Raw genomic sequence first — 52818 nt, forward strand, 5'->3', positions numbered from 1 at the left:
TGCAAAAAATTATGCACTTCAAATACGAGACCAAAAACTGCAGTTATTATTACTTTGTAATAATGTCAAAATAAATGTTTTTAAGCTGCGATGCTTCTTTTGCTTCATGAATGTCCAGTTATATACAGTATTTCCTCAAATAGTGGTCTCCGCTTTAATAGCCACACCCTAATGAATCACCACAGGTGCAATCCACTTAAATAATTAAATGCCTCAGCCAAAATAAATGTTTCATTTATTCCCCTCAGAGAAGCAAGCAGCTGAAGATAGTTAGAGAGAAGTTTGAGAGAAAACCTTTAGGGTGCACTCAAATAAGAAAATGGTTATGGTGATTAAAAATATCTGGATTATTTGACTAATGAGACCTATATCTAGTGCTTGAGCATGATGTATTTCCCTGGTCCCAGAACAGCTGAAAACAACGTGCTTGGTAACGGTGTGGCTACTCAAGCATGTGTCCATCCACCGACAAGCAGAGAATGGCTCGTTTTTTTATCGGTCCACCAATAAACGTCAACAACCCCCATCTCGTAGAATCAAAATAAGCGGAATTACTCAAAAAGGGGCAAAACACCACATCCACACACACGTGGGCAAGAGAGTAGCGTCAAAATGGCAAAGGGAAAGAGAAGGGAAAATGTGGGGGGTAAAGGCAAAGATATTCCGAGATGAGATGAGGCATTTAAACATCTAAAAACATGTAAAACAACTTGAAGTGTGATTCACCGTTGGCCTATTGCCAGATGATGTGTTTAATGCACAACACGTCTGCAGATGGAGATTTACTAAGTGGCAGATGTGCTGAGAGAGGGGGACAGATGAGGAGTGAAACAGAGACGGGAGGGCACATGCAGGACTTAGTGTTGATGCACTGAGGTGAGAGAGGAGGCAGGGAGATGATCTCACTATTAAATCCAAATCAGACAAATCAGTTGAAGCCAGAAAAAAAACTTGGAGAGGAAAGAAGAAAAGACAGAAGTTGTATATATACTGTATACATAGTTCGGATATGCAGAACGAGAACAGCTGTTTAAACATAGCGGTTCAGTGTGTGTGCGCATGCAACTCATTATCTTTTGTATAATTACCAGGTGAGACATTAAAGAAATGTCAAACTCCAAAATGCAAAGCGCCCATCGCTCTATCAAGATCAGACAAGGTTATATTTAACAGATTAGATTAAAAAGTCACAATGCTGGAATTCTGTCTGTCAGTTTGTGATTCAATATAAAAATATTTTACACAGTACACGTTTAAATAAAAAATCTAAATGTAGTATGCATATGACAGTCGTACTGCTGCAGATGAAGTCGGTCATAGCTGTTAAAATAGTTTATAGAATTTGGCTTTAAATATTTACCATAATCAAAAAAATAAAACATGCTCCAAGAGTATTGCCCTCTTTTTTTGTTGTTGCTAAGTTGCTAAAGTAGCAGGTTTTCCTATTAGCTATACTATCTCTCAGACTGTGAATGTTTATAGATGAGGAAGAAAATTTTTATTGAGAATATACTGTATAGTGATCCTTTTGTGGATTAAGTAAAAAAGGGCAAGATGTTAATATTACTTTATTCCCTACCCTGAAAGTATAACATAAAAAAAGCAATATCTATGCAGCTGAGTGAAATACAGTACATTAGTAGCATTGATCAGGATAAGCTTCATTGGATTTTTAGTAGCCCTGATGTGGAAATGTATACACTTTTAATGTACAGCACCTTGAACAACAGTAAAACTACAGTATAGTTTTCCTGCTTGTGCCTGCAAAGAAGTAGGTGTCAAGTGCATAAACAGCACAGCACGGATATAATAACATTGTATTTGCCAATTGGTAACTTTCAGAAAAGTGATACGCCTCTAGAATTAATAGTCAATTTCTATTTTGGTTTTGGAAATTGCTCATCTTTCTTCCCTTGCTGGCCTTTTCTCTGCATTCTCCTTTCGTTTCCTCATATCTCCTGGGGCCCACCTGATGTTTTTGTACTCTGAAGAATGTAATTTTACTTTTGCCATAGAACGTCTCACATCCTAAAACAAGCGCACGCACTAAAATGTATTCATTTCATTTTGTTTTCTAACTTGAAGTCTGCCTTCAACCAAACCAGTTTATCACAAATTAACTTTGTGAACATGATTTTAAAAATGCTATACAAATAAAGTTATTATTATTTTTAATCGTGTACTTATACATTAACCACATCTAACCACATCACTGTGCCAAAGAGAAGTAAAAAGTTGCTTTGTGCACGTGGACAATTTCTGCTGTAAAGCCATAAAAATAGTTGCGCACACCAGGTCGACTAATAAAGAATCCAGTTGACAGAGAATTTCTGGTGGACTACAATTAAATGAGAGTACATGAAAAAAAAACTGAGTGACTGCTCATTACAGAAGAAGCCATATACAGAAGTAAGATTCTCTGTTGTTCAGATCATCCATCCATCCATTTTCTGAGGCGCTTCTCCTCACTAGGGTCGCGGGCGTGCTGGAGCCTATCCCAGCTGTCATCGGGCAGGAGGCGGGGTACACCCTGAACTGGTTGCCAGCCAATCGTAGGGCACATAGGAACAAACAACCATTTGCACTCACAGTCATGCCTACGGGCAATTTAGAGTCTCCAATTCATGCATGTTTTTGGGATGTGGGAGGAAACCAGAGTACCCGGGGAAAACCCACGCAGGCACGGGGAGAACATGCAAACTCCACACAGGCGGGGCTGGGGATTGAACCCGGGTCCTCAGAACTGTGAGGCTGACGCTCTAACCAGTCGGCCACCGTGCCGCCTTGTTCAGATCAATCCAAGTTAATAATCTCTTTCGTCCTTTGACCATTAACATTACAGTACATAACCATTTGTAACAAATATCAATCAATAGTAAATTGATTAGCAAATATGCTTGAGACTTAGGTGAATACAGTGCATGTTTTAACCACCCTCACGTCAGTGTGTACAATTACTTAAAAATTACAGTACAATACTTACTGTTACTGTTCAGTGAAATAACTATAATTAACTATTTTGTCAAAGGAATTTGAAGAAATTTTTTGTTCATAATACCTGTTTTGTGCTCCTGTCCAAACTAAGACACACACACACAAAAAAATGACTTGAAACTGTCAGACACATCCCACACACGACTGAGGCCGAGCTCCTTGTAGAGTTATTATAGACAGTCAATCTCTCAAATAGACAAAGTTTTAGATTTTTTGGTGGCCCTTTTCTGTGGAGTCAAAAGGTGTTTGTAGCACGCTGCCAGATCCAGGTTGAGGATTTCAGATCAGATTAACAGACATCCTTCTACAATCGCCAATGACAACAAAAGTCGGCTGTGATGAAGTGACAGCTCCAAGGCAGCAAACAGGCCAAAACAAATGGAGGATGGAGGAGATCTTTAAAGGTGGTACAAGAAGGTAGGCAGAAGGACAGGTTAATTCATCACACACAGTGTAATGATCATTATAGCCTGTGTTTGCTTGGCAATTATGTTGATTGGAAGGGTTTGTAAGGAAATCTAAGAAGAAATCTCACTCAATTGATGAAATACGTTAAAAGACTCAGTTAGGTTCAGGGAGAGAGGTCAGGTTTAAAATCTAAGTAAGCCTGGTGAAGGGAGGCTAGTGAATATAAAAAGTCAACACACCCCTTGCTCAAATGGCAGAGTAGTAAGCATAGCTAGCTAACTAGATAACTGGACGCTGCAGTTTTGGGTCTATTAATAATAACTAAGTAACTTGCAATTGCGTCAGATAACCACTGACGCAAACGAAGGCGCTCAAGTTCTTATATACGGGTCAAGGGGGGGACTCATGCCGAATGCCCAAATGTGTCACTGGGTGCCGTTTTAGCCACGACCCAAATAATCAGGAAAACTGAAATTGTGAAAAACTGTTAAATGTTTTCACTCCACGATTCAGTAGTACTAAGTCCTTACATACTTTCAGCAATGATCTTCAAACATTAAAGTGCTTTATTTAGAAACAAATCTCTGAATTCACTTCACAGGGTCTTTAAATCCACTGCAGTTAATGCAAATAAACAGCAGTGAACCATGTATTTATCAACAGATGAAGACATGGTCAATTACTAAAAAAGTCAAGCCAGTAAATTCATGGGCTATACACAAATAGAGGTTTGTGATATCATCTTTTTTTTTTTACTTGTCCTGTTCCGCTGCATGGCCATGCAGAACGCTGCATCTGTATGCCTTTTGTGCTGGAACAGTTTAGCTTTGCAACAGGGGAGTCTGAAATAGTCCCTCTGCCTATTTTTTTAATTTTGTAATTATTCTGATGTTTATTGGAAATGCAGCCGGACAGAACAATTGTTAGACTGCACAGATATTTGACTACATCTAACGTTACAAAAGTCAAAACATGTTCTTATTGTGGAGGGGGGGACATGTAATAACTAACCAATAGAAAAAGATGAGAGAGAGGACAGAAAAGGGCAGGACAGGACAGGATATGGGAAATGAGCAACGCAGTGCTAGTGATGAATGGTGCGGTGGGATGCTTTTATAGTGTCTAAACACCTGTAAGAACCTGTGAGTTGATATCTTAATATAACCTATATTATTGTTAGTTGTCCCAACACAAGCAATTCAAGCCTATAGAGTGTCTATGGAGCTTATTAGTGAATGAAGACCATATCACATGCATGTTAGTCAACTCGTGTACAGAGTTGCTGAGTTGGTACATTGAGGAAGGGTGGGCCAAGCCAGCGAGCCCATCGTGCGGGGGACCCAGCCAGGGGGATGCCTCCCACGCCCCAGGACAGTCCCCCAGACCAACCGAAGCGCCCCGATCGGTCCCAAAGGGAGGGGCAAGGGTAGCAGACCACCACCACCTATGCCTAATTTCAGGGGGAAAGAAATTTATTATTAGTAGGTGAAATTAAATTTGGCTCATTACTTTTTGACTGGCCCTTGTACAAGCTATATTTATTACTGACATTTTAGTGATATATCGGGAATCCAGAAATTTATTTTGTTAATGAAGGCAGATATTTAAAAGCTTTACATACAATGTTAAAAGGATGAGACAAAGTGCAGCACTGCGCACAGTAATGAATTATTTTGGCCTCAGAACGTCTTGTTCACGAGTGAGGGAAGAATGGAACGGGAGCTCGACAGGCGGATCGGTGCGGCGTCTGCAGTGATGCAGACTTTGTATCGGTCCGTTGTGGTAAAGAAGGAGCTAAGCCGAAAGGCGAAGCTCTCAATTTACCGGTCGATCTACGTTCCTACCCTCACCTATGCTCACAAGCTGTGGGTCATGACCGAAAGAACAAGATCCCAGATACAAGCGGCCGAAATGAGTTTCCTCCGCAGGGTGTCCGGGCTCTCCCTTAGAGATAAGGTGAGAAGCTCGGTCATCCGGGAGGAGCTCAGAGTAGAGCCGCTGCTCCTTCACATCGAGAGGAGCCAGATGAGCTGGCTGGGGCATCTGATTCAGATGCCTCCCGGACGCCTCCCTGGTGAGGTGTTCCGGGCACATCCCACTGGGAGGAGACCCCGGGGATGACCCAGGACACGCTGGAGAGACTACATCCCTCAGAACGGGAACTGGGAACGCCTCAGGATCCCCCCGGAAGAGATGGATGAAGTGGCTGGGGAGAGGGAAGTCTGGGCGTCCCTGCTAAAGCTACTGCCCCCGTGAACCGACCTCGGATAAGCGGTAGAAAATGGATGGATGGATGAACTTCCTGTGATACTGTTCAAACTTCACAAATGTATTACATTGAGTTTTCAAATGGTCTAAAATTTGATATTAATGCGTCCATAGTATAAAGTAAGTCTTCAAATGTTCCAAGTATCTTTAGTATCCAAGTATAATTTAAATGTGAATGTGCAACTTGAATGTAATACAGTTAAAACAAAGATGGTGGGTTACGATGTCATAGTTTTACTTAAATTGCTAAACAATGTGGCTTTATAGTGTCGATAGCTAAATGTCTTTATTTTATTTATTGTTTTTACAATTCATTAATGTCTTTTGCCCTGTTTGAATGTTCCTGCAACACAAGATTTTTTTTTTTGTACAAATATTACTACGTTTTATTTCACCAGCTTCATTAAGCATGTGAGTCTAATTAATTCCCAAATAAGTATTCCAATATTTTTTTTATTTAGAAATTTGGAAACACATACTCTCTTTTATCATTTATTTTATGTCACTTTTGCAAGGATTTGCAATTAGTCTATTTCAAATCAAATAAAAATTGACTCAATCTTGGAGACAATTTTAAAAAACACTATATAAGTCCTTTTTTTTTTACAATCATTCAGACATCTGTTATGTCACTGTGGATAAATATCTCACTCACTTTTATGGAATCTAGCATTCCATCCACTCCATACTTCAACCTGAGGTTCTCATTGTGAATGTTGTTTTCCATCCCTATTCCCTAGTATTCTTTAGCAGTAGTCCAGTCCACCCACAGGCTTTCTTAGAAAAGCTTTCAGGTTAATGTGCAGAAAGACAGATGATTCACGTTTCCTAAGCAGACATAACCTGACTGTCCAACCAGTAAAGCAAGCACACTTATAGGTAACTTTATGTTTCACTGGAAAGATTAAATATTTTTTGGTCTCTATAGCAATGCTTTTCATTCAACATTGTTCCCATCTTTCATTGTATTTTTCACGTTACATTTTCATAAATAGCAGACATGCTGTAAAAAAATAATTGTCATGATAAATGTCTGCACTTGGGCTAAATCCTGGCCCCCAAGCCCTTTTAGCAGACTTTGTGGCTGAATGATGGTAAGGAGATCCCGGTATGTGAGGAACATTGCGTTTAGTGCCCCTTTAAATGCTTATAATTCTTAGCCTATGAAAATATTACCAGAGAGGTTTGCCTCTTTGCCTGAGGGGGTCAAGGGGTTGTTTTAAGGCTACCAGTGTATGATGAACTGTTTGAGCTTGTATGCTTGAATACCATTCAGTGGACTGAGGTGGTAAAGAAACACTACCTTATATATGATTATATGCTTATAATTAATGGTGGTATGTAAACATAAAAATTGAGCTTAATGATCCAACTTTTAAACCACTGACAATAAGAGAGCATGTGGAATTGATTCTAATAGTTGGCGGTATCATGACAAATGGTTTGTTTTTCCAATGTTGTGGGTGAAGGAAACCCAAAATTCAAATATGTTCACATCTGCACAAGCATATACATACACCCCCACACCTCAGCTCAGACCGAAATTTCCTGTTAAGTAGTGGTGGGAGATGAATATGAAAGATTTGTCATCGGCCAAGTGGCTCGTTTCAACTGACAGTTTACAAAAGGAAGCTTAAATATCAATGAATACTACGTTGTGCTACACAGGGGCTTTATGCTACAAAGAAGACATACTTTGGTCTGTTGAAGGGGAAAAGATGGAAAATATCAGTTATAAATGGAAAAACTCTATACTATACTTGGGTGAAGGGCCATCATGCCAGATTAAGCAGTTGGTTTTCATCCTTTATAAAATGTACATGCTGTGTTTTTATAAACACAAAGGGGTAAAACACTGCCACCACAATTGCAGAGAAGGTTGTTGAATCGTTTTTGTTTTGGTTGCTACAGACCCGATATCATGTGTTTTGGAGGCTTTTTTGTAACTTGTGGTATATTTGTGGTATAATATGATTTGCAGTGCTGTAGAAGTGCACTGCATTATATAATCCATCCATCCATCCATTTTCTGTACCGCTTTATCCTCACAAGGGTCACGGGTGTGCTGGAGCCTATCCCAGCTATATTCGGGCAAAAGGCGGGGTACACCCTGAACTGGTCGCCAGCCAATCGCAGGGCACATAGAAACAAAGAACCATTTGCGCACACATTCACACTTAAGGGCAATTTAGAGTTTCCAATCAACCTACCATGCATGTTTTTGGGATGTGGGAGGAAACCGGAGTCCCCGGAGAAAATCCATGCAGGCACGGGGAGAACATGCAAACTCCACACAGGCGGGGGTGGGATTTGAACCCCAGTCCTCAGAACTGTGAGGCAGATGTGCTAACCAGTCTTTCACCGTGCCGCACGCATTATATATTTCTGATATTTTGATTACCTTCTTTAGCTACATGTCAGACTAGATCTCATTATTGTGCTGGTGTACCTAATGACGTGTCCATAATAACAATATACAACAACATGTATATTCTGTAAATACCAATGATATGGTTATATCTATTATTATAAGAATAATGATATTGTTTGGACTGTTCTTCTGGAAGACAGACAAATGTGATGGCCCATACTCCTTACATACGCTTCACACACGTATTTCCTTTTCTGAAGCAGCATTTTTAATGCAAAAGAGAATTCCCATAGCTTTTAAATTTGTCATACAGAATAAGTGGCGATCATGAACGCTCCTTATGTTGTGTTCTAGACAAGATTGCCCCCTATTGAGCCAAGAAAAAATGGCATCTGAAAGCAGCCACACATTTTCTCTGATATGCAATCATACATTGACAGCCAACTGTTCAGCGGTGGGAAGAATAGCCAAATATTGTACTCAAGTAAGAGTACTGTTACTTTAGAATAATATGACTCAAGTAAAAGTAAAAAGTAGTCATCCAAATAAGAAAAGTACTCAATGAAAAAAACTACTCAAGTAAAGAGTAATTTGTGAGTAACCTGTTTTGTTTTTGTTTTGTTTTTGACCGGTCATGTGACTGCCTTGTGTCGTCTGATTGGTGAATTGGAGTCAAATTACACTAGTGATCCCGTCTGATTGGCGCTATGGCTGCCCTATGCGGAAGTGGAAGATGGAGTCTCATAATAGACGCGCATGCGCATGAATGGATAATTAAAAGTAGCGAACGGCCTGTGGATCATTGTAACGGAGTAAAAGTATTGATTCTTCCTCACATAAATACTCAAGTAAAAGTAAAAAGTACAGTGCATTTACAGTACTGTGACAAGTAAAGTTTATCGAAATTGTTACTTGAGTAAATGTAACGGAGTAAATGTAGCTCGTTACTACCCTCCTCTGCAACTGTTCAACAGAACCAGACATTTTATTTTCACGTGATATTGATTATAATAACCTTTACCAATATGCAGTATTAATGCTGGTAGTGGCGGCACGGTGGCCGACTGGTTAGAGCGTCAGCCTCACAGTTCTGAGGACCCGGGTTCAATCCCCGGCCCCGCCTGTGTGGAGTTTGCATGTTCTCCCCGTGCCTGCGTGGGTTTTCTCCGGGCACTCCGGTTTCCTCCCACATCCCAAAAACATGCCTGAATTGGAGACTCTAAATTGCCCGTAGGCATGACTGTGAGTGCAAATGGTTGTTTGTTCCTATGTGCCCTGCGATTGGCTGGCAACCAGTTCAGGGTGTACCCCGCCTCCTGCCCGATGACAGCTGGGATAGGCTCCAGCACGCCCGCGACCCTAGTGAGGAGAAGCGGCTCAGAAAATGGATGGATGGATGCTGGTAGTGTTTTGACAAAGCTAATAAAATCGCTATTATGTTTATTGCTGGGGTTGGAGTGGTGTACAACCAGAGACGTACTGGGACCGAAATTCAGTCCGGGAATTTGAGAGAGGCTGTGATTTTAGGCCTAATTATTTTTTTGTGGTGTAGCCTACAATGCATAACCCAATTGCCTACCCAGTACGGCAGCGTGACAAACATGCATGAGTCACACGCGCAGCACCCTGTGCTGTGGTCTGAAAAATGTATTTCTCACATATTCAGCATATTGCTGTGAAGGGGCCAAATGCTAGACTTAGTTTGAAAGTTTGATTAGTTGCACGTATACAGTACTTTGATAGAAAGTGACATGACTGTATGCAAATGATCAATATAGTTTTTCAGATTTATTTATTTTTTTGCTCTGATTCTTTTATCTTTATCTCAATGTTAGTGACTGAAATAAATCGGTTTATACTGTAATGAAATTTTATATGAAGATTGGCACAAATGTTACATCAATTTACTTTATCTGAAGCTGTCATGTCGCTCAATTTAAGACCTACCTTTAATTTCAAATTAGAAACAAAATTTGGGTAGTTAAATATTAAGCTAATGGTAATGATTGAGTGGTTAGGTCAGGAGATGTCACCGATCTTTGTCAACTGTGGGCATGTGAAGCCCTTTGATACAAATAAACTTGACAATGGGCCTACTATTATGCCAATAAAATCAAATAGACAGCTTTTCCTATTTATTAATCATTCTTTTATGTGCTGCTTTTTATTCTGTACTATATAGCGCAATATAGTTCATACAACTACTTTTAAATGTAAATATATGTTTTTATTTTATTTTTTTGTGTGTGTAAATGCTTGTATTAAGTACATACTGTATGTGACTTTTGGCCAGGATGCTGCAATAAAAAAATGTTTTCATTCTACTGCAAAATATTTTTGTAGTCTCCCCTGGCTTTCACATCAACAAAATTAAAATTTTAAATGAGAAAAGACGAGTGGACTTGTTCTAATATGCAAAAACTGTCTTTAAATTCTCTGCCCATCTGATGAGCTGTCTTTCTGTCTGTGCTGTAGCTTCTCTTCATTAACATGAAAACGTGACAATTAGTAATCACGGAACTCGTTAGTTAGTACAAGACCTTGCAGAGATTATGAAAGGCGCGATATAAAATAAACATTATGCTCGCACAGATGCCGAACGAGTGTTGTGTGATACGCGATATGTCCATAAGATGGTGCCATCGCTTCATTTTTGGTTCTGCTGAGTCATAGCTGCAGTTCGTCGTCATTCAACTGGTAAAACTTTTGGGCAAAAGGAGGTCATGGATGGGTGGGGGGGTCTTCTTATCATTCCATTTTCATTTTGTTATTTTGAAATAACAGTAGTTATTTTGTTTTGCCATCATATATCACCCAACGCTTAAAGACAAACGAGTCTCTCGAGACTGCATAGAGTTATATAGAGCCTTTGAAACAGTCATACACAAAATAAGATAAAATAGCATCTAATCGATCTGTTGGATGGCTCGATGGACCAAGGGATGGATGGATGGATGGATGGATGCATGCATGCATGGATGGATGGATTTCCCCATTCTTGCCCCGGAAATCAAACAGTGACCATAAAAGACAGCAACAGAGCAGGAATGTGCAGGAATTTCCCATGCTGCACACATCCTGCTGCACGTAGCCTTGCACGAGACGCGTCATGTGACACTTGTGTAAGAACGATTACAAATCAGTAGACATTCAACCGTCAAATGCTACTGAAAAGTGTATGTTAATCAATAATATCGTGTCTCAGTGTTGTATTGCCACATTTCTTTAACCAGTCAGATATTCCGTCCTCTGAATGGTTGTGGTTGGTCAGAGCAAAACCTGTTACAGTCAAATTTGACTAGCAAAACACGTCTTTAGCGCTCTGCACAGATTAATAATCAACATCGGTATGATGTATTTTATTTACATTTTTAAATATGTTTTCGTCTTTTTTGACGTTATGTGATGTGCATGCACCAGAGGGTGGGTTGTTTTGGTGCGTTTTTTTTTTGTGTGTGAATCATTGACAATTTGCGCCATGATAGTTGCGGTATTAAGAGGTGGATTAAGACGGGTAAATGTCATGCGTTCACTATTTCAACACGACTAATGTTTAATCGTCATTGTAGTATTCTCTTCTGCCATTTCACCGCCTGCTGTTAAATCTGTGAGGGTGACGGTTCGTCATTATGGCGGAGGGGGGAGAGCGGCCGTGTGCGGAGCCTCGTTCAGAATGGACGCCGGCAGCCAAAGGATGGCGTGACGTCACGTCGCCATGGAAACCCGGTTCAGCGAGACACGTGTCACGTATAAAAGCGGAAGGCGGCACAGGGGGTTGCGCACTCACAGGCACATTGAAGAGAACATCAGTTGTCGAGGTAAGCTGCAAGCCTACTTCGGCCTGACTTCCTTCACATTAGTAACTAGCACGCAAGTATGTGTAACTATGGACGAGTCTTGGGAACGTCATTGTAAAGACATTTAGTTTTTCTGTCGGTGTGCAGCGCAGCTTGGCCTCTGATGCAACGACGACATCATGTTTTATGTCCGTGCCTGCACGTCCTATTTTGCCTCGCGGAAGCTCCATACCATCATGAACCCGTGTTTGTTCCTTTCAGATACACTTAATCAGTTTACACTGGCGCGAGATGATGAGTCGGTGGTATTAAGAAGGTGAAGGGTTGCATTCTGCTTGATTTATGACTTCCTTCCTTCTGTAATGGAGGATAAACCCGGGGTCGGGGGGATGCGGTTATGGCGCCTGCAGGCTCCTCGTTGTGTAATCCATGTGTCGTTGCATCATTTTGATGGTTCTTTTTAAATATTCACAAGGGGTTTCTAGTCTCACCGATAAGTCGTCTATATGAATGTAAACGGCACGAAAGAGTGCATTCGTCTGATGTGGGCAGGAGCAGCCTTGCTTCGTGACATTGGCGGCGGCACCCTTTGCTGCATCTTTGCGGAAGTGTATTCGCGGCCGTGTTACGCAACCTGCCAGATTCAACATATTTGCAGTTATTACAGCGAAATAGGCTAAATAGCCATCGTTTTAACATGTTAAATTTTACAGAAATCATATAGAATCCTGTAATTTGACTGGGATACCGTTGTGACGTAGTTAATTTACATGGTTAAAATGTGAGCGAAAAGAGCTACGTGCCTGTGTGCCTTTTCATAATGCGGCCTGGTGTCTGGATGCTTGTGCAGTTTTTTTTTTAATTTTGTTTTTGGAATATTATGTAATTCGTCGAATGAATGAATACACAGCGACATACCACATTTTTGTGTTTGAAACTAGAAGGGTGCTTTCGACTGTCCACATCCTTTTGAGTTGTCCTTTTGTAATGTAGCTCCATCTGGTGTGAGCCTCCTCTGTGTTTAAATAGTGCACAGATGCAGGTATGGCTGAAGGTCATCACTCCAGCTGGGGAAGGTCGATGATGCAGGCCTGCAGCTGCTGTTACAATGCAGATCATCGGTGAATTTATTCTCATCAAATAAAGTTGAGATGGGCTAACCACTGAATCCATAGTACAGGCCATGAATGACATCATGCCAGGCCTGTGGTTGCTGGGGACTGCTTGTTCTTGTCGTTGGCAATCCTATATCTGTTAGCAGGGTTTTTCGGGCCTAGTGATGTTTTGGAAGGTATTTCTTCGTGACAAGCATTGATATGGTTTCAGAATGAGAATTTGTACATTTGAAGTTTTTATAATAATTATAAAGGGTTGAGTATCCTAAATCACATACACTGGTTTGCAGGAAGTGCTATTGCTAATTTTATATACAATATGACTATCCCAAGGCAAATTCTCAGTTGACCAATATATGTACATCCTGTATGTTCAGTATTTGCTACCAGTTATGAAGAGAAAAGTCATTTATGCCAATGTAATATAAACCCTCATAATAGGTTCTGTTAATATATAATACAATATAATATATAACACTACGATGTAATATAATATATAACATACATAATCAGTTATTTCACCACTGCTGGTTTTACAAATGCTGCATTCGAGTAGCATTTTTCAAGGGGGCAGAGTTGGCCTACCTGCATCTCCTCTGCAGAGTCATCATGACATGTCTCCTATTGAATCCTCTGCAGGCTGAGAGGCACGCCTTTCATTTATTCATGCACACTGTGTGTGCTGTCTTATACATTAATGTGTTGCTATTTAATTTGACAGCCTTGTTTTCCAAATTTTAAAATCAACATGGTGTGTATCTGCCAGGGAACAATGCTCAGCCACTGCCAGTCCCAAGCCTGGATTCAAAATGGGTGGGTTGTGTCAGGAAGGGCATCCGGCGTAAAAAACTGCCTAACAAAATATGCGGACAAGCTAAAAGTCCCAACCACAACTAAGTCTTTTTGGCAGCTACTGATAAACCAGACACAAAGAGCAGACGCGTCAAATGCGTTTCGCAGTCCGCAGGAAGTGTAAAGCCTGCTGAACGTGCATCCAGTGTGTGTGTGTGTGTGTGGGGTGGGGGGGATAAGAATGTGGCAGCAAGGCGACATTGCTGTAATAGAAACGGGCAGGGGAAGGTTGCGAGAGTTCTTATATGTTGTAATTAACAGAGTAAAGCTGCCACCAAAGTCTGTCTTTGCCTTGTTTCTCTGGGAGGAAGGCCACAAGTGAAAACATGCCCTAACTGGATGTTCCTCCTGGCCTACAGCCAGTCAGCTCACTGCAATGGAAAATTACTGTTGGGATAAAAGGTGTGGCAGAGGGATAGAAAGTGAGATGACTGTTTGAATAGGCCAGAGAGGTTATGGGTAGGACAGAAAAAAGTTAGGGAGTGGCATTAGTTTGACGTTTCTGGGGGGGTATCTGACATTAATTGTAGCTCATATCGATTGCCTTGGTTCTCATAGAACAGACAATGGAAGAATGTTGTTTAGCACAGACCCCTTTTCCCCAGCTATGGCCCCTCCAACTCCCACCCATTTTCCTCACAAAATGGGTCACAGCTCAGGGTGAGGGCACTGTGTGCCAAAGGAGCTATACAGGGCTAACGAACACTGAAAAAAGGAACAAGTAGGTTGATTGGGAGGGGGGGCTTGCTGAATTGTAATCATTAAAAATAGTACAGAAATGACAACCGGTGGCAGTGAGTGAGCAGGTGAAGGAAGATGTACAGCTAATGAATGTGGAAAGAAAATGTGTCCATGAAATAGAATGTTCCGGACATGCAGGACTAAAGTTTTTGGCCTTCCAGTGATGTCAGAAAAATGATGGACGCCTCAAGACTATCAGAGAATCTGTGTCAACAATCTGTTCACAACATTTGACTTGACTAGTCTGCTAGGCACAATGCAGCCTCTTGTCCACTGACTGGTTTAATATGTGAGAGCGTGTGCTGAATACAGGATCAGCCAGTTAAGGCCTCTTTATACTCCCGCACTCACGCCTCCAACCCCCACATTGCATCATGTGACTGACGCATAGGTCAGCTCAGCCCCTATGCGTCACGACGCGCACACGGCAAAAATTGTTGCTGCGCGTAGATTGCCGCGGAGATCATCTCTCGTGATTGGTCCGTTTTCGTCACATGCTGTGATGACGTAGTCGGCGTTCCCCTTGGTTCCACATACCCTCTGCACCGCTGCCTTCTTGATCAATTTTGCAGTATAATTAAACGTATCATCTGGTCATCTAGGTCCATTTGTTTTAGCAGACACTGTTCTACAGTCGCCATTGTTGTTGCTTTGTTCCTTGTTCCGAAAAGGAAAGTAAAAATGGCTACCGGAAATGGCCAGAAAATGTAGAGGAAACTCCACCCTGTGGTGTCCTAGCCAATACCAGCTGTAGCGACACCCTGCCGACTTGGAGGAGAACTGCAGTACATTTTCCAAACTGCGCGTGTGACTTGCGCGCAAGTATAAAGGCAAACTGCCACAGTGACGTCAGCGTGGTCGCAGCCCACGCGAGTATAAAGAAAGAAGCCTTTAGTGTTTGTCATGTGTTTGAATTCAAAATGTAAATGGCAGCTTTCAGTTTACTGAAACTACTACAATACTGTTTAAAGCAAATTTAAATGAATATGCCCATTTAGCAAAATAGTCTACATTTGCATGCGTTAGTGCCAAGGTTATTATAGCAAACAACAACTAACAAAATAAAAAACAATAAAAAAAAAATTGTAAATAAAATAAAAACAAGTGTTTTTTTGTTTTAAACAAATTTCAGTTTGCAAAACTAACTAAAACTAGAATTACAGCAAAAATGTCCTTCATTTTAGTCTTTGTCAATTTCATGCATTAGCTTTCGGCTTTTATTTTAAATGTTTTTATTTCGGATAAATACATAGATATGGAATGAATATGGGAGGAAGGTGGATCAGTCCTTTGGTAATTGTAGTTCACTTACAGTGTGTCGCCTAGAGGTGATGCCATCGGGCAACGCCGTCATATTGACGGCTCAACAGACCAAGCGCAAGTTTTACCGCAAAGCTAACTTAACTTTTACGCCCAAGCTTTTTTTATGCACTGCTAACGGAAATGCTGAAACGGCTTAGATGGCTACCGACTAGGTAGCTCCTTCACCAAACCTGCACGTCGTTTATTTGTCTTTTGGGGAAAACTCAGACAAACGGACAACTGCCGAGAGTCTTAAAATGCCCCACCACAAAAGGCAGATGTGAAAGCAGACAAGGAGTTTGTCTCACTCACACAGCAGGTGATTGAACTATTGCAACTTCAGGAGATTTTCACAGGACTACTTCAGCAACAGCATTAAAACTTGAAAGGCTTTGTCACAATAGTCATGCACTCAACAACAAAAAAAAGTCTGGATGCACTTTCACTGGAAATACAGAAGGTACAAGCAAGCTTACTTTCTGTCTATCTGTCTGACAGTCACAAATCTCCAAGTCCACTTGAGAAGTTTGCCATTTAGCAACAAGGAAAGGAAAACACTGCGATTGGCTGCCGACCAGTTCAGTATGTACTCCGCCTCTCGCCCGAAGATAGCTGGGATAGGCTCCAGCACGCCCGCGACCCTAGTGAGGATAAGCGGTACAGAAAATGGATGGATGGATGGTTGGGAAGGAAAACATGCAATTAAGAACTTGTCCATACTACAGCAGGTGGCTCATGAATGGTTTTACTGTATGTTGTAATGCATCTAATCTAACCTTAAAAGCAGATTATGCACTGCACTTATTGCACTTTAAATTTGTTTGTTACACACTACCTGTATTTGATTTGTGGATGGTTCTTCATCTGTTAGTTAAGTTAATAAATTTTTTAAGTGGTATTTTTTTGTTTTTATTCCACAATACTTACTGTGATCTTTTTTTTATTTTTTATTTTTATTTTATTTCACACTTGACAAATACTCATAAAAAAAAAACTAATACTGGAACTAATAGAAACCAAACTCAAATGAAGCATTTTGGAAAAAACAAATACTAATAACTAAAAAAAAAACTTCTCTAAAAACGAATTAAACTAACTGAATTTGAAAAAGAAGAGCCAAAAAGAAATAAAAACCAACTATAATGGAAAATCCAAAACTTTTATAACCTTGGTTAGAGCTGAATAAGCCCCTTTCACTACACGTATCTACTTTGGTTGTCATGGCTTTACTCGCTATTGGCACATTTTCCACATTCAAATCCAGATACCACGAGGTGAGATTTCTCATACTTGGGCAGCTGGGGTTCCAAGTGGATTGTACCGACACAATATGGGTTTACATAAACAACTGCTGGTTGCTCATTATGAAATTGCAATGAGGAATTTAAAATAAAGATTCATTTCAACTTTCACTTATTTATAGAGCACTTTTAAAAAAAACTGTACCTCTAACAAAGTGCTGTACATCCATCCATCCATTTTCTGAGCCACTTCTCCTCACTAGGGTCACAGGAGTGCTGGAGCCTATCCCAGCTGTCATCGGGCAGGAGGCGGGGTACACCCTGAACTGGTTGCCAGCCAATCGCAGGGCACATAGGAACAAACAACCATTCGCACTCACAGTCATGCCTACGGGCAATTTAGAGTCTCCAATTCATGCATGTTTTTGGGATGTGGGAGGAAACCGGAGTACCCGGAGAAAACCCACGCAGGCACGGGGAGAACATGCAAACTCCACACAGGCGGGGACGGGGATTGAACCCCGCACCTCAGAACTGTGAGGCTGACGCTCTAACCAGTCGGCCACCGTGCCGCCAGTGCTGTACATAATAAACATCAAACAAAACAATAAATGGAATACTTAAAATACAAAAAAAAAAATAAAGTCTTAGTTTTTTCATTAAAATATGTCTTGAAACAATTTTTCAAAACAACTCCTGGAGCTCTCCTTTTTATTTCCAAATTGTCACAGTCCAAATATAATTCATCACTGACAATGCCTCAGCACAAATTTTTGGACATAAATGCTGTTATTTATTAGAGAATCAAACATTATAAATTGTATTTTATTCACTTTATCCTCATTTAATTCAGTAGCATTAAGATCACCTCAGCTAATGCAAACACTCTTTAAAATTAAGTTCTCGGTTATGTCTGATGCCGCAATGTTATGTTATATCCAGCCCCACTTCCATCTACTTCCTAGTCCTATTTGATGGCAAGAATGTGTATCATTTATCAGCAAAGTAGCCATGTTGTTTTAAAAATACACATATTGCGAAAGCTTAGGTGGGGCTGGCGAGGAAGGAAACTTAAAGACCAGGGAGATAATTGCTGAGTTTTGTAAACACATGAAAGGTGATGTAAAGGTAGACAAGAAAAAAAAGGGTGCATATAGCCACACTAGCTTGAATCCTCTCTCCTGTAGTGACCTTTGTGAATAAGAGAGAGTAACACTGCACAAAATGGTGGACAGGACCCATAATGAGTTTCAGTGGTTTGACAGCCTGTCTAACATGATTGAGACACACATTTAGCCACACAGCAGTTAAGGAGATTAAAGCAGTCTAAAATGACTTCCAACCAGTGTCAAGGACAACTTGGACAGTGCCCTTACTTACATGACACACACATGCGCACACACTCAAACATACGAGCTTCTCAACACACATTTTTAATGCTGCTGATTCAGCAAAGGTTGGAAGTTTCAGAAATACATTTGCATTTATAAACATTTCATGATACCAGGTTCTCTAATACAGAGCGGGTCTAGTAACTCATTCCCTATGTTACTGAATGAGAGTCAACAAATTACTTCTATTAAAGTGGAAGAAAGACAAAGGCATAACTAGACACAGGATAGACTGGCTATGTGCCTCTATCTACCATGGGTCATTGCACTCAGCATAAATGAAAGGAGACTAAAAAAACAAGTGGGGTCATGGGGAAGGGTGATCACATAGCTGAGTGGATGCCAGCCATCTTGTCTGATCTGATTGCAGTGCTCCAGTCCAACCTCTTTCCCTGTGTTTCTCCATGCCTCCCTTCTCATCGGCACCATTGTTTTCTAAACATGTCGCTGCACGACAATACCACAGCCTGCAGTAAATTCATTGTCAAAACCTGTATTTTTCTTTCACTGCACTGGAAACACACTAACATTCAACTTACTGAAATGACTACATAGCACCTTGGTGATATGTTCACCCTATTTGGTCACACTGCCTTTACATAGACCATGGCATAACATAATGTAATACTTCAATGTCTTATGTATTTTATATTGTCTTTTGGCATTCAATACACCACTTTCATATACATAACAAGAGAGGTCTCTTGCTTTGTCCCTATTGCTGCTTTGCATGCCATGTAAGGTTTTTGTCAATGAGTCTTCTTATGTTGGCTTTCCTCTTCTTCTTTCCAGGTAACCCAGCAGCCCCCAAGAAACAGCAACCATGCCAGAGCTCTGTGTTGGAATCAATGGGTGTGTTAGAAACACATTTAGTTTTAGGTTGCATAATGGTCCATCCTTCCTGCAGCTGTTATCACAATAAAATTCCTCAGAATGTGTTCAGGTTGCATTATTTATGACTGGTCTGGATGTTGCTTTTTATTTTTTTTTACTTTTACAAAATATTTTGAAATGCAGTTTCATGTAACATCATAGGCATGACTGATGTGGAACTTTGTCTCTTTTTTTCTTTATTCTTTTTTGCAGCTTTGGCCGTATTGGCCGCCTTGTGTTGAGGGCCTGCCTTCAGAAAGAAGGCATCAAGGTTGTGGCCATCAATGACCCCTTCATTGACCTGCAGTACATGGTGAGAGAATTTAAGATCTACTGAAATGTGGTGTGGCCCATGTGGGTGTAACATTTAAGATGATGAGCTGTGCTAAAGCTCAGAAGACTAACATTAGACTGTTCTTGCTATTTCTTGCTTGTTATTCCATTTAAATGTGTGTCCATTGATCACAAACATGCATAGTTAGCATTATCATTTCCACTCTTAGGTCTACATGTTCAAGTATGACTCCACCCATGGCCGTTACAAAGGTGAGGTCTCCGAGGAGAACGGCCAGCTCATCGTGGATGGCCAGTCGATCTCTGTCTTCCAGTAGTAAGTGGTAACAGTGTTACATAGACATGAACGTTAAAGTGGGATTCATTACTATTAGGTTACCAGTTTTTCCTGCTGCTCAGTCACCTCCCAAGTCAATTTCTGGCAACATGGAAAAGGATTTGAGCCTCGTGAAATAGTTGCCTTTGCACTCTTTGTAAAACTTGGTAAAAGACAAAAAGGGGCTTATTCAAGTTTGCTGTTTGACCACTAAGCCTAGCTTTTTAAATGTTTCCTCTTGTCAGCTTTTTTAAAGTACAAAGATTTTTTTTGTCCGTTACAAGCTAGTAGTTATTAAAGATTTTTTCTTCTTTATCTGACTCGAGTATGAAGCCAGCTGAGATCCCCTGGGGCAAGGCTGGTGCCAAGTATGTTGTGGAGTCCACCGGAGTCTTCCTCAATTTGGAGAAGGCTTCTGTATGTCCATGCACATCCACTACATGCATCCACGTGTCCAGTTGGTCACATTTCTAACGCGTGCCCTTTCTCTCCTGGCCATAGGCTCACATAAGTGGTGGGGCTGAACGTGTGGTAGTGTCAGCACCCTCACCTGATGCTCCCATGTTTGTCATGGGTGTCAATGAGGACAAATATGATCCCTCCTCCATGACGATCGTCAGGTAATATGGTGGCGTCTTTAAGTGTTGTGTTTATGCAGGTGACTGACGTGACACTCACGACGACTCTTTAAAATACACGTGTGTGTTTCTGTTGACAGCAATGCCTCCTGCACCACCAACTGCCTGGCCCCGCTGGCCAAAGTCATCCATGATAACTTTGGCATTGAAGAGGCCCTCATGGTAAGCTCCAGTAAGAGTGTATTACCACAATAACAACAAGAACCATTTTGTTTTGAAATGTATCTACTTTTATTGATAGTATTACTAAAAATTAAATGATGAGGTTGAAAGTTAAGTCTTTTCTCTTTGTAGACTACAGTTCATGCTTACACAGCCACCCAGAAGACAGTGGATGGTCCCAGTGCCAAGGCCTGGCGTGATGGTCGTGGAGCTCACCAGAACATCATTCCGGCCTCCACTGGTGCTGCCAAGGCGGTGGGCAAAGTCATTCCTGAGCTTAACGGGTAGGGACATAAACGCATTATATGAATCACCCATTGTAGTGAAGTAATGAACTGTAATGTTTTTCATTTGTCTCCAGTAAGCTGACAGGCATGGCGTTCAGGGTGCCTGTGGCTGATGTGTCTGTGGTGGACCTGACATGTCGCCTTTCCAAGGCTGCATCTTATGCTCAGATCAAGGAAGCTGTCAAGAAGGCCGCTCGTGGGCCCATGAAGGGAGTGCTTGGTTACACTGAGGATCAGGTGATATAAATAATGTCAATGGCTGATTTTTAAAAAAAAATTAATTTAATTAGCAGACACTGACTGCCTGTATTGTTTTTTGCAGGTGGTGTCCTCTGACTTCATTGGTGACACCCACTCCTCCATCTTTGATGCTGGTGCTGGCATCTCCCTCAATGACAACTTTGTGAAGCTCATATCCTGGTTAGTTGTTCTGTGTGCAATTGTCCTCCTCTTGAATACAATTCTTCTCAACAGAAAACAATGCATTTTATGAACAAATTATCTAATTTCTTTGTTCCCTGCTGCAGGTATGATAACGAGTTTGGCTACAGCCACCGTGTTGCTGACCTGCTGGTGTACATGCACAGCAAGGAGTAGACACTTCCTGTGCTGAAAGCACGTCCAGAAAGGGACCACACCAACCATGCTCGTCTCCCCACCTTTCTCTTTTACGCACAGGCTCCACCATAACCCTGTCATAGAATCACAGTCCCTTAGCTCTTTTTCTGTACAAGTAAAAAGCAGCAACCATGTGTTCAGTGTTCTGATTTAATCTTGTCTTTTCCTTTAATGATGAGATGATCGACTGGTGATAGTATTTGTGTCTGTGTGCCCCTGCCCTTTTCACCTCCCACTGCCCCTGTAGATGTGTTGTTATGGCTCAGTACTGTCGTTAACTGCTGGATCCATCTTCATGTTGGTGTGTTTTAAAGGCTTATTTACCAGTGGAAGGAGGAAGAGCAGAGTTACTAACTCCTCTAAAGGGTAACGAAACAAAAAACAATAAAACTTGAAACTTCAAGCTGTCTACTTGTCCTGTTTATTTATCCAGTACATGTATAAATGCATGAATGTCAATATGATACTGTGACATTGCTCCAAATTAAATGTAACTTAAAAGTGTCACAAGCATTATTAGTACACTCTACATAACACTTATGTCCTGTATTTAATTTAATTAGTTGTTAGAGTAAATCTAACCTAAAGAGTAGATCAGAGTAAATCTATACCTGAGTAAATTTAATAAGTTTTCTGTATATTATACTGTTGGGCAGTAATCACAAGTAAATAATTGTATAGCTAGATAATCTTGCAATATACTGTATGTATGTTACGTTTCCATACAATATTATAAAGTCACAAATATAGCGCATTATTTACTACAAGGTTAGGAGTCACGTGGCTTGGGTTCTATCTTATTGACTTCCTATGTGTTTTACTTAAGTTTCATACAGAATAATGGGGGGGACACCACAAAAAATGAATGGATCCCTCTAAAAGGACAAGGAGTTGGTCAGAGTTACAATGACCATTGTCTGCAGTAATTGCAATAATCAGACAACAATGTGTATTCATATTGAGCAGCTAACTTTCTCTCCTCATTGAATTGCTGGTAACATGCTGTAAGTGATGACACCTTGGATTTAGGGTGCTGTGAAGTAAAACACAAAGAAAAAAAATAGCTTTTTGCCTCCTCACGTCAAATTGAAAAGACAGTACTTCTTTCTAGGGCCCCTGTTTGTCATGGGCCCCAAGAACCATCATCTTTCTCCCCTTGCAGAGCCCCTGGTTCTTTGGATGGTCCCTGGAATGATGCAGATGTATTTTTCTCATATCCTCCAGAAAAATGTTGGACAGCTATCTGCAACACACATCCAATCTAGCTGTTAAAAAATTAAAACGGCTTGCCATAAAAACCAATGCATATGAATGACAAAAAGTGCCATCATTTGTCATAGCCAAAATGACACTGCAGATGACTGTAATTCAGTTTTGACTACACAAAACTGATTTACAGATATCTGCCTCGACAATTATGTTTCAGATATTTTGAATGAAATTTTTAACTTCACAATGTAATTACCACTAGTCAGAAAGACGTTGAGATCGACAATGTTAATTCCGGATAGTCAAACATAGCTTTTACTTGTTGATAGAGCTTGCCATAGTTACCTTGTTACCCCAGAAAAGCACCTTATTTGAGTGGTCCTATAACACTGAATGTTATCAGTTTAAAGTTTTTTTTGTTTGTTTTTTGCAAGGTCGCGGGTTGTACACGTGATGAGTGTGCCCGCGACCTCGTAAGTCACGCCTTCTGGCTGTTAGTTTTTCCCCCCTTAGGCGCGGTGGTTTCTTTTATATCAAATTAGAGGCACAAGATTGGGCCAGAGACGGCTGATTTGTTCACAGATCATATTTATCATGTACTACTGTCAAAACATGTTGACAAGTTTAACAAATACGGCAACTAGTGTTTAAAAAAAACAAAAATCTTTTTTTTTTTTTAAATTGCAAACAATTTTAAGAGGGCTTCTTCGGTTGGTCTACATTGAGCCCCTGCGGAACCATTGACAAATAGATTCCTTTTACAGGGAGGTATTTTAACGTAGAACTAACACACTAACTTCCGGTTGTCGTTCGTTGTCGGACGGTATTCTGCTTTTCCAGTGTTGTTATTGTAAGTGATGTCTTACTAATATTCATTTTTGCATTAGAAACATATTTACATGCTAAATGTTTTTTTAGACACTATGAGATTTATATATAAATGTATATTGTGTATCTATGGCTTGATGGACATGTGTGTCTAGTGTTAGTCTGATCAAGGTGCCTTATACAGCTAATACAATCAGATTAATACTATTCAGAAAATGTACCGCGTAAATTCGAAATTTTGAATTGTAATAATGAGTATCAGTCCAGTAGTGTGAATGTCCTTGCACATATGTCATACCGACTGTTAATACTTTATTTTGCTTTACTTTTTAAATCTGTGCTTCTACAGGCCCCCCGATTTTCTGACCTGCCGTCATGACCCTGTTTCATTTTGGAAATTGCTTCGCTTTGGCGTATTTCCCTTACTTTATAACATACAAGTGCAGCGGGCTGTAAGTGTCTCTTCTCTTTTAAATCTCCAACAATTGTTGACACAGCCATAGAACATTTTCAAGTTGCTCCAATTTGAAAGAAACTTGTTCCATTGGAAAGGGCCCGGAAAAACTTGACATCAAATCTATTGAGAATATCTTGAGTAATAAGGAAATTGCAAGGTTTTTTTATATCAGCAATTGACACCTTAATAAAAAAAAAAAAAATAATAAATAAAAAAGGTAGGGACGAGTCTTTTGTGACCTTCTACAGCTTGGTTGACACCATGATGATTGTTGGCAATATTATTTGGCTTATTAAGACAATTTTCTTTAGTAAACTTATAAATCTCACATCTCAAGATGTATATTGAGCATTAGGATAAGCGGTTCAGAAAATGGATGGATGGATGATACATAATTTGGTGTTTGTAGCCATTTCAAGATGTGTTTAATGGATTTTACTGTATGCACGCACCACTTCTGTATTTGGGGTGAGGTCGCGAGTTAACTTCCGGTTGCTGGTCAATGCATAGCGCAATGACGGCATACAACTCTTCAAAGTGTACTCAGTCTGCTGGAATTATGTAAAGTTATCATTAATGACATATTAGCATTATAATTGTGAGAGTTATCAAAGTATCATAGAAGCAATCAAAGCACGCTTATCTGATTTAACGAGCCATTGACAGTCTCACAGTACGTACGCATGTGTGTGTGTGTGTGCATGTGTGTGTGTGTGTACTTGCATGGCATTGAGACACATAGCTGTCAGGATCAATGTTCTCATGGCTCGATTGTTTCTCAGTCCCCTTGAGTGACCGGAGCTTCGTGATGGCAGCGGCTGGCAGCCGATCGGCGGGCAGAAGCCTAACGGTGCCGAGCGGGGAGGGAGAGGGAGGGGGCTCGGAAGGGAACGGAGCTTCGACCACCGGCCGACTCTTGTTGTTGCACACCTGCGATGGTCAAATTGTCTCAGTGAATGTTAACTTTCCGTCTCCTTTGTAGCACTGCATAATATGTTGCCGTGCATATGGTCCATTACCCACAAAGGCGCAAACAGTGAGTGAGTGTGAGTCACTAGGATACATACATTCATGAACAAGCCCGGTGACCTTCTTTCGTGGTCGAGAGAATGCCTTGACAGTTTACACAATTCACAGTCAAACATCAAATAAGTCAGCTTATCTTTAAATAGCGTCACATCCAGTGGTGCTTGTCTCTGGAAATTGGTCTTGGGAAAGATGTTAAAAAAAACAAAAAACCTCAAGCATCAAATCTATCAGAATTAATAACGGAGCTGTAGGGGTTTACCAAAGGTCAACTGTGGATTAATAAGGAATTTCTTACAGCAGTCAATGAATGCGAGAGTTTTTTAGACCTCACGCACGCTCAGCCTGTGCAGTTACAGAACAGCAATCTGTTAGAAAATGGCCACCAGCGTTTCTTCACATACACTATATTGCGAAAAGTGTTGGCTCACCTGCCTTTATTCAGATAAGAATTTCAGTGACATCCCATTTTTACTCCATAGGGTTTAATATGACATCGGTCCAGCCTCTGCAATTACAACATCTTAAACTCTTCTGGAAATTCTTTCCACAAGGTTTAGGATTGTGTTTATGGGAATTTATGACCATTTTTCCAGAAGTGCATTTGTGAGGTTACACACTGATGTTGGATGAGAAGACCTGGTTCTCAGAGTCTGCTCTAATTAATCCAAAAAGTGTTCTATAGGGTTGAAGTCAGAATTGTGCAGGCCAAGTTCAAGTTCATTCACATCAAACTCTCATCTGTGTCTTTATGAACCTCGATTTGTGCACTGATGTCCAGTCATGATGGAACAGGAAGAGGCTATCGCCAAAATTTTCCCACAAAGTCGGAACTGTCCAAAATATTAGTCCCTGTGCTCCAGTGAAAGGAGCTCTGAATGCTTCAGCATACCAAGAGATTTTGGACAGTCAAACAGTTTGGGGATTACCCCTTCCTGTTCCAACATGTCTGTGCATCAGTGCACAAAGGAAGCTCCATAAAGACATGGATGAGAGATTTTGGTACGGAGGAATTTGACTGGCCTGCACAGAGTGCTTCCCTCAAGCTGATGGAATACCTTTGGGTTGATTTCGAGCAGACAGTGAGCCAGGCCTTCACGTCCAACATCAGTGTGAGACCTCATAAATATGCTCCTCGAAGAATGGGAAACATTTCCCATAAACTCAGCCCTAAACCTTGTTGAAAGTCTTCCCGCAAGAATTGAAGCTGTTATAGCTGCAAAGGGTAGACCAACGTCATATTAAACCATATGGATTTAGAATGGGATATCACTTAAAATCATATGTGAGTCAAGGCATGTGAATCAAGGCAGGTGAGCAAATACCTTTGGCAATATAGTGTACCTATATGATACAACTTACCCATATTGAAACATGTTACTATTTACAATATCATTCCTTTGTAATTTTACATGCTGCTTTCGTGTTCCGTTTCCTTATTGAAGCGACAAAAGGGTCAACTAATCAGCTTAGTAATGTCAGACCTTTGTGAGTGTCTGCATAAACCTCTTAGTAGTGTACAAATGGTGGTACAGTACTTCGTTTAACAATCAATTTTAGGCTTTATATTAGTATTTTTGCAGGATTTGCAGGAAATGGTCAAACTTACTCTCCAGGTTTTTGTCTTTTCCTAATAAAATCTCATCTTCTTCACCCTGTGCGTCTGAATTTTAGTTCCGAGTACAATGCTTTCTGGAGGTGTGTCCAGGCCGGAGCTACCTACTTGTTTGTCCAGCTCTGTAAAGTGAGTGAGCTTTCTAGTTTGGCATTTACCTTTAAGCTAAATGAGGACAATTTATTATAAACTTTCCTATTAGATAGATAACACTGAAAATGTCTGGATAATCATCCCTTAAGAACATGGGAAACCCTGGTATTACTTTATTTGCTTATCTTCATGGTTTATATTATTGTTTTTGCCAGATGTTGTTCCTTGCAACCTTTTTCCCTACCTGGGAAGGAGGAGCTGGAGTTTATGACTTTGTAGGGGTAAGTGTCCAAGTGGCATCACATGTACTTACTAGACACAACATTAGGTACTTTTGTACAATAGATGAGATTCAAAACAAAATCTGTTTCAAAAAGTATGCCTTCAAAAAGATAAGTATAATTACCTCTGCTGAGGCTGGAAAATTCTAAACATGTCTGTCCTTCTCATAATTGCTGATACTGTTTCAGTAAGACCTGTAAAGTGACAGTAATTTGCACAAAAATGGGTGCCAGTTGCCATACACAGCAAGCTCTTTTAATCTTGCTGTATCTCAGTTGGATCTGGTGGGTCACGGCCCCGACGTGGCGTCAGTGCAAGCAGACTGTAACAATGAAAAGTGATAATAAATTCCATGATACGTTTTATATGTTTATGCAACACAGTATAATTGATTCTCCTGTGACTTGTACTGTATGCCACCCGTGCTCAAGGTGTTGTGTCAAAACATTTTTGTAGATTTTCACAGCTCAACAAGAAGCCATACAAAGTCTTTTCCTGCTTGGCAGAGGTTATAATGGTCCATTTTGATGGAAACTTGTTGGAGATGTTAAGTTACCAATATGTTAATGGGGTTCTAGTGCTGCACTGCAACACACAGAGATATTTTGATTACCTTTACGTGTGTGTGACAAAATATTAGAAACAGCTAATAGTATGATGCAGTACACCACCGAAAAACTACAACCTCAAAATAATTTACATATTGTGTAAGTAATGTCTCTCAGCCAAAACGGCATCGTAATACTTTTAAAACAAGATTTTGTTTTATTTTTTTGATAGAGCTCTCTGATTTGATTAGAGAGTGCAGGTGTACCTAAGGTTTTGGACAAGACTGTAATTCCTGGTTTTCCTGCCACACTGTGTATGTGTGTGTGTGTTTGTATCAGGAATTCATGAAAGCAACAGTGGACCTTGCAGACCTGTTGGGCCTCCATCTTGTCATGTCACGTAATGCCGGCAAAGGAGAGTACAAAATCATGGTAGCCGCAATGGGCTGGGCAACAGCAGAACTTGTAATGTCAAGGTAAGCATTGTCCCTTTTCTTTGAAAAATTACCATAACTTGGCTTTGTTACATTTAAACAAATAGCTCTGTTTCTTCAAACGAGTGTTCATATCAAGCTTGTCTGCTTGTGGCTCTGCAGATGTCTTCCTCTCTGGGTCGGGGCCAGAGGGATCGAGTTTGACTGGAAATATATCCAGATGAGCTTTGACTCCAATATTAGTTTGGTGAGTGTCTGCCATTCATTTTCCGATCCACTGGGGTCTCCTTTTCTCACATACTTTTTGTTCACAGTAGCACTGGCAACATGTCAATCTCCATTTTGGAATCATGGCAACGTTTGAAAAGATAGTTCCGCTCTGTGGTCAGATGAGCACATTGTCAAAATGTTGTTATTTCTCTTCTTTCTGTCTGTGCACAGGTCCATTATATTGCCATGGCAGCAGTAGTGTGGATGTTTACACGCTATGACCTTCCCAAGAGCTTCAGACTCCCTGTTACTGTGCTGCTGGCACTCTGTGTCTACAAGTCCTTCTTAATGGAGTAAGTACATCCTCAACACACTCATTATTGCATATACACCAAACACGAGCACGGAGAGCAGCAAACCCGTTAAGTGGAATTTTCCACAAAATGGGAAACCTATATCACATGCAGATGATAAAGCTGCTGATCTTACACCCATAATGCAGTTCTCTTGAAATTGCATACTATTTAAGGAAGGTATATATACTTAATATTTTTGTTGTTGTTTTTTTTTTTATTAAATTGTTGATCATTTCTAAAAGGTCCGGGTCCTTTATGTTTTGGTTGTCTCCAGAATTTAATGGGAACAGCCTTGGAAGATTTAATACCAATCATAAAGAAAATCCTAATTAATGTACTTATTGTATCAAAAACTGTAACAAGAAAGTTGCATATAACAGTGAAGTCTCATATCAAAGTTAAAAAAGAAAAAAGGATTTCAAGGGCTAGGGGTGTCCCAAGCCGCAGCCTATGGAGCAACGAACTCGCTTAACAGCACAAGCTGACAGAGGAGCAAGCGGAGGTGTTGTGAGCAGAGGGGGAAGCGTCACTGTCTGTGTGAACTAACAAATTCTGTCTAAAGTATTATTTGTATTTTTTAGACTTATTATTATTTTTCAGGCGTTTCATTCATTCTGTTCAGTAGTAGAATATGCTTATGTTAAGTTAAACATTGTGGTCATTTAGCACTTTAAAGCAGTGGTTCTCAACTGTTGTCGCCACCCCACGACCTGTATTTTTCTATTGTTGCAAAGTCGCGACCCACTTTCATTTCTTATTATTTTTCTACTATGCTCCGTGTGGGAACGTAGTACGCCTCTGTACTGTATTGAAAGAAGATAATAGGAACATGTAATTTTTCACTAGCTGCCTGCAACCCACCCATAATTAGCCCATGACCCACTTATGGGTCTGACCCACCAGTTGAAAATCACTGCTTTAAAGTATGTTTTTTTATTTTTTTTATTCAATTGTAGTATGTTCTTATGTTTAAGGTTATGTGACCCACTAATTTATAAAAAAAAGTTCTGTTTTTCTCAGACCAAATGTTGCTGACTAATGTTCCCTGTTTGAACAATATAATTTGATTGAAGCTGTCGCTAAGAATCCATACAACAAAATAAATGTATGTATGATTCGTGCTGACATTGTATCAGCTCAATATCGGTAATACCAATGCCAGTAAGCCTAATAATAGTAATGCCAATACTCGATGTCGAAAGTAAAAAGGTTGTATCGGGACATCCCTATTGAGGGCATCTAACTCTGGTATCCTGACTTTTGGGCTTGTAGAGAATCTGACACCACCAAGGCCTGGTACAGAAGTAAGGATTTTTCAAATCGTAAAAGGTTTTTTTTAATCTGTGATAGACCTCACACATAATGATTAAAAAAAAAAAAAGAAAACTGGCATTTAACAGTTTTAGTCATATTGTGTGTGGCGTTCTTTGATAATCTCAACATAGAAACAACACAGAGATAAGTATTCTGTTGCACTACTGATCTACAAAGATGTACTCCGAGGCAGAGCTCTCTGAAGGTCATACGTGGTCTCACATAAACGAAGACAGGCAGATACTTCCGGGTATGCGCCAGTCTTTGCTGAGTGTTGCCAAAGGGAATGGATGGGGGACTGTTGAAGAATGCCGATGTTGTCATTAAAAAGATTTGCTTTGGAAAATACTTTGTGCCATCTGGGGAACCCACTTTTAGAAAAAAAAAGGCAACAGGTCAGATGTTTGGTTTTATTTACAGCCGATTTATTGTTAATCAGAAAGATTGCTTCTTTGATTGTCTTATATTCTATTCCATGTCACAATTCACGGCATCACGTCTCTGGGAGACTTCGTTTTGCCCCACACGACATGACGATTTTTGGTCGAAAATGTTGCACACATTTAATATTTAAGATTGTCAGGTCCGACACTTTTCAGACCCGATAATCAGGACAAATCCACTCTTAACACACCTCAGACTAATGGATAATCTTAGGTTATTCTCGTAAAATAATTTGGCATTTGACGTCCTTGGTTGGGGGCAAAATTGGGACAAAAACAGCCCAATCGTCTTAGTGTGTATACTGGGCCTGATGCTTTATAGGTGACTTCACATGTAATCAGACTAAAGGATAATTTTATAGGTTAATGTCATAAAACATAAAATAGTTTGGCATTTGACGTTCTTGGTTGGGAAGGGGCAAAATCAGGACAAAAACAGCCTCATTGTCTTTGTGTGTACCGAGCCTGACGCTTTATAGCTGATTTCACATGTAATTTAATTAAACTTAATCTACTGAAACAGATTAAGAGGATGCACTGTGTTAGTCAGTGGTTTTATGAGCATCATTCTAGATGTTTCAGACTCTGGCAAGCAAGCAGCTTTGTTTTCACACCACATTTGACAATTATATAAGATAGGATTCATTTTCATTCAAACTTGGTGAATTAAGAATACAATGTATTTCCAAACAAGGACCAGACCCAAAGTCGGTTAAGCAATGTTTTGGAACCAATGTGCAGGGTTCCTAACAGTTTCTTGAAATGCTTCAATTTATTGTAAGGCTTTCAAGGCGACAAAAGTGCTTGACCTCTTGACCAAGTGCTTTCTAGAAGCTTAAAATGATGAGGAAAAGATTTTTTAAGTGCTGGCCACAGATGTTAATTTAAAATTGAGACACATTTGAATTGAAACATTTATTCCATTCATGTATTTTTCCTGTTGTTGCAAAAAGCCTTCTACTTCTAGCATTGTGAGTCCAGTATATGCTCCAGTATATATTTGTAGTGTAGTGGTACACATAACTGGCTTTCAAGCCCCATTCTAAATCTCCTTGGCGACACTCCACCAGTCCTTTAATCAGATGTATTACACACCCTTGTGCAAATGAATTGTATCACAACAAAAATTGAGTAAAAACTAGAATTCATGGTTACTTAAAATTTGTATTCATTTGACCAGCAATATGACTCATTCAGTATATATGCCCACCGCGATTCTTTAGTAACAATTTTACTCGTTTCGGCATAGAATTGACCAAATTTTGGCAGTTTTCGCTGATCTTGGGGTCTCTGTGCCACAGCTGCATTATGGCCTCAGTCAGTTTCGTTTTAGTGGTGCTGTGCTTTCCGCGCAGTCGCTCCTTGATAATTGACCACAGATTTTCTATTGGATTGACATCTGGCGAGTTTCCATGCCAATCTAAAACAGCTATCTGATTATCTTTGAAACATTTAGGTACAATTATTTTAGACATGGCAGGGGGTGAGATCCTGTTGAGATATTCCTGAGCCATCAGGAAACCTCTTCTTCATTTCTGGCTTTACTCTTTCCTCTATAAATATAAAATACTGCTCAGAACGCCTCATTCCTTCAACTGGATGCAGTGGACTGACTCCATGGTAACTGAAAACCCCAGAACATCTTCTTGATAATGCGACTTACAGATGATTGAGCAACTCCCACCAACTGCGATATTTTCCGTTGTGACATGGAACAGTGGTCGTGTAACGCGATAATCGTTGTCCTTTTTTTTCGGTGTAATATCCATAGTGCAGAGTGCGTCTTGCTCGAGCATTCACACAACAATGGGCAGGCGAATAGCAGTGAGCGGGGATAATGCAATACCAAGAGGAATGATGTAATATCTCATCGGTCACGAAACTATGCTGGTTTTGTAACATGTAAGCATTTGTCTTACCATATTAGACAAAAACAGGCGCCAGAGGCATGAATACAGATAGTCATGAACTTCGAATTGCGATATTTTCGATAATACGTGGAGAGAAATATGAAAACACAAAAATTGCCTGGTGATCCAATTCATTTGCACAAAGCTATAGGGTCCCTCCCCTGTTGTGACCTTAAAAAGGCTGCTAAGCAATACAGAAAATGCACGAATCTGTACATTGAAAAAAACTTAAGATGAATCTTGATAGTGCTTAATTTGAATTTGGAGGATGGTATGAAGCCTGAATATGGCGACTGCACTTTATCAAAAATAGGATAGTGCTATAATATGATGGCTCAGCTGGTCGGGTTAGTACATTTTATTTTCAGTGCAAATCATATATAAATCTGTAATAAAACAAGGTTGTATGCTGATCCTTAAAAATCTTTCAGTAAATAATTATCATGAAAAATACTCTGAATCCGTAATTCACCATTCAAAGGTATTAAAAATACCACAAACCTAAAAACTGTTATGTTTTTGGTTGGAAAGCTTTGTCAATTTTGTATATTATAAAAATCCGCAATGTCAAAATATTTTGTAAGAAGATTGAGGTAACTTCTCGTAGCCACATTTAATGAATGGGGGTCTTAAATCGGATCAGAATGTCTTAAAAGGGCATAAATTTGTAAATTGCAGGTAACCTATAACATGAATTGTTGAATGTGTGTTAAATGTCCTTCTAACGGCATAGCTGAGAACTTTTTTTTTTTTTTTTTTTTCCACCTCTGTATGTGCAGGTTGTTCATCCAAGCCTTCCTTCTGGGCAGCTGGACCGTGTTGTTGGTGAAAGCTATGCTGACTGGAGCGATCTCTCTCTGCTCACTTTTTCTCTTTGTCACCCTGGTGCACAGTAACTAATTCCAAAACTACTTCTATTGACGGGACTTGCATGTAAGCCACCAATTGGTAATCAAACCAATTCATCCCCCCAAAAAATCCCCCTAATTGTTGATTTGGTGGACCTGCAATGGGGCTTATTCTTTTGCTGTGGATGCAAGTGACATCAGAATACATCCTGTTTTATATTGACTGAAACACTGAGATATTGTGAAAGGGGGTGTCTTGTGTCACAAATTAAGCCATCATAAGTAACATTTATGTTCTGTCTTTTTATATCACAGATTAACAATACATTTTGATTGTGCATGTTTGGACAAGTATGGGTTTTGTATGTGGACACTAGAAATTTAATTTTATTTATGTACAATAACTTTTAGAAATGTAGGTCATGATCTATGAATTGGAAATAATCATTGAGCAACCTATTTATTTTTCATCACAGTTCAAAACATTTTACGTGTATGTGATTAATACACTCGGAATGTTCTAAACCTAGGAGAAACATTACCTGATCATTTATCTAGAAATACCACAGGACAAATTCAAACCTGTAACCCATAGTGTCTAGAATGTTTCTATATGTGGAGAAAATACATTGAATAGTTTTTAGGGGGGAAAAAATTGAATTATTGTTCTTCCTCAAATCTGGATTAAAGACACAATCTTCCACTTGCCATGGCCTCTTACACCTGAGTCTTGTTGGCCAGTTGGAGGAGTTCGTAAGGTGACATTCCTACAATAAATTAATAAATATGAACTTGTTTTTATTGTTTTATCGTGATTGATTAGACTGTCGAGTTTCAGGGATTTTTTTTCTTGGTTGTCCATCTTGATTTATCCTGGTCAAACGGGTTTCGAGCGTACCGATAATTGGGCCGAGTGTGAGCATGGAAGAAGGTGCAAAGAGGATAACAGACCCGAAAGTACTTCTACAACAAACAATGGAAGAATGGCACCCATCCTCTGCATGGTTTACTTTCATTCTAAACAACAACAAATAATGGTGGTCTGGCAATCTGGTTTTCATCATAACTACTCTGCATTAAACCAACATTTACATTTTTAAATTACCCCCTTCCCCCCCAACATATACAGTATCAATACTCAAATTAGTCATGATTTTTAGGGATATTTGTCCACTGTTGGAGCAGAAAGATTTTTGGGGTGTTTGTTGTTTACGCGAGAGTGATGATAAGACTTTCATTTTGTGGACTTGTTGAACAATCGAGAAGTAGACAATTACTGAAGAATGTGGTGCTAGTGAACTCAAACTACAAATTGTACATCTGTCCCCTCTGCAAATTGAGCTCACCCTGCATGTCATTTTGTGCTCCCACCCCCCACCCCCTACCTATTCACGGTGTTTCAGGGGGCCCACAGCGTTTGCATTCTGAGCAGGCCTCAATGCTCATGGCTGTTCGCTAATTGCACATAGACATTGCTTTCTCTGTTGATACACTGTGGCTTGTGTATGTAAGAATAACGGATGCTGGGAAATGCTAGTAGGCTGATGAATGCACATTCCACTGAGAATTAAACAAGTGTGATCCTGGTGGCAGGGGGTCACCATCACCAACTAGTAGCCTGTCTGCAGATCTTGGGTTTAAATTGGACTTTACCAAATTAAGGCTTTAAATATCCTGAAAAATGACATGCATGAGGAATCCCACGGATGTCATTTTCATATTACTTCACCAGATGGTGCCTTTCCTTGAAGACGCTAGAAAGTTGGAAGCATCAAGCTCAGTATCCCTGCAAAATCAATGGTTGGCAGTAAAGACGAATGTATAAGGGAGAAAAGTGGCTCAGCCCTGTCAACTGATGTAGGAGAAATTTATTTATAATCTCGCAAACTACTAATCTGACTCCCTCAAAGAGTGAGGCGTGACATGTGGACTATCAGTCCTCCTCCTGCAGTTCTCCAGTCAGCATGTCCTGGCCCAGCTACATCAAGTACCACGGCCTGGCCCTGCCACCCGGAGCACACTCTGAGGAGAGCTTGGAATATGCCCAAAACTTCGCTGTGGAGGACACTGACGTGTTTACTGTGACATATCCCAAATCAGGTACTGTGCTGTTTATTTTAATGTCTAGTCTGAAGGACATGGTATAATCCTTTGAGAGTCTGGGACTTCATATAACAAAATGCAACATGATGATTATAGTCAAAATTCAGAGTGACAGGTTGGACCAAGATGTTGGCATTCATGTGTACAGGTTTGATGAATTAAGGGCAGCAGTGGCATACAATAGTCCAGTTTGAGGGGGAAACTACGACTGGGTCTGTAAGTGCATTACAATATTTGCACTATTTGAAACCGCTTCATTCTCTGCTCTTCTTAAATATTACAATATTACATTTTAACTTTTAAAATTGTATTTCATGATGGCTACTGATTTAAATTTAAGAATCTGACTTGAGTACTGTGAGGGTTTCGTTCTTTCTGTACAGAATTTAGATTGGCTTCACTTCTGGCCTGCATTTGGCAGATGTGCCTTGTGACCATTATCATCAAGTCTTTGGCGTCTTGGACCGTACTTTGAATTTCAATGGCAGGTGAACGTGTTGTTTTATCAATGTTAGATACGCTCGACGCACCACAAAAATATAATTCGCACAGTTTAAGCGTAAGGTTTTTATTTACGTGTTGGAAAGTGATATCCACTAGTCCCGTGGAAGTGAGAAAGTTGGGAAGTGGTATGCTTCCTTCCGGTACCCTCGGAAATGTGCCAATTTCAAATCGGGCGTCGTCTTCTTGTCTCCTTTTGGACATTGGGTGGTGATATTAACTTTTGGGGCTTTCCCGACACAACGGTAAATATGAAAGATTGGACGCTGTAGAATATATCTTTCTGGTTACTCCAACTTCGTAAATTTGAAACACATATTCCAGTGTACGTGAATGTCTCAGCGGATCCGCCTGACTCTTCCCTCGATAGCTTGAAGGACAAACACAATGCTTACACAGGACCTTTATTTTATGTACCATGGAGTTATGCTGCCAAATGAAACCCACTCCCAAGAAAGCCTGACATTTTTTGCACAGGACTTCACGTTTAAAGACGATGACGCCATTGCCGTCACGTACCCAAAGTCAGGTCAGTGTTGTTGTTGATCCAGCAGTGTTGCCTCTGGCGGTCCTTATGTATCGTAGGATAATTTTTTGCTAATATGGAGTCCATGTAAGTGTTTATCAGCTACCACTGACACCAGATAGGTTTGATCTGTGATTTATAGTATACTACTTGATTTGTTATTTATTTATTTATTTTTTGATGAATCAGATGTTCACTCAACCTTGGTCAAGTTGGTGTTTTTGTTTCTGTACTGAATGATGGTGCAGTCTATGCCAGGGAGCTGATAATAAACACTAAGGGGGGAAGCATGGCAATAAGTTGCACCATCGAATTCTCTATCCAAATGGCGTGTAAGTGTGTGGACATTGCAATATTGCGCAGACGAAAGAGAATCATGGAATTATATGAATCTTGACTTTGCGTCATTCAAAAGAATAGTAACAATACATATAACATGAAAGTCAGAAACGTACATTATGTCAACTCGTACATGAAAAGCATGAGCTGAACTAGAATGGGAGCTAATTACCGGTGTTGTGGAGTGAATTGCCAGCAAAAGGTGTGGTTCTGTGAGTGTGAACTGTGCATTACTTCTCTTGAATGTCGATTTGTAATTGAACAAACGACTTAGACTAAAATTGTGAAAAGCACTTATTATTAAAGTGTTAATTTTGTACATTCTTAGTAAAAACAACAACAAGATTTATACAACTTTTGGCATACCTACGCTGTGTATACAGTAATGTACATAGTAATATAAAATGCTCTCCTCTGCAGGTACAATCTGGATGCAAGAGCTCCTCCCGCTGGTGCTGAGTGGGGGGGACTTGACGCCCATTCAAACCATTCCCAACTGGGATAGAGTTCCCTGGCTGGAGGAGAAAAGATTAAAAGTAGTTGTGGATCAATTGTCTTCTCCACGAGCGCTGGTCACACATTTTCCTTATCAACTCATGCCACAGTCCTTCGTCTACTCAAAAGCCAAGGTTAATTGTGCTTCCAAAAACAGAACTCTCGCTCTCTTGAGTAAATTCAAAGTCATCCTGCATTTGACTTCTTTTACCTCCATCCTCAGGTGATCTATGTAATGAGGAACCCCAAGGATGTCATTGTGTCTTCCTATTACTTCCACCAGATGGCCACTTTCCTTGAAGACCCTGGAACCTGGGATGAATTTATGGACAAATTCCTGGAAGGCAGAGGTTTTAGTTTGAAAAAGTTTCTTTCCTTATGTGGGCTTGCCGTCACTCCATGCCTTGTTGTCATGGTAGGAAAGGCTGTTGTCCCCCTGAGAATAGGTGGGGCTGGGCGAACAGTGGGTAATTTGCATGAGAGAGAATACATTACCATATGTCCAGAAATGTAATTTAAATGACTCGATGGTGTTTTCATTCATTTAATTACTTCACACATTGATGCCAGTACTGTATTAAGCCCCCATACAATGGATGAGATCGGATTTCTAGGAAATGGGGTGTAATGTTAGGAGCTATCATAAGACATGTACTTTCACCTTCACGATAGGCGGACATGTCCCCCCCACCTTTTCAGAGGGCCACCTCCTGCACTTTTACCATCCAGCACCCATTGCTTTTTTTCCCCCAATTTTAACATTTATATAATTGTAAGAGAATATGGGCTCCTTATTTGTTATTCTAGCTAGGTCTAATCTACTTTTATCATTGATGATCATATTTACCTGTTTTCTACTTCTGGAGCAAAATCTAGAGTTAATTTTATCACTTTCCCTTGTAGATGGCATAGTTTTACCTTCCACATGATTATTGTCACTTGAGCTGAGTTCTCGTCCTTGGTCAGAATGCGAGTGAAGTCATCTGAGATACGCCTTTGACTCATGGTGGAAAACTAAATAGTACACTAATTATTCCATTATCAACAAAACGTCAGCGACAGTGCATGATGGCGTTCACTGATTAATTAATCTTTTACACGGACCAAAATTTATCTTCTGCACCCCCACCCCACATATGAACATTGATTTTGAATTATATTACAACTAATACTATTATACTTATTCTTATAATGTACTATTAATTATACTATTTTGACCAAAGCATTCTTTGTCATCTGTCTGCAGTGATGTTTGGCAAATGGACCGACCATGTCAAGAGTTGGAGGCACACAGAGCTGGGAGACCGAATCATGTATATCACATATGAGCAAATGATTCAGGTAAAAAAAAAAAAAAAGATTCTATGCTACACACACACTTAGAGGATTCATTGAGAAACGCTCATACCTTGCAGGACCTTCCTTCAGCTGTGCGTCTTATTTCCGATTTCCTGGGGAAGAACCTGAGTGACAAAATCATTGAGAAAATAGCCTACCACTGTTCTTTCAAATCCATGCAGGCCAACATCATGTCTAACTTCAGTTTGGTCCCCAAAATATACATGGACTCTGACAAGTCTCAGTTCCTTAGGAAAGGTGAGGCAGCACTTCTCTTTTCTCTGGTTACAGCTGGTCATTTACGTATGTTGTCAATTTACATGCATTGCTTTTGATAGGAATATTGCCCCCACTAACATGGCCGCTACATAGGCACGTCGCTTAGCCGGCCTGCTATCGCGTACTCATCTAATGTTCATATATGTGGTTGTAGCAGTTATAGCAAATACATAACCTCTGTGTTAAGGCTAAAGAAAATGTCCTCGTTAGCTTTGAACTAATGTTAATGCTTATCGTGTTAAGCAATTAGCTAATGTTAGCAGCGAACAGCTTACCATAATAATAACAACGTACTTCCTTTTTAGATGCCCCTGTATCACTGTTGTGCTGCCACGACAGGCCCGTTCGGTCTCATGTTTTGAATTGCATTCCTCTACAGTATTTGGGCTTAAATGCTTTCAAGCGCTCCTACTACGCAGGTCACTGTAATTTTTCTGGGTACAGCACGGCTAACCCAGTAGACAACTACTTCGCATGTGCGTCACGCCGCAAGCAGACAACAGGGAAGCGCAGCGAGCATTGGGAGGATTCAAACGCTTTTGTGAGAAAATCAAAGATTAAAAATAAAAATAAATGACGATTTTGACGAATACATTCATTGTCGATTATTTTGATCGTCAACGTCGTGACTAATCTTGGCAGCCCTAATATAGTCAAACAGCCCCTCATGCAGAGAAGCAACTGCTTGCGAAATATTTTGTATATTTTGTCTGACTGGATTTCTTTCTGTTTTGTGTGTGTGTTAGGTGTTGTTGGAGACTGGAGAAAACATTTTAGCTCCGAGCAACTGGTCCACTTCTCCTCTGTCATTTACAAGGAGCTGGAGGGCGAGCGCTTCACTCTGCCATGGAGCCTGGATGGCGCAACGGATGTAGCAAATGTGCTTGCACAAGTTTAAATGCCACAGCTGAGGTTTCAGAGTTAGGTTAGTTCATACTCAAATAAAACCCCAATTCCAATGAAGTTGGGACGTTGTGTTAAACATTAATAAAAACAGAATACAATGATTTGCAAGTCATGTTCAACCTATATTTAATGGAATACACTAAAAAGACAAACTGACAAATGTGATTGTTTTTAGCAAATAATCATTAACTTAGAATTTTATGGCTGCAACACGTTCCAAAGAAGCTGGGACAGGTGGCAAAAAAGACTGAGAAAGTTGAGGAATGCTCACTGCATTGCATCAAAAACCGACATCAATGTGTAAAGGATATTACCACATGGGCTCAGGAACACTTTAGAAAACCAATGTCAGTAAATACAGTTCGGCGCTACATCCGTGAGTGCAACTTGAAACTCGACTATGCAAAGCAAAAGCCATTTATCAACAACACCCAGAAACGCCGCCGGCTTCTCTGGGCCCGAGCTCATCTAAGATGGACTGATGCAAAGTGGAAAAGTGTTCTGTGGTCCGACGAGTCCACATTTCAAATTGAACCATCCGGACTGTTATGGACGCAAAGTTCAAAAGCCAGCATCTGTGATGGTTTGGGGCTGTGTTAGTGCCAATGGCATGGGTAACTTAGACATCTGTGAAGGCACCATTAATGCTGAAAAGTACATACAGGTTTTGGAGAAACATATGCTGCCATCCAAGCAACGTCTTTGTAATGCACGCCCCTGCTTATTTCAGCAAGACAATGCCAAACCACATTCTGCACGTGTTACAACAGCGTAAAAGATTGCGGGTACTAGACTGGCCTGCCTGCAGTCCAGACCTGTCTCCCATTGAAAATATGTGCGCATTATGAAGCGTAAAATACGACAACGGAGACCCCGGACTGTTGACCAGCTGAAGCTGTACATCAAGCAAGAATGGGAAATAATTCCACCTACAAAGCTTCAAAAATTAGTGTCCTCAGTTCCCAAATGTTTATTGATTGTTGTTAAAAGAAAAGGTGATGTAACACAGTGGTAAACATGACCCTCTCCCAGATTTTTGGGAATGTGTTGCAGCCATAAAATTCTAAATTAATGATTATTTGCTAAAAACAGTGAAGTTGATCAGTTTGAACATTAAATATCTTGTCTTTGTAGCGTATTCAATTAAATATAGGTTGAACATGATTTTCTAATCATTGTATTCTGTTTTGATTTATGTTTAAGACAACGTCCCAACTTCATTGGAATTGGTGTTGTATTATACACAAGACTTAACCTGCCTTTCCCCTGTTGACTAATCTAGTTAGCATTGTCCCCACTACCTGAATTTAGTACGATGTTGGGACGTATACTATGCAGGTTTAGTGCTTCACATGGGCCATGGCAGGCTTCATTATCAATATAGTTACTGTACACTAACTGGCCTCTTTATTAGGTGCACCTAATCAAATGAGATCCAATACAATACCTATACATTGGAACCTCGATAAAACGTACCCCGATATAACTGATATCAGATAAAACGGACCGTCGGCACTGAGCAAGGTGTCCAAAAATAGTTTACATTTGTCACTTAAAATGCCGTTGCCAAGTCTGGTAGTTCCATAATTTTCCGCTGTTGTTTACTGGCGCTGTGGTGTAATGCAGGCAGAGAATGGCGACTGGTGTATTTCCGGGTCACGGCTAAATGAATTATACTCGATCCTCCTGTTATTGAGAGTGGGGCATTGACGTTGTGGCCATGTGACAATGGTAAAGCTATTGTCCATTGTACATACAGTAGAGCAGAGAGAGAGCATCATGGCTGCAGCGTTAACTGTGAGGAGTACAAGACACGTCTTTGGAGTCTGGAACAAGCTATTTTTGGTACAGTAACAGTTTCTTTTAAATCGTTTTTTTTTGTTAAAAGCAAACGGAATTAGGAAGCACACAAATTCCCCGCGGCTCATGAAAGCGACTCGCCTATGATGAGTACTGTATGTCAACAATGTCACCATGACGAGGCATGGTAAAATTTGAAACTTTCAAACATTTTAAAGCTTTTTTACAAATATTTATTTACAATAACGTTGTACTGTACTAGATGTTTTAGGCCACGAAAAAAAATCTACAAAACAATAATTTTGTACTATACAGTAATATGCATGCATATGGCCATAAAATAAGTGCTTCAATGTAACGGACAATCGGCTATATCGGACGACCCCCGCCCCTATTAGTCAAGGTTCCACTGTATATTAAAATAACGGGCCATGCATGTGTTACTTAAAAAACATCATGTATAGCTACTGCCATACTAACAAGCATAATTCTTATAATCACTGCATATGTTTTGAACCTCATGAGTATATTGGTTCTTAGCTTGCATGATATTGAAATGCATTACTTACCACAATCATTTTATTTTCAATCACTACTTGGGTGCCTTATTTACCTAGTTACAAATGGGATGATCAAATGCTTGTAATTTCATTTTCCATTTACCTTTTAGAGTATATATGATGGTACTAAAATAAATTCTTTTTTTTTTTTGTTAAAGATTGCTTTGCTAATGGATTTATTGCACGCTAATGTTTTTTGGAATGCTAAAGGATTCCTTTGTTTTATAAAAATATTTTTGGAACTCATTGGTTTAACTTTTTATTTAGCCTCACAGTCATGTATGCCAAAGTGACAGAATACATCAAACAAACAAATAAATACAACCTGAATGTATTCACTGCAGGGCTTTTGTGGACATTGTAATACTTTAGCATCCCTGTGTAATTTAACAAGTGAGTGCATTCATCTGTCGAACTGTAGCAGTCAAGCGCAGACATGCTAAGAAAGAACTTGTCATATTTGCCTACTTAACCGATAGGTGGCAGCAGATTTTTACTGTCGTCGAGAGCTCGGGTGACACCACACACACACACACACGATATCAATATACAGTATTGTTCTGCTATACTGTATTTTATGAGGGGGACATATTATTATGCCATACTAAGGAATCCCAATATAATTCTGACTGACTGACAAGGTCAGTTGGAATATAATATTTTCTATTTACAGTATGGACTTGGATGGGCCTAATGTGAGTTATTAATTAATTATTATTATTTTTTTAACAAGCCCTAAAACTGGCAGTGCTTGTCGACTGATGACCAGTCCAGCGTGCACCCATGTCATCTGGGATAAACTGTATCCAGCATGTAAACAACCTGAACAGGCTAAGTTGTTGAAAATGAATTAATTTAATTCATGAATGTAATTGTCAAATTTTCATTACCAAACCACAATTTAAAGCTTCATCGGCTATGACAAAAGTGTTAAAACATGCAATTTGTCAATAATGATAATAATAAAAAAGTAAATTAATCATCATTAATCATCATCATTAATTAATCATTAATCGATGAAATACTGCATTACATGAGTGATGATGCTACAGCTTAACTCTATGGAAAGTGAACGTCACAGTATACTGGTATCCCTTTTGCAACTACAACAGATCCCCTCTTCTGGGAAGGCGTGAGTTTAGACCTGGCTCAAAATCTCTGTTCTAGTTTGTCAGGTGCTTGATGGAGTAAAAGTTAGGGCTCACAGTTGTTCCACACCAAACTCATCCAAGCACATCTACATATATAACATCTTTGTGCACTGGAGCAAAAAAAGAGCTTTCTCAAAACTGTTCCTAAGTAGGAAGTAAAGAATTGTCAAAAATGTCTTTTAGATGAGGTCAAGGGAACTGAGGGATTTACTGTATAGTCCAACTTCAGCAGAGAGGTATGTTCCAATACTTCGATCCATTCATCCATTTTCTGAGCCGCTTCTCCTCACTAGGGTCGCGGGAGTGCTGGAGCCTATCCCAGCTATCTTCAGGCGAGAGGCGGGATACACCCTGAACTGTTCGCCAGCCAATCGCAGGGCACATACAGTATGAACAAACAACCATTTGCACTCACAGTCACACCTACAGGCACGCTAAAGTCATCAAATAACCTACCGTGCATGTTTTTGGGATGTGGGAGGAAACCGGAGTACCTGGAGAAAACCCATGCAGGCACGGGGAGAACGTGCAAACTCCACACAGGCAGAGCCGGCTATGAACCCGGGTCCTCAGAACTGTGAGGGAGATGTGCTAACCAGTCGGCCACTGTGCCGCCCCAATACTTACAGTATGTCAATAATGCGTATTAATCAGAAAGCAGTCCTCTTTCCGAAGTTAGAAAACTATGATGACCTTATATTATTCTGATTCAAGTAAATAAATTTGATCTTTGCCTTTTGTGTCACGGATTGGAAATACAAATTTTAAACTGGTGGCTGAGTCTCAGTTTAAATTGCAATTGTGTGTGCGCGCATGCGTGTGTGTACATGTGAGTGTTATAGTCTTCTATGTCCCCTGAGTCCTGACACTACATCATTACATTCAATTACATGGTGGACTATTTATCAGTGTGTGTGTGAGAGAGAGAGAGAGTGTGTGGATACTTGTGTGCGTGAGAGTGTATGTGTATGTTGCAGACGTCATGGTGCCTGCTCTAGGACACCCACTTTGCCACTGCCTTGCACCCACTGGTCCTGCCCTGGGCTGCCCACAGGATGCTTGCCTTCTTTGAAGCCTTCTCTCATTAAGACACACAACCGCACGCTGCAAAGATCATTCAGCCAGCAGAGTCCTTTTGAGTCTGTCCGGAGACATGCTCGCATTTATCTGATGTTCAAAAGTTTACTTTAGGCCAGCAAAATGTTTTGATCAGTTACACTGTTTACAACAGGTTTCTATGGGATTTTTTTTTAAAAATGATGCCATTTGCTGACTATCTTTTCCAGGATTTGAACAATGTTTAATAACCAGTTAACCCTAGTTTTTGTTACATCACATATTGTTATTCGCAGCCCAAAATCCTGGCCGGTAGTTTCATTCAAAACTCTGAATTGCTCATAGGAGTGAATGTGAGTGTGAGTAGTGATGTCTTTAGTCCTTTAATTGACAGCTGATCAGTCCTGGGTGTAATCTACCTCTCAGCTGGGATAAACTCCAGTTCACCCTAAACAGGATAAACAGTAAAGAAAATGATGGCTGAATGGTCAAAGTTGGATTCATTCCACAATTAAAGACATCCTGTCTTGTGGGAAATGGCGTCATTCACCGACTTTCTGTGAAAAAGGTTTTAGCCTCATTGTCGCAGTCATCTGCTAAATTGCCCATGCTTCTTTGATGCCTTTGTTAGATATGTGCAGACTGCCGTGTGCCCTCCCCAGGGTCATATAGAATTCTGTGGATGGCAAATGCCCAGTGATAATATGGAATGTGTACAACACACGTACACCCCCCCCCCCCCCCCCCCCCCCCCCCCGCTTCATGTATGATATAGAACAGAAGGGACATCCCTGTTGAGAGCCACTGCATCAAGGGCCTCAGTTGATGTGCAGTATTATCCTTGTGCCACAGTGAGGCGCCAGGACGCACGCCTACTCATTATACCTTTTATGTTTGCTTCCTTCTTGTGTGTCAAGAAAGTTCTTTGCAGCTTTCTTCTTTGAATGCTGTTGGGTCTGTGAGGCTGATGTGACCACAGTTCCTATTAAATATGCCGCGCTGGGCTAAGTAGACTCCTATTCTTCATCGTCCATTCATTTGAATACAATGTTAGGCTGCAACAACTTAACAACCACTCTTGCTCAAACTGTCATGTTGGACCAGTACAATTCTGATCTGTCAACTTGAGCAAATCAGAGGTACTGTCAAACATCACTTTAGTTCTCACTGCTTTGTTGTACTTTCATATATACAGTAAGGTTCCATTTTATATCTGTTTTAAGTTTGTGATGATCCAAAATTCCATGAATATCAGATCCAGCACCTGGGTGGGTTGTAGAGGCCAGAAAGAGAAGCTAATTTTATTTGGGCCCTAGGTCCTGGAATGACCTTCAGAGTTGACTCAAACTAGCCTCGTTGGTCTCTTTGTATTGTTTTCAGTGAAAAGCTGCTGAATTTCTTGATACCAGTTGTTCGTGCTCTTTGTTGATCTTCCTAATTGTGATGTGAATATATGCTGGGTATGCTAGACTGCTGTTGTTTTGTTCCATCCATCCATTCTCAACTTCGATTATCCTGTTCAGGGTCACGGGGCACTGGAGCCTATCCCACCTGACTTCGGGCGAAAGGCAGACTACACCCTGAACTGGTCGCCAGTCAGTCGCAGGGCACATGTAGACGCGAAGAACAATTCACACTCACATTCACACCGTCCCTGAGTGGGAACTGAACCCACACTGCACGTCCCAAAGTCAGGCGACTGTATCAATACACCATCAGTGACCTGTTATTTTGTTGCGCTTGCATTTTGTACATTTGATCAGTATTTACTGCTCTGCATTCCAGGTAGTCTATCAACGGTAGTTTTCTGTTTGCATGTACTGTTCTTTTATGTATACTTTTATGTATACTGTGTTCTTTTATGTATAAATTTTATTATGATGTGAAATGTGCTTTACCTTCTTGACCAGATCAGTAGAGCATCCTGGAAAAAGAGACAATTGGTTTTTATTTTCTGATTAAATTAAGGTTTTGATTGGCCCACAGCATGATGCTACCACTATCTTTCATTGGTATTGGTTATTGTCTGAGTAGAAAATTTTGGCCATCGACAAATTTCTTTTTCCCTACAGTCATGCCCAGAATTATTCATACGCAAGCCACATTGTGAGTTAAATTAAAGAGTTAGGAGGAGTATTGTTTACAAGAAAGTTGCAAAAGACTGTGAGAATTTTCTTTCGACATTTTCATTGTTTTGTTTTTTAATTATTAATATCCTTGATCTGAAAACTATTTAAGGTAACTAAATCTGTTGTACCAATGTAAAGGATCCTGGTCATTTATGCCCCAGTTACTATAAATTTGAAATATTGGCGATGCCTGTGTTGAGAAAGAATCTGAATAAAATAACAACTTAATTCAGAAAGTGACAGATCATTAAAAGAGCAATTTCCCTATCCTAAAGAATATTTTTAAAAATGTTCTACATTTTTATTCTTATAGTTTTACATTATGATCATCACTTTATCCCACCTCTCGCCTGAAGTCACCTGCGACCATATAAGGATAAGCGGTATAGAAAATGGATGAATGGATGAAGATTTTTCCAATAAGAACAACCTTGGACAACTGATTTCATTTGTAGGCTTATGAATAACATTTCTCTCTCTCTCTCTCTCTCGCTCTCTCACACACACACACACACACACACACACACACACACACACACACACACACACACGTCACGACCCACCCAGGGTGTCTGCTGAGTTCCGGGCTGTGGGGCAATTAGCAGTAATAGCAGGAAGTTAGTTAGTGTTATCTGCGCCGTGGCAGCCTCTATTGGCCCTGACAGACCCTGGCCGGTCACGTAGGGATACAGTCAGACAGACAGCAAGGGAGGCGGAGAGGTGCACAGTTGGGAAGAGGGACTAGACAGAGGCCCCAAGTATCATATGAGAACATACATACACTGCCTCATGAATGCAATCATAAAGTACTGTACATTCATTTGGGTTTCTAGAAATTGTCACAATGGTTTCTCAGATTAAAACTTAGTCTATACTGGCTTTTATTGAAAAGGATAAGATAATGTGCCATTGCTTTATCTGCACAGAGGCTCCTGGCTGCAATAGTAATGTCTCCGTTGTTTCAGCAGCACATCTCTCTTCCTGGATTCCTGCATGCATTTAACTACGTACGGTGCCTCTCTTGGAGCAGGTGACGGAGTGGGTTGGTTTGGGGGGAATTGGCACGGGGATAATAGAATGAATATGTGCTTGAAAGCATTTGAGGATGTAGTCTGGGAGGCCCAAAAGAGATCCTAACAAAAAACAAACAAAATCCCTGAATGGAACTCAGACACAACAGTCACGTAGCATTCACTCAGCAGGCAGACAGGCGGGCGCACGGAGGATGCTCCTCTCCACTCTTTGCATCTACTGTGATTGTATTTATGCTCCATTTGTATCAACATCTGGTAGGGTTGTTGATAAAGCAACTCACATGTCACCGAAGAGCGAGTAAATATGGTCCAAATGTAGCTGCTGTGGACTGAATTGACTAAACATCTTTAAATGGCTTTGAGTTCATCCATGCATGGATTCGCAAATTGTGAAATAATATTTATACAATCACCAACTGCTCAAAAGAAGAAAAAGATTAAAAAATTAATGATTTAGAAAACACTATCCTAATTACTATTAATGAAAGTTGTTCATTGTTTTCTCTATTTCTTTATTTTTGTTTTACGTGTATCTCTTTTCTCCTGTGTCTCTTACTATAATGTTTGCTGCCCATGTTTGGAGGATGACATCCTTCACTGCAATGTTTGGACATGGACTCATTCACATATGAAGGCCTGCAAAATAAACGTTGTGGCAAACAAACAGCTCCCCATTCAATTGAAATGTTATTTGTTTGTGTGTTAGTTCCTGTTTCACAGCAACGAAGTTGATAAGTTTCCATTCAGCATTCAAAACTCATCTTGGAATAGAATAGAATAGAATAGAATAGAATACACACATTTTAAATACCATTACACGGTGTATAAGAAAATCACACTGCTGGCCAATTACAGTATGTGACCATTTTGTTCCAACAAAGGATGGATATCACAGTACTGCACATCTGGAACTGGCCCTGGCAGCGTGGGGTTCGATGTTGTGGCTGTTCACATTAAGGCTCTGGTGAGAGAATTAAAGGCAGCAGTCAAGATTGTTTTAACAGCCAAGCTGGATGATGAGTGATATGTCTTTTACTGGAAAATCCTCTCTTTGTGTACTACCAAGCTGATGTCACTCCTAAATTTGTACCTTTTATGTCATCAGGTCAGAACCCCAGAACAGGAAGAATCCTGATTAATTCCATTATTTAGTGCATTTACTCAGGATCTGTCGAAACCTTGGACAGTGCCTGAGTTGACGACGGAAACATGCGTACTGTATATGCACATGAAGTTCAAGGAGAAAGTACAGTACACTACAGCTTTTGTATATTAGTGACACAATGGTTGTGGTAAACAAAGGCTTAAATGACTTCCCGACGGCTCTGTCTTCACTATGTATAAACATAATGCGGATAAATATAGCGAGCAGTGTTGCCGTCACTTTCACAGTGATAACAGCAGAGACAATGAGGAAAAGGAGTGAATCACTTTTGTTTACAGTTCAGACTACGGTAGTTCTATTCCAGTAAGACATGATTTTCCAACCACCACCATTATAAACTATATAGCTCGATGCATGGGGAAAAAAACAGTTTTAATTTCTTTCTTAAACGTGGAGGCAGTGATGTTTTTGTATGTGCATGTGTTCAGTGCCAACCACTATTTGTCTATTTGTCAACATAGACAAATTATTACTTTGCTTGGATTGTTCTTCTTGGTCACATCACATTTCACTAGCATTTGTTGCCAGGCAGAGTTCTCAGGCCTTAATTGTACAGGTATCTGCCCCATCTACCAATGGATCATATGCAGGACAACACATTGAGCATTTCCAGTGGAAAGGTTAGGTTGGAAATGAGTTTCCGGTGTCAATTTATTTCAACCTACTGGGACGTCATCTGACGGAAAAATAACCTCATTCTTTAAATGCGTGATAATCTGGGGTTGTGTAGTGAGTATATTCAACAGTTTAGTGCTGGTACTCGTTTTTTACTTTTTTAAAGACAAAGGGATCGCAACACTGCAGTGTGCAACGTGTTATATTCAGCTTTTTAACACGTTTAACAGGGAGCCAATACTATCGATTCATCCATTTTCCGAGCCGCTTATCTTCACAAGGGTCACGAGAGTGCTGGAGCCTATCCCAGCTATCTTCGGGCAGGAGGCAGGGTACACCCTGAACTGGTTGCCAGCCAATCGCGACCCAGTACTATGTAGGACTATATACACTCTCAGAGCGCAGTGAAAGCGTCAGATGGAATTTCCGAATGTAGCGTCAGTTTGCAGTTTTCAGAGAGACAGAGCACAATCCATTTTGTATGAATTTTTCGAAAGAGCGTGTTGGCCTTTGGCGGGGATACATCAGTGCGTCCGCCATATTGAATGTGTCAGTTCTGCCCTTACAAATCCCGTCCTGCCGGACACTCCCGCCGCTTTGACTGAGGAGACTCCCAGAGTGCACCGCTCTGAATAACCGAAAGGCACCACTCCAACAACGCTCTGAGTTTCCGAACGTTGCAGAGTGTAGAGAGTGGGCTTGGAGTGAATTTCTGAATGGACCCAAGAGTACCACTGAGACCATTTTCTGCTTTTACATACATGGTATATAATGTCAAGCAAAGTAGATTGATGGCTACTGGTCTGGGCATTTTACACAACATACCAATCACACACACAGCTCGACATCCTTCCTGCTTCCTGATGTTACAGTAATAAAGTGTGAGGACCTGCCTTCTCCATATTAAGGCCAGTTTTCCTACTTTTGTTTTAAACAATTCAAGTGCAAATGAAGGTAAATCCTTATGAACAATTTCATATTCATTTCCATCTGTACATTTATATCCGGCAACATCAACTGACTGACTGTAGACGCATAGACACACACACACACACACACACACACACACACACACACACACACCAACAGATGTGAGTTCACTGAGAGGAGCGTGGGAGGTGTGCCTCGTCCCATCACAAGATTTTGTGTGTGCCTCTCCTTCTACTTCCTACTGTCTCGCCATCATGTCTTCATTATCTTCTCATTGTTTTTCTGTGTCTGTGCGTAATATAGCAGTGTTTGTGTATACTGTTTGTCAGTGTTGTGATAAAGTGCATGTTAAAAAAAAAGTGTACATACATTACATAATTGTTTGTACAACAGTGTATACATAGTAGATTGCATTTATTGTATTCCGTCATAACTGGAAGTCAGTCAAAACTGACATAGTACAATGCATTAGATATATACGTGTCTTCGAACACCCAGTTGAGAATCTCTCAAAGGGGTTCTCATATACAACTAATGCATTCCCCAGTAGACAAAATTGACAAAAAACATGCATTGATATGATACCTGAGGCTATGTTTTAAGCTATGTTTCTGGCAGCCACCTGAACCGTAATGCGCCGTAGGCTCTTTTGTGCATTTTTTTTCTCCATGTTCAAGTCTTGCTAAGTTTTCTCACAGTTTATCAAGGTATTCGTGATAGACCAGAGGGTCACGGTTTACCACAGATACCAGTACATTCTCTTCTGGGCTGTCACGTTATGATGGGGTCCCTCACGTTTCTCACAGCTTTCTACGGATGGAAAATGGACCCAGCAGAGTCAAATGACGCTTCCCTGCTGGACCTGGCTACAGAGTTGGCATCTGTGGGGTGGTAAGGGTGGGGCACATACCGCCGCTCAATAAATGCAGGAGCATTTCTGTCAACAACTCAGACTTTCTAATCCATTTCTTGTACCAAAACATTCCAAATAGCCCTTTATTCACGTACAGTCTGCTTATTCGCACACTCTCTCTCACACACTTTCTCTCGTGCACGTACACACACATGCATGCACACATACACACACATTCAACATGAATCGGCATGTCACGCTGGCCATTGTAGGTACATTTAACACATGGCTTAGCTTTAGAGGAGTTGTAGGCGGTGAGTTTGAGATGGCGGGGAATACATATGCTTCCCGTCCTTCTATGGACCTCCTCCAAGTTTTGATACGCCCTATTACAGACTTTCAGGTGTTGTTGCGTTTACCCCGTCTTATGGACTGGGATGGAACGGTCCCAAAATAAAGTTTAATATATGCAATAGAAAATGGATGGATTAATGGCAAAACCTTGAGACCGGTAAAGAGGTGGCTAATATTAGCACAGCTATCATCCAAGATCAATAGGGTTATTGCTTTAAATTGAGATATAATCCTTAACCGATGTAATCACACTGTACAATATACTGTACTGTAGCTTCGTGAGATTCGAAAAAAATGCTTCTCTCGAAAGTAGCGAAGAACAAAAATGTTATGGTTTAATGGAGTGTTGGGCAGTGAACCTTCACATACAGAACATCAAATGCCACAGGCAATTCACCAATCACTGTGAACCATGCATTGTACTGCTTTTCATTTTGCCATTTAAAATCTCATGTAACTCCTGTCGTGTCTACAGCCCCAAACTGTTTTTCTGAAACAAGTCTTCCACTCGCTCTGAAGTGCGTCTTCACTCACTGAAGGAATTAAAAAAAGATCTGTTTTCCCATTAAAAAAGGCAAAGTTTAAATAAATTGTTTTTTAATTTCCTTTTCTTAAGTCTCAGGATACATTGTTTTAACATCTGCCTTTTTGTGGTTCAATCCTCCTAATTACTGTTTGCATCATTGCCTTAAATCACTTACTAAGTTGCTCTAACGGGAAGTCTCTTAAGGCTCACGCCTCCAGCGTCGCAGCACCTACCCCGTGGAACTTTCTTCCCATGGAGATTTGGCAGGCAGGCACCACCACCAACATTGGGCAGTTTCAAATCTGCACACAAATGACACTTTTTCACCCAACCTAGTTTGGCTGTTCTGTTTGTTGTTGTCTGTTGACTGTTTCTTGATTGTGTCTTTCTCGTCTACTTGTTATGATTGCCTTTTGTTGATGTAAAGCGTCCTTGGGTTTCATGAAAGGCGCTACATAAGATAAAGTTATTATTTATTATTATTCACAGCCCCCACGGGGCAAATTTGCAGGGTATCTGCAGTGCTATGGTATGCCATGATATATTATTAACCAGCATTCCTCAGTTCATTTTACTCTTTGGCATTTCATCTGTGCAACGATTATTAGTTCTACACTTGTGCTTTCCTCTATCACAACAATTTACAGTGGAATGATGTAAAAGTCGCACCTAAAAAGAGTGGTGGTCAGTGGGTGCCCACCCATGTTAATGGCCCTAATTTTGAGCACACGCCAATATAATGACCCATAATAGCACCTCCTGATAGTCAACCTGATAGGTACCCCCAATGGACTATTTATGTTTTGATTAGAGGATTGGAGTCTAGCGTGAAGATACTGATAGGCTATCAATGTGAGGTGGGAGGGGCAGCCTGGTGCTCAGCCAATGAAAGTGATAGGACCCACAGGAACAGGTAC

General features: G+C 40.3%; 3 protein-coding genes and 1 long non-coding RNA gene across 10 annotated transcripts; 3 read left to right on the forward strand and 1 right to left on the reverse strand.

Annotated features, from left to right (window-relative positions):
- The first annotated feature begins 11759 nt into the window (after positions 1–11759).
- Positions 11760–22071, forward strand: gapdhs (glyceraldehyde-3-phosphate dehydrogenase, spermatogenic). Its single transcript, XM_061776801.1, has 11 exons — positions 11760–11859; positions 19273–19332; positions 19567–19666; positions 19857–19963; positions 20290–20380; positions 20465–20583; positions 20682–20763; positions 20896–21047; positions 21125–21287; positions 21373–21470; positions 21578–22071. Exons 2-11 carry the CDS (start codon positions 19304–19306, stop codon positions 21645–21647), a joined length of 1011 nt encoding a protein of 336 aa, XP_061632785.1. The 5' UTR covers positions 11760–11859; positions 19273–19303; the 3' UTR covers positions 21648–22071.
- A 1501-nt stretch (positions 22072–23572) lies between these two features.
- Positions 23573–34032, forward strand: tmem147 (transmembrane protein 147). The gene is made up of 8 exons (XM_061776473.1): positions 23573–23727; positions 24055–24157; positions 26863–26932; positions 27112–27177; positions 28066–28202; positions 28323–28407; positions 28602–28723; positions 33173–34032. The coding sequence occupies exons 2-8, from the start codon at positions 24081–24083 to the stop codon at positions 33291–33293; spliced, it is 678 nt and encodes a 225-aa protein (XP_061632457.1). The 5' UTR covers positions 23573–23727; positions 24055–24080; the 3' UTR covers positions 33294–34032.
- Positions 34033–35172: 1140 nt separating this feature from the next.
- sult2st3 (sulfotransferase family 2, cytosolic sulfotransferase 3) lies at positions 35173–48092 on the forward strand. Of its 7 annotated transcripts, none has more exons than XM_061776467.1 (7): positions 35976–36374; positions 37131–37339; positions 37429–37651; positions 38452–38546; positions 38621–38801; positions 39569–39747; positions 45819–48092. In XM_061776467.1, the coding sequence occupies exons 1-6, from the start codon at positions 36233–36235 to the stop codon at positions 39718–39720; spliced, it is 1002 nt and encodes a 333-aa protein (XP_061632451.1). In that variant the 5' UTR covers positions 35976–36232; the 3' UTR covers positions 39721–39747; positions 45819–48092. The 7 variants fall into 7 exon arrangements, with proteins under 7 accessions (XP_061632456.1, XP_061632453.1, XP_061632455.1 ...); XM_061776468.1 differs by lacking the exon at positions 45819–48092 and adding an exon at positions 43533–43979; XM_061776472.1 differs by lacking the exons at positions 35976–36374; positions 45819–48092 and adding an exon at positions 35173–35341 and having other exon boundaries at positions 37429–37555; positions 39569–42431.
- On the reverse strand, positions 36401–39384 carry LOC133479449 (uncharacterized). Its single transcript, XR_009788950.1, has 4 exons — positions 39117–39384; positions 38614–38668; positions 37417–37542; positions 36401–37225 (listed from the first exon to the last, which is right to left on the reverse strand). It is a non-coding gene; the product is annotated as an uncharacterized LOC133479449 (long non-coding RNA).
- Positions 48093–52818: the final 4726 nt, after the last annotated feature.

Source organism: Phyllopteryx taeniolatus, chromosome 6 (genome assembly GCF_024500385.1).
Source record: "Phyllopteryx taeniolatus isolate TA_2022b chromosome 6, UOR_Ptae_1.2, whole genome shotgun sequence".
Classification (NCBI taxonomy): domain Eukaryota; kingdom Metazoa; phylum Chordata; class Actinopteri; order Syngnathiformes; family Syngnathidae; genus Phyllopteryx; species Phyllopteryx taeniolatus.

Bases quoted from the DNA above. Each gene is read 5' to 3' on its own strand.
- gapdhs (XM_061776801.1), top strand. From the start codon at position 19,304: ATGCCAGAGCTCTGTGTTGGAATCAATGG. The intron at 20,381-20,464 runs GTATGTCCATGC...TCCTGGCCATAG, and splicing joins TCAATTTGGAGAAGGCTTCT to GCTCACATAAGTGGTGGGGC. The intron at 21,048-21,124 runs GTAGGGACATAA...ATTTGTCTCCAG, and splicing joins GTCATTCCTGAGCTTAACGG to TAAGCTGACAGGCATGGCGT.
- tmem147 (XM_061776473.1), top strand. From the start codon at position 24,081: ATGACCCTGTTTCATTTTGGAAATTGCTTCGCTTTGGCGTATTTCCCT. The intron at 26,933-27,111 runs GTGAGTGAGCTT...TGTTTTTGCCAG, and splicing joins TGTTTGTCCAGCTCTGTAAA to ATGTTGTTCCTTGCAACCTT. The intron at 28,724-33,172 runs GTAAGTACATCC...CTGTATGTGCAG, and splicing joins TACAAGTCCTTCTTAATGGA to GTTGTTCATCCAAGCCTTCC.
- sult2st3 (XM_061776467.1), top strand. From the start codon at position 36,233: ATGCTTACACAGGACCTTTATTTTATGTACCATGGAGTTATGCTGCCA. The intron at 36,375-37,130 runs GTCAGTGTTGTT...TCTCCTCTGCAG, and splicing joins CGTCACGTACCCAAAGTCAG to GTACAATCTGGATGCAAGAG. The intron at 37,340-37,428 runs GTTAATTGTGCT...CTCCATCCTCAG, and splicing joins TCGTCTACTCAAAAGCCAAG to GTGATCTATGTAATGAGGAA.